The 72089-nt window shown below is 41.0% G+C and overlaps 4 protein-coding genes and 1 long non-coding RNA gene across 6 annotated transcripts in view; 1 reads left to right on the top strand and 4 right to left on the bottom strand.

Moving 5' to 3' along the window:
- The window catches only part of LOC135470231 (acid sphingomyelinase-like phosphodiesterase 3b), a 10112-nt gene extending 3172 nt beyond the window's left edge, over positions 1–6940 (bottom strand). Inside the window, exons 1-6 of the mRNA XM_064749048.1 lie at positions 6811–6940; positions 4732–4948; positions 4115–4377; positions 3200–3363; positions 1331–1511; positions 1–613 (exon numbers count right to left, since the gene is read on the bottom strand). The exon at positions 1–613 is cut by the window's left edge and continues 3172 nt beyond it. Coding sequence (XP_064605118.1) covers positions 1–613; positions 1331–1511; positions 3200–3363; positions 4115–4377; positions 4732–4948; positions 6811–6901 — 1529 coding nt within the window. The 5' untranslated portion in view covers positions 6902–6940. The remainder of the gene's footprint in view (positions 614–1330; positions 1512–3199; positions 3364–4114; positions 4378–4731; positions 4949–6810) is intronic.
- A 10934-nt stretch (positions 6941–17874) lies between these two features.
- LOC135471640 (uncharacterized) lies at positions 17875–21902 on the top strand. The gene is made up of 3 exons (XR_010444454.1): positions 17875–17993; positions 20022–20257; positions 21089–21902. It is a non-coding gene; the product is annotated as an uncharacterized LOC135471640 (long non-coding RNA).
- A 1810-nt stretch (positions 21903–23712) lies between these two features.
- LOC135471645 (cholesterol 24-hydroxylase-like) lies at positions 23713–25276 on the bottom strand. Its single transcript, XM_064750954.1, has one exon. The coding sequence runs from the start codon at positions 25138–25140 to the stop codon at positions 23869–23871; it is 1272 nt and encodes a 423-aa protein (XP_064607024.1). The 5' UTR covers positions 25141–25276; the 3' UTR covers positions 23713–23868.
- Positions 25277–38548: 13272 nt separating this feature from the next.
- On the bottom strand, positions 38549–63913 carry LOC135471546 (uncharacterized). Of its 2 annotated transcripts, XM_064750815.1 has the most exons (4): positions 63610–63913; positions 51280–51378; positions 50648–50770; positions 38549–41307 (listed from the first exon to the last, which is right to left on the bottom strand). In XM_064750815.1, exons 2-4 carry the CDS (start codon positions 51353–51355, stop codon positions 40994–40996), a joined length of 513 nt encoding a protein of 170 aa, XP_064606885.1. In that variant the 5' UTR covers positions 51356–51378; positions 63610–63913; the 3' UTR covers positions 38549–40993. The 2 variants fall into 2 exon arrangements, with proteins under 2 accessions (XP_064606885.1, XP_064606886.1); XM_064750816.1 differs by lacking the exon at positions 51280–51378.
- Positions 63914–66947: 3034 nt separating this feature from the next.
- LOC135470841 (uncharacterized) overlaps positions 66948–72089 on the bottom strand; it is a gene marked incomplete at its 5' end in the record, with an annotated part of 25605 nt that continues 20463 nt past the window's right edge. The window contains 2 exons of the mRNA XM_064749887.1: positions 66948–69166; positions 71559–71660. Of these exons, the coding sequence (XP_064605957.1) occupies positions 68882–69166; positions 71559–71660 (387 nt within the window). The remainder of the gene's footprint in view (positions 69167–71558; positions 71661–72089) is intronic.

Here is a 72089-nt window from a genome sequence, read left to right as displayed (position 1 = left end):
CTCGGAAGTCTCGAGTATCGCATGGGTGACATGTGATTCCTTCTGCCTATGCACAAGATAGCAACAACAACAAACAACAATAGCACTAGGCCGGTTAGGCCTCCAATGACGTAGAACATGTAACGGGGTGCGGGACGCTTTCCATGGTGACGATGATCTGTAGTAGAGGTTACAGTGACACTAGTTGTCGGGTGGGTAGGCGAGGGTCCTACGTTACCAATACACTGATTGTAGTCTTCTAAGTGTAGCTTAGATATGGCGCATAGCTGGGCAATTTGACAAGTCTTGTTGCAGGCTGGAGAGGGATCAACGCTAACACGATTATACCACAGATACTTTAGGAAGTTCTCACCATGCTGCCAGAAGCTACTGGCTAACTCAGCTAAGGACATGGGGCTCACATCAGGTATGCCAAACTCTTTTGTCATTTGATACTCAAGCTTCCAGTGAGCCATGTTGTCAGCATTGGCTTCAGACAAGTTCAGGAAATACTGGAAAACATCGAGGACATGGCCAGTGTCCCTGTCATAGTGGTACCGTCTGATTGAAGGGTTGTTTGTTTTCTTCCAGGGTGTAACTGCGGGGGACAGGAACATCTGACTGATTGGCTTCTCTGCCAAAGTAAAAAAGTAAACAGAAATTACTTTTCTAGGATGGTGAACAGGCTAAAAAGAATGAAGAAACTGAGCAAATCAAGACCAACAAAGTATCTCTATGTATACATATACTTGACAAACTTCCTCACACAAAAGCAGCTGAACCAGTGAGAGCCAGATCTGAACACACTACTTCACTAGTAAAAGGCGAACTAAAGGTAATAGTTTGAGCCAAGGCAATTTAGACAAAATGAAGCATACACTTCTCACTATTCTTAGAACAATGAAAGAGTATGCAGAGACACTGATGCATACCTAAGAGTCTCAAAAGGAACAAAATCCCCTCACCCCATTAAACCTTCATTATCCAATGAAGTGGGACACACATTTCTTATAGCATCTCCATGTTCCATGTACTTTGAACAAAGACACAGATTGAAGAGAGGATTCAGTCCCTACGAAGTACATACATGACAGGGGACCCTCTGGAGCATTCACAAAGAGAAGAATAAAAGGAAATTACACCTGATTCCTCATTTCCTGTCCAAATATTTTGGAAATGAACAACTTAACAATTTTCATCATCATCATTTCACGATGAAGACGTAAAACATCAAACACTGACACAAAACATGGAATCAATTTGTTACACTGTCGTGACTGTTACAACAAAGGAATTTTGGACAGTAACTTTACACAAATGTGTTTATCCATATACATGATAGAAACCCAACCTTGATCCCCGAAAAGAACACGGAAGCTGTCTGTGTGCTCGTGTCCATAGAACTGGCCCTGGATGATGTCGCTGTACCGCTCAATGATATTCAGATAACGTTTGTTGAAGTTCGGATAGAAGAAATACTTCCCAGAGGTCAATTCAAATGCGCCTGGTGCAATATGGGCGATGATGTACACCTGGAAGAAAATCAATTTACATCAAATAACCTTGCTTGATCATCTTACTTTATTTGATCATGTTACCTTACTTGATCAAGTTACCTTACTTGATCATGTTATCATAACTGAAGAAAACCAATTCACATCAAACAACCTTATTTGATCACGTTACCTTACTTGATCATGTTACCTACTTGATCACGTTGCCTTACTTGATCATGTTACCTACTTGATCATGTCACCTTACTTGATCATGTTATCATAACTGAAGAAAATCAATTCACATCAAATAACCTTAACTGATCATGTTACCTTACCTGTTATAGAGAGCTGAAAAATTTACTCAAAATGAGTGACTGACTGATTGATTTATGTTTGACGCCATGCTCAAGAATTTTTCATACGTATAACAAGAGTCAGATTTACGGTTGGGGGAAACCAGAGTGCCACTGGAGGAAACCAGAGTGCCACTGGAGGAAACCAAAGTGCCACTGGAGTAAAGCACTGCCCTTGGACCGGGAACCCCACAAATCCCTCCACATAAAACTGAAGCCGAAAGAGTGACAGCCTAATTCGAACACATGACACCATTGGTCAAGGACCTGGACAGTCACCGTGAGCAGGCGTTTTAACCATCTGAGCCAGCGAATACATACATAATGTCTCATGGCATTTTAACATAAACTTGTTGCTGCCTGATGACATTTATTTCTGACGCTTAAAGTTGCAGCATGCACAAAGGAATTGTAACGTGATTGTAAAGTTTTAAAGTTACAATGTGTAAATGAACAACACACCAGTCAATAACTTTTCTTTTCCAAAGAGTTCTATGAATCACTTAGCAGCTAACAACACGTGAAAAAAATGCTTACAACATCTTTTTGAGACAATTACATTGCACTTGTTTGCAAACCGAATTGAAAGGTGCTAACTAAAGATCTTCTTAAGGCAAGTGTCCTTGATGTTATATTTGGGGAAATTGTAAATATTTACAAGTCACAACTATCTCAGCTTATACTCTCTTTGTGCATGAGGTTGTTGATTGTAAGCTAATGTTATGATCAAGATTTTAGAGATTTATCATCAACTCAGGCTTATGATTCCTTTATGCAAGTGGCTCCAGGTGAGGATTGACTGTGACAAGAACAACCTTTAAGCTGAATGAACTTTGCCATGTCGCAAGGTCACAGATAAGGCAATATAAATGCTAGACATACTTTTGTTCCCACTATGTAAGATGAAGTCAAACCATATTTCCTCAAAGAAGGAACTGTCAACTAAGAGCTGAAAGTGGCTGTCGAAATTGCATTACAAGTTTCAAATTGATCAGAGTCCGTCAAATCACACCTATCATACCTATTGTCAAATTTTAGTCTTTTCAGCACCATGTAGGTCATCGTTAGGCTTGCACACTGGTGCATGCCATTGAGCAAGTCAAGTGGTGGTGGTGACATGACGTCTAAAGTGAGACAGGCTACACCCAGTTAACTGTAACAAGGAAGGGCCTTCCTCCTTGCAGGATCATGGGTTTTGGCATTTTTTTGTGGGTACGGACAATAAACCACATGACGTTACTTCATCTGGAATCATCACCTCATTTCACCATTATCTTTTGGAAAAATCTGAATGCTTACTGTTGTGATGTTTAATTTTTTTCGGAGTTCCCTTTCTTCTACTGTTCAGTACACTTTAACTCATAAACATACCTTCTCCTGTTTGCCCTTAGCTAAGGCAAGCTGATTATCTAACCATGCCAGCTGAAAGCCTGGATCTGGTACATCCTTGGTCAACAGGTTAAATTGGTAGTACAGATTGGTGTTGAGACAGATCATCCTCAGGTTAGGGCCATACAGCGTGCTGTAATATCCACCTGAAATAATACATGGAAACATACTATAAAATGCAGAGTATGGTTTTAAAGGCAAGGAAGAAAGATATGCCAAAATAATCAGAAAATTTTTTTTTCATCTTTGAGGCATATTTAATATTTCTTAATAACCCCTCTCCATTATACATATTTTCTGTAAATTTTTGGAAAAATTTAAAAATGACATCATTGGTGAAGATGCTGGGGAAAGCAGGGCCAGCTTAGCATCCTGAATTCTGGCTCTCACCAAAACAAAGTTGTTCTGATGGCTAGCACTGTTGACGTCACACAGCAGGCTACTCAATTTCCTCAAAGACAGCTGGGGTCTTACAAAAATTGTAGGTTAAAGACATGTTCACAGACCAAGAAGAAAGCTATGAAGCTTTTCTGTACATTTATATGTAAAGAGGCCACCTCGTATACTCCATATTAAGAAATAAAAAACAAGTGTTTCAAGTATCTTTTAATAACACAACCATTTGACAAATGGTACAGATTAACAGCAAACCTGTAATCTGAGGTGAATATGTACACAAACTGATCTGCGATTGTAAGGCTAGCTAGCTGCGAATACCTTGAACCAACCTCATTAACCATCTCAATGAGAAAAACTGGATCCGGGCTTTAAGTCATAAAACAAGTGCTGCATTTACAATCACAACTTAACAGTTAAGCTTCATGAATTCTTTAACAAGAGATGTAATACATTAAAATCAATGTGAAGAAATCAGAGACATAGATAATTTTACACTACCAGCTGGGAAGACCTTCTGTGCATTGGGGTCGATCATTTTACCCCACCCAGACAGCTGGAGAATATCTGTGTAGTAACTTCCACCATCAGTTATCCATGAGGCAAAGGGCATCTGATCCTGAGGGTAAGGGTCATGGTTACCCAAGACTGGGAAAAACGATACGTTGGGGAATGTAGCCAAAAGGAGATCGGTGATATTCCCAATGGTGACAAAGTTTTTCTGCAGGTCATACTCAGAGGTATTGATATGAGGGATGCTGTCACTGTAAATACAACAGATTACAATAGTCTGTAAATGTGCATGGGATATTTAGCACACTATTAGCAGTAAACTACATATTTCGTGACAATAGTAAGCCCAACGACTTTAAAAATGTGCATAAATTGCACTGAAAGTTGTTCTTTCAATGAAAACTGGCCCATTCAACCAATGCAGTTTTGTCTGTATCATCACATTAAAAATGTGCATAAATTACATTAAGATCTGTTATGGCCGAAAAGACTGAGGAATTAGGGTAGTAAAAGTAAATAATGAAATGACGTTCTAGATGATCGCAACATTTTTCTGATATGACAGTTCGTGTAACCCAGTGGACACATAACAGCACAGTTCATACCCAGTCCATAAAATGAAATCTGGATTTGGCTGCAGTTTTTTCATCCCTTCCACTGCTGCTTCAACAAGCTTCCAGGGAGCATCACATAAGTAGTTTCCATATGTGCCCAGGGCAAACTGTGCTCCAGTCTGCCCGTTAGAGTGACACATGTCCTCAGGGTTGCCACCCACACTATAATTGGAATCATAATGAAAATCTGTCACCTGCCAGAATGTACCTGTTGAGAAAACATATTATAACCCGGTAAGCATTAATCCATTACAAAATACAATCATGACAACAGGTAAAAACAGTTATCTATGCCTACTATGCTATCTGTAAGCAGTGAAGGACCTGCAGGATTTAAGGAAATTTTGAACAGTCACCCATGTTTGCCTTCTTGAATAAATTGTTGTTGTTGAATATAAAAATTGCCCGCTGTGCATTACACACAATAACTCCACATTGTGGTGAATAGCAGACTCAGCACCATGCTCATGTACGCAAAGGTTTCAGATAACAAACATGGTTGCTTGTTTGAAGTTTAGCTGAATAGTTCAATTAAATTAAACATTGAGACCTATTTTCAACAATTTCTACCTCAATGTTTAATCACTGAGCTGAAAAAACTGCAAAAGGGCTCTGCGAAATGAAGTGGTCATTTAAATCCACTCTACAATGGCTACACGTGCATTTCTCATGTGGACTGGGGGGAAAAGGATCTTTTCAATTGCTCATACAAGTTTAAATCCATTTCAGACTAGTTGTATGGAGAAAATCTGATCAACTGTTGAATTTTCTCTCTTCAAATCATAATATGCATGTATGACTCATAGGGTGCATCCAAAATCCAGACTGTATGTGAGGCCACATGCAGAAAACGTGGATAATCAGACAGCTGGGCAGTGGAAAGCTGCAAGCCCTGATTGAAATCTTTATAGCTGATCCTCTTGACTGACTGGAAAAGTTGTTCCTTCTATTCTGCCTCCTCCATAACTACTGAAACCATTGTTGAATTTGACAAGTTGCGTGGTCCTGTCTTGTAAGGTTGATTTCCATATTTTGTTAGCTCGTGGTTGCGAGATTGTTTAGCACACCCGACGCGCCATCAGCACAAAGTTATTCTGATGAGAGGGAAGGAAATATTCAATGGATTTTAACAACATTTCAACTCGGGGAATTACTTTATACTTGCAGGAGTGGAAAAGAAAGTCTTATTCTCTTCAATCCACACCAGAAATCGACCTGTGCTGCTATTTCAGAATGGATTTAAAGGACAACTTTGCTCCACCTTATTCAGTTCAAATATTAAATGTTGAGGCAGGCGAATATCTGAAATTCCTGAAAATATAGCCCTCAACCTTTGATTTAATTGAACTAGATGTTGTATTTTTAGCATAAAACATGTACGGTAATTCATTAATCTAGAAACTAGACCCCTAGGTCCTAATCCCGATAAACTGGCTCTTGGTTGAGGAATATTTGTGTACACCATGTTCATGGCTGTTCAACCTACATGAATACGACGCATTCAAATATCCCTCAACCAACAGTCAGTGAACTCAGACTAATTAGGGCCCATAAACAAGATTTCCTCTCATTGCAGCGCATATACTTTGGACTTTTGGACTGAAGTCAGCAAATCTAACTGACAAATCTATGCCACAAGAGGGGAGTTTCGATCTGAAACTCTTTTGTTGTCAAATGTAAGAACAGTTCATGTGGCTCGTGGAAAATATTAGGTAACCTTTGTTGACATTAATTTACTGATCACCTATCTCACCCTGTTCCAGAGGCAGAAATCACCCCTCTTTACTTTAGAATCTTCTCAAGTTTACAAACATTCCTATTCTCAAATTTTCTCCATCTTTCCTCTATTCTAAATTACTTTCTATGAACACGTTATTGTAAATGTCGTAAAAAAATAGTTGCCTAACATTTCTGACAGATCACATGATAGAGCTGGGTTTTTTTTTACCTTAACTAATAAATTACTTCCAACTCGAAACTGCCGTATAAGATAGGCCTACGATCGCTTGGTCTAATAGCTGTTGTTATTGTTGTAATTTACAACCTTGACAGACTTTGTTCGTTTCTTACCAATATTTTCACCACAGGCCGACGGCGAAAAAACGCCCCCGACAACAATACAAAAGCGGATAATTTGGAACCAAATATTTTGTTTTGTCATCTTTGGTTCATGACTTACAATCCTCCAAGACTTTACAACTGTCAAACCTTGGAAAATGAAACGACGTCACGTGATCATTCAGTTCATTTTTAACTCCTTACGCACAAGAGCTACATGTACATACATGATCCGTGGTTCTTGTTTGTAACGCATATAAGCACAGCATGTACATCAACGTGCTAAAGTTTAGAGGATATTCATATCTCCCGTGGCAAACGTACGTGTTATGCGGATTGGCAAATGGTTCTGGTAGTTTAACAAGAATTTTATGACAGAATACTGACCACTAAACTGCATTCAAAGAAACATCTCTAACTGAAATATCGTGGTATAAGGCTGACCGTGGAGGATTCTGCCCCCAACCTGTCCATGGGCTGACGTGCATGCCTTGAATGGCAGGGTAAATTATTTTTGGCAGGTGTATATATTTATGCTTAATTTTATAAAGTAAAACCGGTGAAACAGATGCTTTGTATTAAATCTTGTCAATGGAAATTGATGCATGCATGGATGTAAAAATATCGTTATCAGTTCTGCGTGCTCAGATACTTGACCACCTAGCAATCGAACAATATACACCGAATGTGCGTTTTATATTTTAATTGAAGGTCTCATTTATGATTATTATTTCCTTTTAATTTTTTCTCCATCCTTTGGTGACGCATATTTACATAAAAGCATTCATCCATGTGTCACCTGCCTCATTAAACTTTTGTCTCTTTGTCCATATTTTCAAGCATTAGACGTACTTTCTTTTAGTTACAAATCAAAACACAGTGTTACCGTACTCAAATAATTTTCACTGGAAGACGAACAAGTGAGAGGGTGAACTGCAAATTACACTGAGGTAAAGAGTTTCTTTGATAAACTGTTTATGGCATGCGCCATAATAGGCATTTTTTTTTATGACCGGGACAGAAAAGCCTTAAAATTGCGTTTATTCCACAGGTGCATTCTTCGCAAGTAAACACAGGGTTTGGGCTTATCCCGTAACTTTATGTTCCATGTAATCCAAAGATCTTAAATAAGCTTACAATGTTTATCACAAGCTGTCTGTTGATGAGAAAATCTCATTTGTATGCATTCGTGGGCGCCAACTGGTACGCCTATCTCGGGGTCTAAAGCATCGTGTAACAGGAGCTGCGGAACGTTAAAAAATTTGGGAGGATGTAGCATCCCAGCCTATCAGGCGAGGGTTCAGGGGCCGCCTAGGCCCCGGAGGTTCGCGCCATTTATATGGTTGGAAACGCAGTTTAGGCGACTTAATTCTGGTCAAATTATTGTGATAAATCTAGGATGAACTGCATGTTGTCCTTTATTTAAGCATTCTTTACTCAAACCGTTCGACGGAGATAATTTTGTGTATAGGGAAAAAAACGTGTTTCGGGGAAAAGGGCTTTAACGTCAGGGGGAAGGGGATCTTAACACCCCCACCCTCCCCCATCGTTCCGCTGCCTATATGTAATTTTGATAAGGGTGTGAAGCTATTCTCGTGTTATTCATAATTCCGACTACATATATACATGGTAAACCTATGTGAAATCATGATGCATTCAGTCATTTCTGTATATAGTCCTATTCATTTTTCTGTGTAATTTGCTTTGAAAATAGGTCAGCTACCGTATTATGGACTCTTCATTCCTAAAGGCTTTTTTATTATTCTTTTTTTTCAATTTAAGAAAACACATATGCTGTATAAGTCTGCAAGAAGGGACGTGTAACTCGTGCACACTAGAGTTTTTGGCTGTGCTGACTAGTCTCTGCGAGTAAGCTGTCTATGAGAATTTGGTGAAAACATCTGTCATTACGAGTACATTTTCCTTCTCGTTTGCGCGCTCACGCACTATATAAGGTCGAAGTTTAAAGAGGGCGTTTGACAATTAAGATTTCCTTGTTGTGGATCTTTAGCCATTTGCTTCCCTGGCACAAGTCTATCACCAGAAGTGTGACGTTTATACACCGCTCGCAAACCAAAAATCCAAGGGGTGTTCCTAGTCGATAATCGCAAAATCCATTTCCAAAAAGAGCCTAAAATGTGAATAAGACTGTACTTCCAGTATGGAGAACTACCCCAGTAGACGATTTCCGGTCTGCCTCCGGATACTGTTCAGTAAACAGCTTTTCATAAACGTCATGTTGGTCAGTGATGATAAACAATTCCTGTCATAGTTTCTTTTAATGATTCCTGGTAGTGAATAGTTTGGGTAATTGTTTGTGACGATGAATGGGTTTTGAGTTTACTTGTCCGAGCTAAATGACAGTATAAGTGTGTTTGCTTGCTGTAGGGAGTTATCTCCACTTACCACTCAACGTCACAAACGTTGACAGTCAGTCTGTTACTACGAAAAATCACGTCACAAAGGAATCAGCTTCGCGCAACACGTCGAATGCCTTAGCTCATAATGTTGATGACGTCATATCATCGTGATGACGACAAAGGCAAACGGAGTAGTGAGTCAATAGCCACGAGCTTTCTTCCAATGCTAAAGATTTTATAGATTCATGCCGCATTAACATGGAAAACAAAACAAGACAATATAGATCTGAGAGAGATGACACGGAGGTAAGTTTTGAGTTATGGTACAGGCATCATATAGCAGTATGCAGAGTTCCATTTACCAAAATCTTCGGTCGAGCACAGAATATGGATGAAACAAGATTAAGTCTCAGGCGCATGCGCTTGATATGTCGTCCCTGTTGTCGCAGTACTGGGCCACTTTCACAAAACTTCGTAACTCATATTTCGCGTAACGTTTTTTTCGTAAAAGACGTTGTGTGATCTTTGTCTTTTTGCAACTTTACGGGAAAGGTCATACATGGAGTTCGGTGCATTTTGTGCAGAGGTTAGTTGTGGACCAAAGACCAAACCATTAAAAAAATTGTCAGGCAGACAGGAAACTTGATCCAGGAATGTTTTAAACTATCATTATAATTATTATACGTGTATTTTTGCTTATGTTTTCCTTGCTTCAAAAAACTCAGCTATAGGACAAATGTATCATGTGGTCTTTTTCGTTATTCTTTAAGGTAGTTCACGAAAGGTACCTGTTTTTAAAAAAGGCGGCTGTTTTACAAACCAGGCCGTTATTGGCAGACGCCGGACGACACTCACCTCATCGATGATGACGTAACTGATATAATCAGAAAACTGCATGAATTTCATATCAGCGAGAGACCAGAACCATAAAGAAAAGGACAACAAGTCCCAAACGTCTTTTGCACGGCAAACTCGAGGGCCAGCTTCGAAAACCATGTGCGGAAGGTAGCATATGGTGACGTTTTGAGGAAAAACTTCTTTCATTGTGATTTTGAGGAAATCATTAAGCTCCTTCAGGATTTCTATCTGAGTAGTGCAAGACAGGAATCCAGGTCAAAGCTTAGCATTTATGTGCATTTATCTCATATGACTCTCTTTTTTTTTGTATAATGGAAAGAATCTCAAAAGTCCTTCCCTAATTTATAGCACAAATTAAATTTTAGTGCGTGTACATACACGACTTGGTACATTGTACTTCACCCGATACCACAAGAGAAATACGTAAACGAGGAAACACCCACGGTTTGGACGGAAGAAAGTGTTTGGAAACGTTTTATTTTTAATTATTATTAATTTATTTTCCCTCTGCACAGTTCACTTAAATACCTGCATTTAAATCTGTTTTGGGGGAAAGAAATTGGTACAGAGTGATCCCCGCTATTTTGATCCGTCCGTTTACATGTTACCTACACTGCCGTTGTGAAAAGATCCGTATATTTATGAGTGGAATGAGTAATCGTTATATGATGCAATTATTATTATTATTATTAGTAGTAGTAGTAGTAGTAGTAGTAGTAGTAGTAGTATGATTAATATGACGTTATGACACGTTAGGCCTGTGAGGTCTACTTTCATAGCTTTGTGGAGAGGTGTTGTCATTCGTACAAGATCGGCTTTAGGATATTATAAAAATGCTGTTCACGTCGCCTCGTGATTTTTTCTAATGCTATTTTTTCTAGGTGCTAATATAAAAGATTTTACAAAAAAGAAATCATTCTTTTTTCCATTTACAGATATATTGTCATTGTGCATGATCGTTAATCCAGTTTCGAATTTATGATCTACCAAAAATACATTAAATGGGAGCAGTGTGGAAGCCTGTTATGGCCATCTTGTACCGCAGTATCGCCCGACGTTGGTACGAAGGGATGGCTCTATGGCACGAAGAGATGGTGCGATGTTACAAAGTGATTACTCCATGGCACGAAGCGTGGGTACGAAACGATGAATCGATGACTGGAAGTGTGATCGTAGGAAGCAATGGTCACAATGCCATCGCTTTGCGGCGAACCTTCGTAACATGGTGATATCGCTTCTTGCTATTTTATCATCGCTTTATGTCATCAACGCTCACCGTCGTGCCATAGCTTCTGAAGAAATCTTCAGAATATATTAGATTGTGTCTTTTGTTTAAGTCAAGATTATACCTACTGCCAAGACAGTTTCGGCGTCATACTGGCTAGAACGTCGGGAGACCCCGAGATCAAACCCGGGTCCGATCATATCAAAGACGTTCAAAATGGTAAATGCGGCTGCCTCGCTTGGCGCTCAGGTTAGCGCAAGGAAACATAACTGGTTGGCCCGTTGTCAGTATTATGTCACTGAGAGGGGTTTTATGTGTTGTGTTTTCGGCATGATACTTCAACTGCGGCTGCACTTTGGTGACATGGACTCGCCCTGCAACAAAAAGGCGCCATACATTCCCTTACTTTCCCACTGTCGGTCAGTGTTTGGCCATGCATAGAAGTTCTGAGAGTAAAAAGCTTATACTCAACTCGACTCGGAGTTCAGCCCTAGTTGCCGTGGTCCCTCCTAGTGGACACTGGCAAACAATGAGAATATAAAATCAGCATCACGATAAAGAACAACCCTATCTGCAAAACAGAGAGGAAGCTAGGCCCAAAGGCCTGTTTCAAGGCCTTTGCATTCGTGTTAAACGGGGCACTGCAGTTTTCACTTTCACTATAGAACAAGGCATAAGACCAACTGAGTCAGTCGATGGAGTAGAGAATTTAACCTTGTGGACGAGTTTCCAAACTGACGAGATTACATCATGCACTGTTATTCGCCATGGTACCTCACAAATCTCCTGTTTAAAGCATCAACCGGACGAGCTAGGAAGACTACATGAGAATATCACTTATAGCTCAGACGTTTTTAGTCAACAGCCGCAATATATGAGAAGGATTCTGCTAGATAAACAGCCTTTATGTAGATTTGTGACCATCGGTAGTGAGGCCTATAATAGTTATAGTGAGGTCTGGCGATTAGGAATACTGATTGTGATGACTTCTGGTAATGAATAGTTGTAGTAATTGTTTACATAGTTTTTGGAGTTTTGGTACAAACGAGGTTGTCTGAAGATGGGTTATCTCCACTTACATGCCAAGTGTAACAAATGTCTAATAAAATGACGTCATAGCTTCACGCAGCGTCAAAACGCCTTGGCACTCGAAACTCCTCTAACTAGATGACTATATTGGCTGTGTCCCTCTCCTTGCCGTCAGAGGGCGCCAGTCGCTTCATTCAAGGGCCAATCGCTTCATTCAAGGTACGTTGTAGGCTAGATCTGAGATTTGTTTCATTCTTCTCAGCTTAGCTTTCAGAAATACAAATTTGTGCTCTTCCATTCATTAACCTGAAACTCGGTCTTTTCTAGTGTGCTGTCCTCGTTTGTGTCACGTTTTCTGTAACCCTGCAGTAATCCTGACATCACATCACCTAAGTATTCGTGAACAATAGAGACCATAACTTCACATTTATCATAAATGTACATGGCGCATCGGCAGCAAGCCAAACTTCGCTAACCGCCATTTTCAATTCGAGTCAGCCGCACTGGGCATTGTTCGGAGAACTCGTGGAATGGCTGGATCAAAACCAATGAGATGTACACGATCTAAAGGGCGATTGACAAATTGTTTGAGAGTCTTAATTTGTGTGTTAATAATGAACAGAAATGAACTATAATTAGCTACTGTGAAAAAAGGAGAAGAACTTAATCTTGGAAAGAGCAACCAAGTCCGTCATAACAACGTGATTCGGAAATGGTGGTTTGCAAAGTTCTGATGCTGGCCAGGTGGATGTGTCGGTAACATCTTTCTTGATTGCGATGTTATCTTTTTTATTATTCCCGCATAATGAGGTGATATGAATTCAGAATTACTTTAAGATCACGGGCACCTCGTTTTGTGGCGTACAACGTTGGAACAGCGCAGGCTACAGGACCAAGGTTAGTGAATGTAACGATTCAGAGCGGTTACTGTGGAAGCTAAGCTGGAAACATGGCCAACCGATACGTCAGGGAGCCAGACTGAATGAACATGGAACCGAAAAAAGCCGACGAGGTGGGCCGAGTGAAGACTAGGTCATAACGTTGGTGACGTCATACCATTGTGATATAAAAAATGCTATGACATCATATCGTTGTGATGCCAACAGAGGCAAACAGAATTGTGAGCCAAAGAAGTCAAGCTCTTATTTTCCTATGCTGAAGATTTTAGAAACTTACTGCATTAACTTGGAAAACAACACAAGGCAATACAGATCTGAGAGAAATTATATGGAGGTAAATCATGAGCAATAGTATAAACATCATACAACACAGTTTAGATTTGGGTTTGACTGACTCTAAATGGAACGCAGGATTTAACATTTATCTATGGCGCAGGTTTACGTTCTCAATCAAGGGCACTCACAAAACTTAAGACAATGTACATTCAATTTATAGACCAATAATACATTACTAATTAGACCTGCAGGCGCAACTGTTTGATAACTTGTATAATAAACATTGTCCTTTTCATTATTATTCTCAGAGTACTTCGCGAAAGGACCTGTCCTAAAATATGGCGGTCATTTTACAAACCAGGCCGTCATTGACAGACGCTGGAAACAGACCAGGATATATGCCAAACGTAATAGTGGGTCTAGAGTGTCAAGAGGTAATGGAGAGAGTCTTGGAGAGGACTCAGTCTTAAACAGGATGGCCACTCTGGGTCTGGACGCAGGAAGAACCACGGCTGGTCCCCCACGAGAGGCCAATAATAACTCTGAAACTCCAGAAACTGAGAGACAGAATATATTGAGGCAGATAAAAATGGCACAACGCCTGGAGCGAGATCGAAGGCGGGCGGAGGGTTTAGCCCGGAGGAGGTGAGGCGCCAGGCGCTGGCACAGACGATAATCACCATCCAGATGATGACCTCATCAGAAAATTACATAATTTTCATATAACCGAGGCATCCGAAAGATCAACAGAAGAACATCCAGTGATAAACGTCTTTCACACACCAAACAGGATGGCCTTCGAAAACAATGAGCGAAAAGCAGGATACGGAGACGATTTGAGAGTGAACTCTGTTGACACCGATTTGGACGAAATCATCAAGTTGCTGGAAAAATTCTATCTGGGTGGTGCAAGCCGGAAATCCAAGTTACGCGCTGCTTCTTAATACACATATACCAGATATGACCGTTTAAAGGGAAGTCCTATCCTAATTTATACTAGTATCGCACATCTTGGATTTTTGAACGACCATGATGGTTCTGGACCTATTGCCTGCTTGACGCTTTTACACAAGATGAATTCTGAACTTCCGGTCACAGTGTACGATTGCTTGCCTACAATGATGAATTTCCATGGTTTCCACCGTCAAATGATGATAACGTTAATGAAATATTCAAACTTTTGCATTACAAATCTATTCTATTTTTATAACAATTTTCACTTGATATCTTGCTTTCTGGGAAACAGAATCTCAACAAACCATGTGCTTAACCAATACATACAATATGTATTTGACGTTGTATAATACATTTTACCTATTGCTTGTGAGTTCGAATTCATAACAGGAGAGAGGCTGGGTCACGGAAACATAATGGACCGCAGAAGAATTGAATGTATTCATAATTTCAATTGTGCAATGACAATACTACGATCATTGCCAACTGTTTTTTTCTTCCTTTTTATTCACTTTTTTCTAGACGCACAAAAGAATTTTACCACAGACGCATGGTTTGTCCGTGTTTTTGCTTACCGACACAAAGAGTCATAGTTCTTGTATAGGTGTACATAGATTGATTTTCTTCACGGTATGATTTATCATTTATAATTTTCTTCTCCTTTCATATCGTTTTCACCCAACTGCTTTCCAGTTCATGGCAGGGCTATGCTTAAATCACATATATATGTATATGCCGCTTATCACTTATTTTGTAGCAATATTTATCAAGGAGGGATGACTTGTGAAATCGTGATTTATCACACAAATTTAACTGTAATCGTAAGAATATTTTCAAGGAGGGCGATGTTCCTATATGACATGATCTCCAATACAGTTATAGGAGTTATATTATTTGATTGTTGCTGGAAATTTTGTCATCAGCTCTCTTTTACGTAGTCCTAGAAATTCATATAAGACGGCTTTGAGGAGGGGGGGGGGGGGCTGACGGATGTCGTTAATAGCTGTCTACCACCGGTGCGAAAAAACTCGTCTAATTAGATCCGAATTTTGGACATGCAATTGTTATGGTGGTAAAAGTGTGGTCGTAAATAAAGTGTAAAAGAAATGTACTTACGTCTTGCGAGGTGCTATATAAAGATTGGCCAGTCCCTCATCGGTGGCCTATTGGTAGAGCTTTCGCCTCGAAGTCTGGTCATCCTTGGATTAAAATCGGGTCGGGTCATACCAAAGACTTTAAAATTGGTACTTGCTGCCGCTTGACGCTTAGCACTGAGAGGTGTCAGTATAATGTGGCTGGGTGTGGTGTCATGTCTTCGGCAAGACCAGCCCTCTGTATATACCTTAATTACAATTTGTAGCATGACAACAGCCAACATCGGAAAATTTACATGAAGTGTAAAACGGGCTTCCAAAAATTCACAATTTTATAACCCAAGCTCGTTTCAGTGTTTGGTATACACTGACTCCATAAGTTATCCAAATTATATTATAAATTCTTAACAAAAAAAGTCCGTTGGGAGAAATTTTTGATTGAAATTAACTGAAATGTGAAACATGGCGGATGTCGATTTGACGTCTCGATTCAAAAGCTTCAACGTCTGGTTTGTGGTTACAAAAGGGTTTGGTGGTGTTGGTTTTGACATCTATTTAACTCGTAACTTGTGCAGTCTGTATATATCAAACATTATTACACGCCTCATTTGTAAGGGTGTGGCAAATCTTTCCAGCTGGACCCCGAGACGAATAAGACCTGGACTATGTAAGTACTAGGGGCCTCCGTGACCGAGGGAATTAGCATGCCAGCACGGCGCAATGACCCACGAGCCTCCCACAAAGTCAAGTCCAGCTCATTCTGGTTTCCTCTCCGGCCGTACGTGGGATGGTCTGTTATCAACTTGCGAATGGTCGTGGATTTTCCCAGTGCTACTTCCTCCCAACATCATGCTGGCCGCCGTCGTATAAGTGAAATATTCATGAGTACCGCGTTAACACCACTATGTATATCATATGACCACAAGGAGTCATTAGGTGTGTGTACGTATATTGCGTCTTCCTGTGACCGGACGAGTCCGGAAGACATACCGGACAGCATGACTGATATCCGTTTCAAAAGTTATCCCTACTTGGTCACCTGGCAATAGGCCTGCTCTGAATTATCTGTTACACGACAGCGACTATGATGTAACTCGAGATTAGCTTTTGAGGCGTGAAACTACGAGGCGTGGGACCTCGCCTTTCAAAGTTTGCACGATGCAGGTTATGTCACGAGAGTCACAAATATTTTGCAGACAACAGAATGTAAAAAAAGGAGCATGATATCAGTCTTTGGGAGTCGCAGAAATGTAGAGAGATCTCAAATGAAGTCGATATTTTCAGTTTGAAGGTAGAATATGTAACATTTGACAGAGTTCTCCAAAGCTGTCTATTGTATTTAATTATGGCCAGCATTTTTGAATTACCTCCGAATGGATTAAAAACATGCCTAGTGTTTATCCTGGACTTCCAAACGGGTTAACATAATTAAAAGCTGTGTTAAAGCCAGGTCTTCAACTAGCTTATGCCGCTTTCACTTCTACAGGTAGGGCGGTAATTCGGTGCTGTCCTATATAGGACAAAACATCTGCAGTTTTTTCGAAGCAGAGAAAGAGATATACCGCAAGTGTTCAGTGGCAGAGGGAAGGGTAGAGGGAAGGTAAAGGGACCAAGGACACCAGAGCACCCCTCACTTTTTGTGTGCCACGGAGAATTTGATCCGACATGAAATGCAAAGTGTATTTAAACACTGTAGCGTCTCAATTGTTCCACTTAATCTGTATTAACAAACACTATTTGAAAAGCCTTATTTCATAATCAACCAGATTAGGTTCCTAAATGCGTCATTGATTCTTATTTATCTGTACTGGGTCTGGCTAAATACACAACTTTCGCTACAATTTAGAGCTAGATTCTCTTTGTTTTTCACAATTAACGTTAATAAAGGAGCTATTCAAGAGGATATTTTGTGAAGCCTTTTACGTTGTGAATACGTCGGACGGCCGTAGGTTTCCCCCGTGCACTGCCAGGTTTCCTGCCATTTTCCAAATTATTGACTTCTTGATTAGCACTTCTGCTATTAATTTCTAGGTCCTAACGTCAAGGCTGTGGATTCCCTTCAACCGTGCAGGTAGCAAACTGAAAACCAAAAGGGAAGAATTTTTGAGTGCCAATCAAATAAATAAGTAAATAAACAATTAAACAAATTAATACATAAACCTAGCAATAATAATGCCATTGGTAGCAACCGGCTTCCATACGGACCTTAGTGTCCTGTTACAGATAGGCTAGCTGTACCAGATGCATAACATGGCTGGCACCTACACTAGTTTTCGGGTTATTATGTTCACCTGAAGCTGTCAAGCGGTAAGTGGTGTCTTGTTTCCAAGTGCGTTCACAACAAAAACTCCAGCTTACAATCGCTGAGCTCTGTGTAACGTCTTCCATGTCTATGACTATAGGTATATGTGACGGCTGTTAGCTTCTGGCCACTCAGACGATATCGTGATCAACTTCTCACAGAGTGGTTTTGAAGGCGGCTTAAAACCTTCCACTTCAGGTAAATTCTTTTCTATTCATAAGCCACACATAACCAAAAATGTACTATGACGTTCTGAAAACTTTTACACTTTCAATATGACATTGAGCAGTAGTGCCTTGGCAGTGACATATTTGCATTTGAATCAACCAAATGTGTAATTTCAGTTAGGACTTTTTTGACGTCGCTTTATAAAAGGAACTACGTATTTTACCATCTCCAGAGCTCTCCATGTTAAAGTTTGCTTTGGGCAGTAGGAAATATATAGATCTTGTTAAACGAGGTCTAACGGACGACAACGGGGAAGGGACCTCTTCGTAGTCAGTTGGAGGCTTAAACCTCAGTAACGCCAAAGCTACAAATATCTAGGACTTTTGCGATCCGTCACGAGCTCTTGATCGTCGTCATGATTGCATGAAATAAAAGGCACCCTATGACAAGAAAAGTCCATTCAAAACGATTCGTGATGCTCGCAACTTATACTTATCTCATACTTGTAACAAAGCGAGACTAAGAGTAGTAAGAATCAGGATTAATGTTGATCGCTACGGTTTTTTCTACATGAACGAAAACCTCCCACGACCACTCCAACCGCCTCGGGATCATTGGTGACACTTTCAGAATCACCAAGATCGCCCACAAGTTATCGTGCGATTAATCCAAGGCGATTTTTCACTCGCAGGTTGTCGTAGCCAGCTGTATAGGCATTTTATAGACTGAGTCTTAACCGCTTCAAACACTGTGATATATTCACGGCAGAGTCTGCGGTGACACAGGGCGGTGCTCGGAAGGCTATAAAGAGTAACACATAGAGAGTTAAAATCAGATGTGAAGATAATCTGTGATATTTAGTAAGTTAAAAGTATTAATGTATAAAACAACAAACATTCAAACAGGAAATGTTTCAACACTTACTGACTGTCATTTATTACCTTGCCGTGTATCCTTGGTGTTCACTATGCATGAAGTGTAATAAAAAGTGAGTGAGTGCTTGGGGTTTAACGTCGTACTTAACAATATGACGACGAAGGAATCCTTAGAGTGCATGTAATGTGGCTCCTTGTTGGAGGACGGATTTCTAGTGCTGCTTCACTGAGACGCCTTACCGAAGGCAAGTAAGACGCCCTGCCCGAGCCATTATACTGATACAGGTCAACCAGTCGTTGCACTATCCCCTTCGTGCTGAACGCCCAGCGAGGAAGTTACAACTTCTCTTTGTGCTATAAGGACTGGAGTCTGTATGGCGGACTAAAAGGAGAATTCCAGAGTAGAATTCTGCTGTGACTTGCTGAAAGTTATTTTTGAGAAATCCAAAATTAGAATTCTCCTATAGCTTGCTGAAAGTTTCTGCAAAAATGATTCCTTTGAAACCATAATATTATATATAAAGTTATTGAAATAATGTTCATTATAGCCTTTGAGTACTGTACGCTTACTACTCGAGTACTTTGTGAAGCAATGAAGGCTGTCAGTCAGGTCTGACGGCATGACGTCAGAATGTCCACTCAATAATTTTGATTAATCCTATCTTGTTTTGAAAGTATTTTTTTCTTTTATTCTTATTCCCAAGTATAACGATTTTCATTTACGCTTTTCTATCGTGCCCTCTGTAACTCTCCTTAAATAGAAAAGACAACACCAAACCAAACATGGGCCTATAAATATGTGTGTTTTAATAAAGTATACGGCATAAAGTAGAAAGCAACAGCTGTCTATTTTGGGGATTTTGCATAACAGAGATATTGCTGTTCGAAGTAACAAAAATTGTGTATACTGAGAAAATTGAAAGCGTCGATATGCTATCAATTTTAACCAATCACGCCCGAGTTATTTCTGTACCCTTTTCTGTACCCTTTTCTGTACCCTTTTGCTGACGTCACGCAAACCCTGTTTCGCCTTTTTAGCTGTAGACTGTTTTTTGTCTTTTTTTAAAACTATTCTTAGGAAATAACATGCATTTACATTGCGAATATATTTCAGTCGAAATGTATCACTGACAGATAATTTCCAATTGATAGATAGATTTCGAGTCTATCATTTCCTTTGTAGGCTGATTATAAAGAGCGGGCCATATTAGATACAGGAAGTGTGCACTATAGGTTATCGAGAGTATGACAGAGCACAGAAGCCATAAAGTTTCAAAGAAGGCTAAATTCGACCCAATGGAAAACATGCACTTATGGGTGATGTGGCGGACAGCCGTCAATGAAAAGATTATTCGACAAACACGTAAACCTAAACACACGGCTGTGGGGCAGGACTACTTCAGCAAAGTGTTTACTACGGTAAGCAGACTCATTTTGTTAATTTCTTATTATTGTTGTTGTTTGTTTGTTTGTTTTTTTTTTTTTGTTTCTTTTGTTGTTGTTCATTAGGGAGCCAAAACTTAATATTAAATTTATGAACTGAAACATTTTGTAATCAAAGAAACGATTTTCTTATCAACTGTGTTATCAGTTTTTAAGATTTTAATTAGGGTGTACGGCATGCTTATGGTCCTGCTGAGTTTCGCACACCCTTTGCTTATAGTGTTGTAAGTTACGATTATTAGAAATAAAAGCGTCTGTGTATACAGCTGCCACGCGGGCGAGATAGACAGATAGAATAAAATACTGACTGAGGAATAGCTCAGAGTACAAACCAGCAGTACTGTCGCTTCTTTTGTTTTGTCCACTTTGGCATTCGCCTTGAAATGTGTGTAAAAGCATCTGCGTAACAAATTATCTTTTTTTACAACTTGTAACTGTTCAGCTATCTATATTGGACTGAAAATGGTAATAATTCCTGGTACCGATAGTGCAAAATTCATGGGCGTATAACATTAGATATAGACAGTGAATATATTCTTACTCTGCTGGTACATGTATATCATTAGTAGCAAAACTGGCGCTACGTGATCAGCGCAACGGCCTCTCTTTCTCAGGTATTGTAACAGGGTGAAATATGATCGCTATCTACACAGTTCTTGAGGAAATTTCCCAGTAGTCTTGTGTTACAAGCGCGAACTCAAAATCCCAAGGTCGTTGGTTCAAAGCCCGCAGGGTCCCATTCCCACGCATTTTATGTGTAGTGTTATATTCATAATAAGCTGACTGATTTATTCCTTTTCTCGGCAGGTGCCTTTAGCCAAGTACGTCCGTCTCAATTCCTCAGCTCAGGGAAGTGACCCGTATACGGGGCCTCTCCGCCAGCGGCACTGGTACAATGACGACGGCTTTCAGACTCGTCAGCTTGTCTACTTCGGCCTTCCCAGGCCACAGTTAGTTCAGCCGGTAAAGCTGCCACCAGTGGATTATTAACTCTGCATGTCATGCTGCACTACGCCATGATACTGTTTCCAGGACGTATGAAAAATCGAACAGTCAACAGTCCTATCTGAAAGACTGAACTGTAACGTGACGAAAATGTAAAACCAAGCCGGCAACATTTCGTCTACGGGAGAGGGATAGAGCCATATAACTGAAAGAAGAAACAAAGTGAACCATAACATAGTCCGATTGAGTTAATACTATTTTCTTCCTGATTTTATACAACTTTTTACAGTTTCTTTTCGCTCTGTTATAGCGGTCAGCTGATACCACCTGTGGGCAAAGTTCTCTTGACATAGGATATTGTTACAATTGAAGAACATTCTTACAAATGCTGCAGAATGATCATTCAACTGCAAGTAAAATGTAATGAATCGGTCATGGCTGGGAGCAATGTAAATAACACAGTTTTGGAAACATTTAGTACATTGGTTTTGTGTGCCTATGGATGTGAATGTTTTATTCCTTTGCAATTTATTGCACACCTGTAGCTATCAGGTAAACATGTACAACGCAGCGCGATTGCGCCATTCCGATTAGAAATTGTTAGAAGATGACACCGGATGACACGGAAGTCTTTGTACGTTTTGTTTTAAAATATTCCACTTTATATTCCACTATATAGATGTTGTCTTTTATCTCCTTTTTTTAAAATTCCGTTAACAGGAAACAATCCAGAAGTTTTAAAACCAAGAATTTAATTTGCAGCCAAGACTTATTTATCTTTATGAGATATTACCTATCACTTCGTGTAGCAAGACAGCTCTGTACATCTAATTTATTGTAATGTAGAGAAAGTTCTTTAATTAATATAGATCATTACCATCCGTTTTATTAATTTGTATGCTTATAAAATCGTGTAAGTCATAAGTGTTTTACATTGAACCTCTCGTGATATGAAGAAGATCAAATCTTCAATCATGGTTACTTGAGTACTGCGTAAACGCCAGTCAAATAAATAGATAAATAAAATAAATCAACGACGCTTGTTTCATCAATTATCTAATATATATCTGTATAAAAACGACATGCTTTTAAATCTCGGAGTTTAGATTGCTAATGTTTGGCGTAGGCTAAATTTTCAGCCAATCGGTCCAGTGGTTCTGACTAAACGCGCGATGTAGTTTACAGTTTTTGGACATGCACCGGTGAACTTGACATAGCAAACTACATATAAAGCGATCATCTGTCTGGGAGTTTAGGAAAAATTGTGATTTTCAGTGTTTTTCTTTTGTTATTTCATTTTTATTTTTTTCATTTCCGGTATAATCTTGAAACACCCGGTAAAAACTGTTGCCATATTTGGATTCAGTTTTCAGATTCAGCCATATGGATCCAGATATGGTCCAATTCGCATCATTGTTTAAGTTTGATAAAATTAGCGAGAAAATGAGTCACATAATCGAATCAAACGAGCTAGAGAATCCTAATTTATATGGAGAATGTTTTTAAAAATGGGAGTTTGGATTGCCAGGGTACTGTAGCTGCCTTAACCACATTTGCAGACAATCGGATCACTGGTTCCGGAGAAGAAAATTCAATAAGCCCGCCGTGTCACGTGACCATATTTTGTTACATGCAATACTCTAGACCTCAATCAGGAAAAACAGCTCCTTTTTAAATCTGAGCAGTTTTGGTTTTCTCGCCAGCTGCGTCACAAAATTTTTGATTAATAATCCTCACAAAGGCAATAGGGTATCACCAAAAGGTACTGATCCCCTAAAACCAGAAGAGATTTATACAACTAACATGTAGTAATGGTCTTATGTAATTTTAGGGAGATAATCTCTCGGCCAATACCCATACACCTGCCTGCAGTTACACTTGGTATAGGCTGAGAAAGGTCGTGTCCTCAAGGCTAGTCTCGCTCAAGCAGTATGATGGTGTGATGTGTACGCTCGAAAAATGTGATTAATTTTCATGTACAGGCGGGATTACCATAGGTGGGTTTCCCTCCGGCTCTACACGTTTCCTCCTACCATAATGCTGGGCGCCGTTGCACGGGTGAAATATTCTTGAGGACGGCGTAAAACACCAATTAAATAAAAAAAATAAACATGCTGTGGACATCATTCTGTTGTCTCACATGCTATAATTTTTGGTTATTATCAGCCCTACTTCTCTGAATATCGTCCAATGTTGTTAATTTTTCTATACTCTCACATGCTATCTTTCACTTCGTCTGCTTACCCCTGCCTCGTACGAGTGACGTACACGCGGGTGTCCCCGGTCTGGGAAAACCAGAATATGTATATTTCTATAAAATCACAACGAACAGATTATTACATATATATATAGCAAGCAACTTGTACTAACTTTATTTAAAGCCATGCTCACGAGAATGGTATCTTGTAATAAAACTGGTTGATAGGATAGTGTTAGTATTTCCCTGCGTAAATCAGAACTTGAAGTTGAAAGGAGATAACTGCTGTTTTGTTTTTACCACGCACGTGCTGGGTCATTCCAGTTTATGATGTTATGAATAGTTAGTCCAATTTTGAATCTGTGTTTTTTACAACGCACCGACAGGCGTTGTATGTAAGTGCATGGGTCTGGCCAACGTCCACAGATTCAGGTTCACGCAGCAGCTAGACGTCATAAATATACTTGTGCGGTGCAAAGCGCGAGTTGAAGACAACCACTCCTCCTCGGTCCGGTCTCAGGCAGGGTAAATTCGTCTCTCCAAATGTCTGATCGGGAAAGACCAGAATTGTGAGTTTCTGCAGCATTTTTGACAACAAAACTTTCATTGCCACTTCTCCGAAACGATGAAACTTTTCCCTGACTTCATCCGCGTACGGGAAGTAGACTGACGAGTTTGGCAGGGAGTGTCCATTCTTAACAAAGCGTTCCGGATTGAATTCCATTGGATTTTCAAAGAAGGATTCCTCCCTGCCGCTGAGGAGGGGGCTTACTATGACGGGAGTCCCGGAGGGAATTACACAACCTTTAGACAGCACCTTGGAGGACGTGATACGGACAATCTCCACTTCTGACGGGTAAAGGCGTAAAGTCTCACGCAGCACCGAATCCATGTACGACAAATCCGATAGGGCCTTCTCGTCCACGACTGAACTTCCGGTTATGACCTTGTCCACTTCTTCGTTCAGTTTCTTGTAAACATCCGGTCTTCTGCAAGCTTCCCTGACCAGGAAGGACAAGACGTTCGGCGTGTGTTCCAATGTGGCAATCATGAACACCATGAAGTCGTCCAAAACGTCATCTTGTACGATTCCCTTAACTCTGGATAGTTCAATCAACCTCGTCAGAACATCGTTTGGTACATTTCCACGGGATACTTGGTTCTCCCTCTCGGCTAGCCACGAGGCTCCTGTCTTTCGAAGCAAGGCACAGGCTTGTCTGGTGGAGGAACGCAGATCGCGTCTGTAGAAGCTCACATTTGTCCACGGGTCAGACTTTTCCTTTCGCCTTGAGGAGAGGAGGGTGAATGCTGCCTGTTTTACTTCATCGCGCTGGCAAGTTATGGAGTCCATATCTTTGTTGAAAAACGCCTTACAGAGCATGTCAAATATGGCGCGCTCAAATTGCTGAGAGAGACTTATCAGAGTTTTGCCGTCAGCCAGAAAGGTGAACTGTCTCATAACGTTCTCCGCTACTTTGTTCATCTCCGGAAGACATGCCATCAGATAATCCTTATGAAACACTGGTTCAAAAATGGCCAACCTCTGAGCAAGACGAGCTTCGTTATAATCGGTCAACAGCCCACTTCCCTGCCAGCGGGCTCCGAAGATGTAACCCTCGTGCTTGCACGTTGTCTTACATCGCTTGTGTTTGCCAGAGGCCAGGATATCGCGCACAGCTGAAGGATCAACAACCACAACAAATGGACGATGGAACATAAAGAAGCGTAAAGTGTGGCCGAATTTCTTGACGTTCTCATAAAGGTATTTGGACACGACGTTGTTGTCTCCAAGGCAGGCATAGAGAGAGGTGAAGTGACCGAGAAAGAAGTGATTTCGAGGGGGTCCTGGTATATGGTCATACTGACGATGTTGGTAACTAACGTATATTACTAGTACCCATATGAAACCCAGGAGCACGGCTAGGAACAGCTTCCAGAAGACGGCGGTCGTGATCAGGTGAAACAGCAAGGCTACATAGTAAAACATGTCTATTGCATATACTGTCCCGCTCACCGGCAGGGTAACGGTAACACTGTGGCAACGAGCCAGTAGAGAACATTTATACTCCCACTTAGAGAGACGTTAGGTGTATTGTTGACCGTTGTGGGCGTAACACGTGTTGCATGCTGGGACTCGCCTGTGAAAACAACTCTGCATAACAAGTTAAAATTGTCACACTGATTGAAAAACATTCCCATATACAGCTGAGCACAGCTGTTGATATCAGATAAACAGGACATTTTGCATGCATGTGCTCTTACTAAAGTTAAAAATATCTACTAGGACTGACTATCAAGGTTGCCTTTGTGTGTAGATAATTCTGAGCTAGTCACCCAACTTTCAAAGCGGTTTAGGCTCCTGGTGGGGAGAGATGGGGTGGGAATAGAGGTTGGGGTGGTGTACGTTGAGGGGTGGGGGGGGGGGTAGGGGTAGGGGTGTCTATGTTGGGCAGCCCGAGGCAACCTGAGGACACATCCTGTTCATGTTGATTAGCAATCTGTTGCCTCAAGCGGCCAGCATTGACCTCAAGGTTTTTGCCCACTTACACAATCCTTTAATACGTATTATTTAACGGAAAATTATTAAGAATGAATGATCAATTAAACACCCAATGTTTAAAATGTACGCCATAAAGAGGGTTTCACGATTATTAATATCCTTGAATACATAACCTATCCCCTGACATCAGCTGGTAAATATAACTTGTCATGGTAGTTTTTTCCTGTAACCAAACCATATCAACGTATCAAAGTGTACACAAAAACGATTTTGTGAACATGTCATTGTTGGTCCGAACCTTAATTCAAATGACAAAATAAACGTGGAACTATCCATTATTCCCTTGTAATGAATAATAAACGCAGGCATAATCTGCAGAGTATAAAGGTTAGGCCCGAATTACTTTTGGCGGGACTGCCCCCCCCCCCCCCCCCCCGCCTCAATTCACGTTATGATATAATGTTTCGTGTCGAGTGGTTAGTTCGAGGTCATGTCAGGTGCCAGAGATTTCCTGCTTCATTCTTAATTCTCTTTTGTTTGAGGGACATGTCGAGGGGAGGGGGGGGGGGTTCGTAATTTAGGTAAGATTTAATATGTTAGCTTGGACTGGAGTGTTGGTGTCAGAATCTCAACAGCTGTCGGTGATAAATTGGTGAAGATTGTAACCCTTCCCCACCCCACTCCCTGTATAGCCACGTAACTTATTACCACCTACACAGACCATGTCTCTCTCTTACCTATGTGCTCTGTGGGGTTTCCGGGATGGAATGAATAGGGCCTGTTCAGTCGTGTAAGCAAGCTTGCCATGAAAGGCGATTAACCTTCAGCTATGTCGTGTGGTCCTCATGACAGAGTATAGTCCTTAATATCGTTTGTATTTAACAGTTGCATCTTTGAAGGAGCCCTAGCCGCCGGGTGTGGGTCGTCACTGTGTTGCCTGTTGCTTGCACTACGGTAGATAAATATTCAAAGATATTTTTTCCAACGATATTGAATCTCAACTCAATGTTGTCTTCTTTTTGAATTTTAGTCAATTCATTCATTCTCATCCATATGTACAGATGATTTGCATTCACTTCATCTGTTCCCATGTACAGAGCTGTTGATGGTGGGGTACGACTTTTGAATTTAGTATCTGGATTTTTGATGTGAAATTTCTTTTACGTTGAACGTAAGTATATTTCCACTGTCTGTTGCCACATCTTAGGACGATGGCTGATGATACTCTTCCAGAGCATTCCGTGGACAATCCACTTCCAGGGAATTCCCTCCACGTGGTTATTCTAGCTAAAACTTGTATTTGAAACAAATCTTTAAAACATGGAAGACCTTAAATTATCAATTTATTCAATTGTTCATTAACGTTATACACACACAGTTTTCATTTATATGATGGTGCTTAGTTTTTATCGTTTATGAAAGCGGAGTGCCCACGGGGTAATCAACCGATCGGTGGTACGTTACTTCCAAGCTTTCACACGTGTGACGCATGGTGATGTTATGGTTAATTTAATGCTGTCTGTGTGACTAGATGTTATCATAGTTCTGTTTATAATGCCCCCCTCTTCTCCTCTCGTCATCCCCACTTAACAGCACATTAATGTTGCAGTGTTTCATTGATTTGTGCTGGTGTGAGTAAAGTGGTGTTTTCAATGTCAAGCCAACAGTCGGCGTTAAAATCACATGCACTGTTTGTCGTCATTGTTAACGCGTGCACAGCCCCGATTTCATTTATTCAGTATACCTGTAAACACATGTCAACTGGTTTTAAACCTGTATACTCAGCTACGGGATGAGCTTGTCAGGTTCTTAGCTTTGTACCACCACACTAAACCGCTCATTCTAAAATAGAGATGTACCTACTGCCTCCGTTGAGATTACATCTCTAATACGCTTGGGCGCCATACTTTTTACAACAGCGACGTTGAAAGCGAAGATTGTGCATTATCTCACCTGATGTGAAATGACTACTGCTGCCTTATGTAAACCACGCGATGGCGAACGTACCTAACTGTTGAGCAGTGCGGTATTTACGGGCTTCGCGGGATATTATTATCATCTGCGTCCGTACTTAAGCTGAACCATCGCAATTTAAATATACTTACACACTTACCACTTGATTTTGCAGGGGATACAACAATAGCTATCGTGAGTTCTTCACTGTGTTCTCGACGCTGGATGACCCAAGGCATAAGCTGATATACAAGACTTTTATCATACCCAGTGGATTAGACTGCAATGACATCTCTTTTCTCACATTCCGCACGAAGAGCGGTGACCTGCTTTGCCTTTAACTCTACAGAAAAGCCACCGCGATTACTTCTTCGAACTTTCTTTTCATGTCGTCTTTCGTGGGCGCCGCCATGTTGAATAACTTAATATTCATTAGCCAATTTTATTTTGCATATTTTTGCTTAGTGAAGATGCAGGTTGTTACTTGATTTTATACCACTGATACAGATTTAAACTCAAGGAATCTGAAAATACTTATTAAATATCTGATACTCCTCTATCAACAATTATCCCCAAATTTTGAGGGAAATCACTGCGCTGATAGCGCCCATCTATACACGAGCCTTATCTCGGTACCGTAGGATAACGTAGAAAGGCGCGTGATCTCGAATGTAAACCACTCTGAACCAGTGCATTCTATCTGCAAGTTTCTACACGTCAAAGCTGTACACAAATTTCTGTTAAAACTGAACAATTCTGAGTTTGAATTGAATTTTTTAAAAATTGAATTCAATGTTTATTCACCATACGTAAATATATGTATATTTTACTTAATTAATCCCGTAAATGCCGAGGGACTTGTTCTATCCCTGACTTATTATTATCAGATAATAATAATACATGCTGTGAGGAACGATAATAATTGAACAATTGTATCAACAAAAAACAAATTTACATGGGAAAAAATTAACATAGAAATGTAACACTACAAAAACCTAAGTTAACTATACTATAGTGTGAATAATAGTTTGTGTGACACCTGTCTCGTGGATCGTATGACTAATTTGGATCAAATATTGTTCATTAAAAAATCTTTTAACCTGGATTTGAATAAAGAATAGAATCCCTTGGGGCTGATGATCTGACGAAATGTGTGGATAGATTTGAAGTTAGAAAAGGTACATGGAGATTGAAAGAATAGGATCTGGCTGGGTAATTCTGAACGTCAGATTGTCTTTTGAACAGCTGTTGAAATTTGTGAGGAAGAGAGGGTGATTGGTGAGTGAATTTATGTGCGAGTAGCAAGCATGAGTATCTGAGTATCTGTGCAAGTAGAAGGATTTGGAGGTTCTTAAATATTGGAGCCGTGTGATCCAGTCTTTGTGTGAAAGTGCTGAGGCGGATGATGTGTTTCTGAAGAATTACTAAGGGATGGAGATGACTCATGTATGTGTTACACCATGAAACATTTGCATAGGAAAGATAAGGGAATATTAGAGATTAGTATAAAATAAGCAGTGTTTTTTTGTTGACATTTGCTCGAATGTGTTTGATGGTGCCAATATTTCTGGATACGTTGTTACTAATAAAGTTAACGTGAGATGTCCAAGACAGCCAGGGATTAAAATAAACTCCCAAGAACTTGTGTTCTTGAAGGCTGGCTATTTTAGCGCCATGCAAATATAACAGTGGTGGAAGTGCCTTATTTTTGGATACATTTTGTTTTACTAATATTAAGAGACAAGCGGTTAACTGTCAGCCAATTGCGTTGAGCGTGCGAGTTTGTGAAGATGTTCATTAGTTCAAAAAGTTCTTTGTTGGTAAATGGTTATTACACTTGAATAAGTCTATATTGAAGTCACCCAAGATAATAATTTCTTGTTTGCAGGTATATTACGAAGGGCTGTGCTTAGTTTTTCATTAAAAAGACACACGTTTTTGTCTGGAGGGCGATAAATAATTCCAACAACATAGACATTTGACGGAGCAGCGATCTCCACAAATAAAGACTCATATCTACAATCTTCATCGAAAAAAGAAAGATCATCAAGTATCTTGCAAGACTCAACAGAGCTATTAACATAGAGTGCAACACTTCCTCCCTTCCGTTTTTCTCGGGAGGCAGAATATAAAGTGTAGCCTGGCATAGAATATAAGCATTCGGTTAACGGGCTGAGCCAACTTTCCGAAAATCCAAGGACTGAAAAGTTAAGATTGAGAGAGTGGATAAGGCGTGTAATTTCGTAACAAAATTTATTTTTAAGCTACATGCATTTAAATGAAAGGTTGAAAACTGATTTTGATTATCATAATCGAGGGTTTCTAGGTGTTGAGTAAAACTTTTAGGGCTATAGTAGTTGGACAGGTGAGAGTCTAAATTACCTCAATAGGCAATTTCATGTTCATTGTCATCAATATGTGTTTTAGATGCATCATAGTCATTCAGTTCAATTGGATTGAAGCACATCTGGTCAATAATATCAAGATTATATGTTGGGACGGTGGGCGAGGCAGCTGATGATGAAGTAGGTGTGTTATGTAGGGAACATGATGGAATGGCAGGTGGGGGAATGAATTGTGAGGTGGAACAGGCATAAAAGAGCCTGTGTCATTATCCATATATAGTCGCGTAATATGCGAATGATTCTATACAATTATTCCACATAAAAAGCCAGGATGAGTGTTAATTATAGGTTTAAGGTACACATAGAGAAGTAATACATTTAAAAATACTTAATGATACAAAGAAAGTGAAAAGCCGATTTGTAAAAGAGCCACAATATATACACAAAAAGCAAAAATTAATCATACGGTTGTGTAGGATTTTCTACAAGTCACACGACAAGGTAAGTGGATGCAATTAACATGAGGTGTCAACATAGAGTCGAAGGCACATAGTCCGTGCAGTGTGGGTGGATATAATGATAAGATGCTGTGGGTTGAAAAGCGTGCACGCACTGTGGCTACGACACGGGGTTACAAACAGTGTCATGGCACAATTCATAAAGAAATGGTCAAACCGGCTTTCACTGTACAGAGTCTTTCAGTAAGAACTTGTGAAAGGAGCACGAAAGCAGCGTGCATGCAAACTAGTTTTAGGAAAGTGTAATGTGCTATATTGAGGGAACTACCGACAGCTACCCTATACCACCAGGTAATGCGACAGGCGTTCATGGGTACACATGGACTTGCTTACATCATGAATGACGTAGCATTGCAGCCCCAGATGACCCCCATTAGTTTTCCATAAGCGACAATGTTAACGTTTAGCGCTGTAGCCCAGTCCCAAACATTCCATGGCCAATAAGCTTCGGTGTATACCTGACCTATCCTGTGAGAAAGAAGCCATAAAAATCTTGACATAGGTTGACCGTCAAAATCTGGACCTTTCTATGCCGGCAGCTGGGAGGGGTGCCTAGCAACGCCAAGGGGACGTCACTCGCAGCCTCATCACCACCTGTCTCTTTCTGTCCTCTCGCCCAGAATTTCAAACTGTCATCATTAAAACTCATAGCTGCCCAAAGCTTAGAGAGTTTCCATCATTTTGATACCAAGCATGGACCTGTACACCAAAAACGGCAGGCTGGCAGCCAAAAAAGACTTTACACCCTAAAATACACAGAATTACAGTCGTCCCTACCGAAAAACGGAAGTTGAAATGGGGGTCTGTGTCCAGATGGCTACAGGTCTGGAGGGTATCGTAGCCACAGGGACAACCAACGGTAAACCATACGCTGATCCACGCCATGTCCGATAAGTCCTTTCTGAACAATGGCTGTGGTCCAAAACTGGTGTCAACTTTGGCTCTTACCTCTCAGCTCGCCTGCACACGTAACACCCCAGCTACATTCCATTCGGTAGTCCAGCCCCGTATTCCTAAGACGGGTCGGAAGTTGGGGGTCAGGTGACAGCTCTTTCGGGCAGAAAACAAAATGGCCGCCCAGTGTTAAAGCATTGGGGAAAAAAGGTCACTTTTGCCTCTTCGCTAGCGACCAGTAGGGCCTAGTTGTACAAAACAACGTCACGATAGCTCTGCAAAAATACTCAGACTATCTGGAAAGATGACAATTATACAAATCCAACGGATATAAGATCACCGACAGTGATCAAAAATAGGCATTTTCCTACGCAATAACGTTGGGAGGACCGTTTTCTTCACCCATGCCGTTTATTACTAAGATCACGTGGTCTCTAGTTTCCGATCAGTATTACAGAATTCTCGACACGGCAAACCATTTCTAAGCAAAGCGTCCATTACGTTAATCTTTTAAGGTTTAATGCGCATGCGCCATCTAGAAACAATAAAGTATTCAAGACCCACAACTGAGGTGAAGGCAAAATATCTGCTGCTTTAGCGATGGCTTTGAGGTGCATTTGGGTCTCGTGTATCTTGGAATATACCTGGGATGCTGTGTGAGCGGGCGAGCTGAGAGTTAAAAGCCAAAGTTGACACCAGTTACTGACTGCATCCATTGTTCAGAAAGGACTTATCGGACATGGCGTGAATCAGTGTATGGTTTACCATTGGCTGCCCGTGTGGCTACGATACCTACCAGCCCACTATAAAGAGAAGTAGCCACCTGGCGCTCGGTTGATTGTAAACAGTGCAGACAACACGAACGACCGAGTGAAGTAAATTTAAAAGTCAAGACCAGTGCCTTGGAAATGTGTTACCTACGACCTACTACAATTGAGTCATCATTTCGAAATGAAATGTACGTTGACGGAATGTAAATATGAACCGGCACCGTAGTTTTAATTCTCAACTGATGATTGCGGACCTGCCAGAAAGCAGGCCTCGCTTCGTTGTGTACCGCACTGGTATAATTTTACAGAATTTTATAAAAAATAAAATATTTATAATACAAAATTGGTAGGTAAAAAAGAGAAATGAACTATCTTAAGCTTTAGTTGAGCCTGGGTGTAAGTACTATACGGGCCATCAGTAAGTCGCCGTTCTCACTGTACGAGGGGACATGGTGGCAATTAGCGGCGTTGTGTGCACAGCTTTTTTATCTGCAGGCCACGTGAAGTGATTGCAGGTCAGTAAGAATTGGATTCTCCATGCTCAAGGGGGACAACTCGTTGAGTACACTTGCCTTTGAACTTATGGATTACTGAATGGCGTTTGTTACTTTTCTTGATTATACATGTACATGCCATCCTTTTTGCTTTTAATCCCTAAATATTCTTGATTTATTAGAGGGATATCTTATGGAAATGAATAACTAACGATGTACTTGTTTGATTATTTCATTGAGTTTTGAATTTAAGTCTGAAATATTTCACTTTCTCGACTGCAGTAAGGCTTAATAGGAGAAGACAGAGCCTGGAATACGAACTCACCCAACATGACAGCAGGTCCAGCGAGAGCCAACGCCACGTGAAATGGAATTATAGGGAACGTAGGTTAACACACGCTCGAAATATTAACTTATTCAAGGTGATACAACTCTCTTCGAAGTGAATAAATATGATGTATTCAAGGTTGTGAATTCACGAATAATTACTATTTAACGTTTAACGTTGATTTAATGGCATTACTTGAAGTCCTCATGTGACTTGATCCCTGTCCTTTTGCATACTTTCTTTCATTCGTAACCTTGTATTATTTGCGAGGCCTAGCGGTTAGCGAAGCGTAATCACCAAGGCGGTCGCTGCGAGTTCAAGTTCAGCTCATGCTAGCTGTGGATGGTTGTAAGCTTTCCATGAGCTCTGCCCGTTTTTTTCCCAACATATTCAGTGCTTTCGGTCGTCGTATACGTGAAATATTCTTGCGTATGATGCAAAACACCAACCAAATAAATTAATAAATTGTATTGTTTGTGGTGCATATCAGTGAATTGAATGGAGACGCCAGTAATTTCAGCCAACTAACCAACCAACAACTTCGATGGTCCAGATGGTTAAAGCACTGATTCGCTGAGACTATCAGGTATCGCACGATCTTATGTTGTAAAACAGCTTTCGCTGCTTCGTCTTCCACATGTAATACGGCTTTCGCTGCTTCGTCTGCAACATGTAATACACCTTTCTCTGCTTCGTCTTCCACATGAAATACATCTTTCGCTGCTTCGTCTGCCACATGTAACACGGCTTTCGCTGCTTCCTCTTCCCCATGTTATACGGCTTTCGCTGCTTCGTCTTCCACATGTAATGCAGCTTTCGCTGCTTCGTCTGCCACATGTTATACGCCTTTAGCTGCTTCGTCTGCCACATGTAACACGGCTTTCGGTGCATCGTCTGCCGCATGTTAAACGGCTCTCGCTGCTTCGTCTGCCGCATGTCTGCCACATTTAAGTCCAGATGTTTGCTGGTGGTTACTCTGGTGGCTCCGGGTGCTCCGGTTTCCTTTGTCCACAAATCTGACCGTCACCAAACGTAACAAAATGAAAATTTTCTTGAGCACGCCGGTAAACACCAATCAAACACTGTGGAACTAAGACCGTCTCATGTCACACACAGAATAAACTACAGGATTCCATGTAGGTGTCACAAAAACACTGTAGAACTAAGACCGTCTCATGTCACACACAAAATAAACAACAGGACTCCATGTGGGTGTCACAAATCACTGTGGAGCTAAGACCATCTCATGTCACACACAGAATAAACAACAAGATTCCATGTGGGCGTCACAAAAACACTGTGGAAATAAGACCATCTCATGTCACATCCAGAATAAACAAAAGGATTCCATGTGGGCGTCACAAAAACACTGTGGAACTAAGACCGTCTCATGTTACATCCAGAATAAAATAGAGGATTCCATGTGGGTGTCACAAATCACTGTAGGACTAAGTCCGTCTCATATCACACACAAAATAAACAACAGGACTCCATGTGGGTGTCACAAATCACTGTAGAACTAAGACCGTCTCATGTCACACACAAAATAAACAACAGGACTCCATGTGGGTGTCACAAATCACTGTAGAACTAAGACCATCTCATGTCACACACAGAATAAACAACAGGATTCCATGTGGGCGTCACAAAAACACTGTGGAAATAAGACCATCTCATGTCACACACAGAATAAACAACAGGATTCCATGTGGGCGTCACAAAAACACTGTGGAACTTACACATGTCTCATGTCACACCCAGAGTAAACTACAGGGACAAAGCGTTGTCTTTCCACTGGTGTGAGGAACTGATCTGTTCTGTCACATGACCGATCAAACTCGATACCCCAATTCTGTCAACTAGGCTCTCCGACTTGGGCTGACTTTGAATCTAAGTTATTATTTTTCAAAACGTCACATAAATGGTCATTCCGGCCCTTTTGACCTACCGAAACCTTGAACTTTCTTCGAGCCGTTAGTATCAACATTTGGTTAACATTTACCTTTTCACAAAAGTTCTATGTATATAGTACGGTACAACCGTCACGTTGCTTTGTTTTAACGGCTGCGCAGCGGAAACTACAAACAGGTTTTCAAAGCGATGACGTCAGTGGAGTGCAGTTGCGTTAAAGTCACTTTACCTGCAAAACAAGACGTTTACCTCTTATTAATTGTACATTAATAGTGAAAAATTCAAGTTCACAGTGGAATTCATTTTCGTCATCGTTTGTTACCAATGTGCGTTTGTTCGCAGCGGTCCTGTTTTTTCAGGTTATTACTTCCTTCGCTAACCCCCCCCCCCCCCATCTTCCCCCTTGTAAACCTCAGTGAACATTCCAACGGATATTTAACGTGGTTGAAGCCATGTTTGGCTGAAGTGACAGCACCTCACGGGCGCTGTTTACCGCTCATTTTAACCAAGCAATACAAGCAAAGAGGTAATCAAGAAATTCTTTTTCCGTGATTTGGATTGAATCCTGGCGTACCTCTCATCAATAGATAAATCAGTAAACAAACACTCAGAAGATATGGTTGTAGATTTGTTTTAATGTTTTTGTAATTCTACTCAGAAAATAAAAGAATCCAAACTCCACCATGATTTCTTTTGTTTTGAGTGACACCCAGCAGCACTTTTCTTCGATTTAATTACTGCTAATGTGCAAGTGAGCTAATTGCTTCGCTGACAATAACGCGACAGCAAGGGGAACACTTAAGCTTAGCGCTAACCAATGTGTGAATGTGTTACCAGAATAGAAAATGTGTCTAAGACGTTGCTCAGCATTTTGAGACAGGTATGGGTAATGGTCCCGGTTAATCATTGATAAATAAGTTGGAGAATGCTTAATGATTTCACAAGTTGAAAGGGAAGGCGACAGACAATTGCGCTTAATGGATATATAGATAGAAAAGGAAACACCGGAGCGGTAATTGGCTTCTCATTCCCAAGAGTTTTATGTGAAGAAATGTATTTATGGTTTCCACAGTGTAGCGAAATGGAATCGCCTATTGTCAAATGGCGTGACTTCGATCGACTGTATGGTTGTACAATCGCCTTTCACGCTATAGTCGTTTTGCTGTTCATGTTGCTTGTAACCGTTCTCATCATCGCCGAAGACGACGCCTCCAGCTAAAGATTAACTCTGGACTGCTAGGTACGGTGTGGTCATCTATTCATGCCGACCCACAGAACATTTGATGGACAAGTAGCCCTGGATGACTGTTCACTTTTTTATGTTGGCACTGGCGGTCACATAGTTATGGCTTACCCATTCTCCCCTGTAGGATGCTTTGGTAAAAAGTCGTTTGCTAATCTCCACGGTCAGTCCATTTATTTATAACGTCCTAGACCACCAGACCATTAAAAAACTCCGATCTGCCTATAACCCCAAATGTCAATATACATCCATGTTTATTATGGTTCAACTTCTCCTCTTTCTTGAATTTCACGAAAATGGTCACCCATTAAAGACACCATCCGGTTTCCTGGGCCACACATTCCTACTGCACATGTGTAGTCGCGACGCCCAGGAACAAGGATAACCACGTATTCATCATTCTAACAGACAGAGGACAATGGCCATTTTGGAAACTTGAAATCAGCAGAGAGAATGAACTTGATGAAATCTGGACGGATATTTACCTTTGGGGTTATCGACGCAAGGTATTCTTTTTCAGACTGGTTCTCTCAGACCCTAAGCATTTTAAACGTGCAACTCGACCTGCTCACGGGGTTGGTAATGGAGTGTTTTCCGAAACTTGCTAATTATCCTACAGGGATGAACGGGAGCGAGTCATGGCTATGCGAGCGTCTGTCCAAACAGAAAAAAGCGAACATAGTCATCCAGTGCTAATGGACAACACCATACAATCCTCCATACTGACACCGGAGCCAGTAAGTCTACAGCGAAAAATAGCGTTGGTCTACACTCAAACCTAGCCTAAGCTGAAGCAAAGAGCATATGAATGACAAGATAATGACAATCTCATAAGCCACACTCAGACTTGACACTGAACCATTGTACCAGTAAATGCACCATTTAACATATAATATAATACAGTACGAAATATGAATCTACACGCATGCGCATATATGCTCTAGTCAACGTGTGGAAACGGAGGTTTTTTTTGGTGGAGGGGGGGGGGGGGGGGGGGGGGGCTGCCAGGCACCATACCTCAAGCAAACAACTGTTAAGCTGAACATTTAATTACAAGTTTATATTGTAGATGTCGTATAGAGCAATGTCCTTTAATTAACTGAGATCTTTGTGTCACTTATAGACAAAGGTATCACAAGATATACACCACAGTTATTAGAGACTACTGTCATATTGAGAAAGGTTTGTACTCAAAAACCTGTTTATTCACACCTGCGTCAGCAAGCCTTCATCCTCGGATATCTTGTATCTTTTCTAAACAAAACCAAAGCACAGATAGGATCCATGAACCTAACAAAATTAACACAGTATAGACTAGAATATATAGATCTAAACGTCAAGACTGAACGAATGGTTAATCCCAGTTATCACTGGGGGCACTCAATTGGTTTAGTGCCATCATTTTGCGCGTTCGGACCTAGCTTAAAAACCACATCAAATTCAGTCAAAATAAACATACTTATGTATCTCAAAAAGCTGTATTTTGTCGATCGACAACCTGGAGGGGCGGTCACATATACCCCCAAAAGAACGAACAAAACATGTCTAAGGCTTGTAAATTGGAGCGGTCTTTTTAAACTCATAAATGATATTTTACATGATACATTCCTATCCCTCATTGGGTGCTCTAGTGACAGATAACGTCGTAGGCCTACGGGGCGGTATTTTCTTCTCAGTTGCACATAAAACGTTTATGTTTCTACCAGACTGCTCCTCAAATCTAAGGGTTAACAAAGGTGTTTAGATCTTCCTTTGATCGACCAACGCGTACGTTACCAGAAAATCTTGATTTTAATCATGATTTACAATAGCGGTGCTTTGGATGTAAGAGGGCATAGCACTAAATGTCTGCACTATTTTAGGACGGTTTCTATTTGAAGAGAGCCGCTGTCGTATAAGTGAAAAATCCTTGATTATGGCGTAAACCACCAATCAAATCAAATACATTTAGTTGAAGACCAATTGTATATATGTATCAAAAGGGTACCCCACTCAATGTTTAAAAAACGTGGTTTTTGTATTTCTGTGATTTTTATAACCGAAATATCGCAGTGCAAAGCAAGCAAAGGCCCTAACAACGAGGAAATGCACCACCATGTTATACCTTTAAACCAATCAGGCATGAGCTTTTTCTATAACCATTTAACGGACGCATTTGTTTTCTCTGGATTGTGTTTCATGGTATCTGTACCATGGCCTATATCCCATGGCTCGGTAGCCAGATGTCGCTCACGCGACTACACTGCAGAGCCTCTCATAAAGCATGTGTGTTTGCGTCTGGAATTTTTGAGTAGCTATTTGTAAAAACGTTGCAGTTCACACCGGTACAATGTCCATTTTCCCCTGTATACCTTGAAATGACAGCCGGGGAATCACTGAAATAACCACGAGTATCATGCCAAGAACAAATACATTAATAAATACATAATTTGTATAGTTTTAAATTTTGCAAATATATACCACATCAACTAACAAAAAGCAGTTAGTCTTTCTGGTTTATTTTCATGCTGGACCAGTACCTTGTATATCAGCAGTACACCTCACCATAACAAAATTACACACATTACGTAATATCTGTAACAGCAAAAACGTTACAGAAGTGGTATAATTGTCAAGGTAAATGACACACTATTATTTACCGATGATAAATTCTCAATGATGTTATCTTTCCTCTAAGTTACTTTCTGTAGAAGTGAATATATTTTGTGGTACAAACCAATAATGTTTACTTTGCAATGCACATGTATAATACTGACAAATGTTTCATGTACGGACAATCACAGCTTTATATGTAACATATTTGGATTTTCTAAAAATTACATAATTACACTGGAAATATGATACCACATTGTACCGTTATTTCTCATTGGCAAAGCCGAGAATCTCGACGTTTGCACAAAAGTATGTTGTACAGCATCTCCACACATATCCATGATATAGTGTACGCCTTGGGCGTAATGTGGCACAGGAGAACATTTCAAACAGGACGATGATGTATAACACAAATCCTGCAACAGGGGAGCTGTTATTTTTCGAGGGCCTATAATTACGCAGCTGTGTGTGTAGTTCCGCCATTGTACCGCCAACTGCCGTCAATGTCACAACACCAAATCTGTACAGCTTCTATACAGTCATGGTTTAGCTATTATCATTCCCGTACCCGAGGCAATATATGAAGAATGTATTCAACCGTTCGCGGTGTTTGCATATGTCATAATGATGAGAAAAATGTTATTTAGTGAGCATTATTAACTGCTCATTATCGCCTGGACAGCTGTTCCAGTCACCTATACGTGAGAGTGAACACAGACCAATGTCAAAGCTTTCGGCAGTCCACATTCGAAGGACACATGCATTGGAGGTTTTCATTAAGAACGCACACGGTGCGAATACTTTAAGACAAGAGGCATTTGAATTTACCTATATGATTGTTAGCCAGCAATGCCACAGCTAGAAATGTCATTTGCAAATTCATAGATGAGCGCGGAACATATACAATTTAATCCATTGCCTGGACCCTGTTACCTCCCCTGATCCAACAACGCCTGGGGTTCAGTGCCTTTTACCCTCATTGCTCTACTGCCACCGTTTCATTGGCCGACACATTCGTCAAAGACTTTATGCCATCATGCGACAAATTTTGTTAGCTGCTACTTGAGAGCATAATTATCTCTGAATTTTTCTTTCAGAATGATTGGAATACCAGTGCAATGGAGACTGCACCTCGTTTTATACAGACTAATTGGAAATTCAGTGCTTTTTACTGATGAAGGACAGAACTTTTACAAGGACAAAGGCCATAGGTCAACCTAAGGACGGGTGAGTATGACAGTTATGGAACCGACAGATGTACGGCGGTTAATCTAGTAGGGGATTTGACAGCCAAACGAAGCTCTCCTGATTTAAAGTTACATTTATCAACAGCCAATGAGAAAACTTGAGCAGCAATAGTGGTAAAAGGGACATGACTTTATGTTAATCGGATCTGAACAAACGGAACGCACTGTTGGTGTCACGCGAGATTTCCAGACTTGCTGTTCATACACCACCGAGAGTGTATCACCTGATGTAGCAGACGGGTATACGTAAAAACATGTGAAGGATTGAGCTATGAAGATATGAATAGTCACCCCCACGAAGACCCACCCTGGGGACCCATGACCCTGCTGCAATCCCCTGGGACTGCAGACACAAAGGACATGGGTCTTTTAAGGTACAAGTGAAGTGTCAAATAAAGTGTGCTAAATAGAAAGCCACAAACCAAGCACGTTTTTCTCAGAATAATTCAATCGAAATTGTTTAGTGATGAAAGTGATTTGAGAAAAATTGTATAAATGTCAATTATAAAGTTTGATTCCGAAACTCATTTTTTTTACGGTCATGGTTTCATAACGGAAAGAAAAGAAGTAACTTGTTAACAAGTTTAAGGAAATTGATACGGAAAAGTTCTTTAAGGCAATTAAGTTATTTCGAGAAAATTTCGAGTTATTTAAGGATATGTCTTTTCTTTATAACACACTTTATCTGAGGTTAGACTTAAACCTAAGTCCATTCTTCCATGTCCTCAGCCCGGGGCTCTGGGTCATTCAGTTTACATGGGGGTGACCGACGCCGTCATCTGACCGGCACAGTCACTGGAATTTTCATTCTGTACAGGTAGTGTCTCCTTAAAGCCTCCATACGATACTTCTCGTACATAGCACATAGGAATTCCCTCACCCCACAGACTGCCAACACCCCTAATGGCACCCCTAGGATCACTCCACAGATCAAGAACAGAGCCCCGTGGGTATCCCGACTAGTTTGTCTGCTTTCAGCTGATTTGAGAGGATACACAGGTGGCGCGGAGTTGTACAGGCCTTGGGCGCTGACGTTGGCATGGATCACCTCGGCGTCCAGGCTGGCGTTCACATCCCTAGATGACGTGTCTGCAACACAGAATCAGGACAATGTTTAGCGAAACCGGTAACCCGGTGTCGCGTCACTCATACCCTCCGATCATAGAGCCTATATGACAAAACGACAGGACCGGAGTTGGGTGACGTCACAACGGAAACAGGTGGGTTCCCGTGTTATAAAGAAAGTGGGCACCTCATTGGTCGCTGTATATATATATATATATATATATATATATATATATATATATATATATATATATATATATATATATATATATATATACAGTCACTGGCACAGTGAAATGCCAGAGTGAAGCGACTATTTTGAGTGTCCGTCTTAAGCGTGCAAGGCATTATCACACAACAGCGATTAGATATAACATGTGACTTGGGAAATATGTGCTTAGAGATTTCACTGTATGGCCTAATAAGACCAAGGTGCAACTGCACATGTTGAACCGGCTACAATACTGATAACAGTCAATGGATGGTCTGTACGTTGACATTGTTTAGGTTGTGTACAGTGGGATTATTCCAGACATTCTGGGGTTCCTGGTCTCTGAAAAATGACCGTTGTCGTATAAGTGAAAACGTCTTGAGTATGGCACTAAACCTCAATCACATAAATAAGTAAACAAAGATAATGGAATGTTTACCCCTCAACCAAGCAATCAAACCAATTGCGACCCGAAAGTAAGAGGTCACTGTACATAGCACTGGAATACTTTTAAGTGTAAACACAATGACCACTGCAAATGGTCGGTTCGCCGTCTCAACTACATTGGATCGATCATGCATTAACGGTACTTTGGAACCATTAGAATAATGTTGAATCGGTCTGAGCCTGTACCTCGGGACAGGTAATGCGCTGTGACATTTGTCAGGGTTTGCTTGAAAGCCTTAGCACTAAAACTAGCCGAAAGTTAAAGCGGCCAGTGGGTTCAGCGGCTTTCCTTATTACCAATAGTCACCGTTATTGGGTCAAGTTTGCGATCGATTTTCTCCCGGTCCACACTTCCGTTAAATCGACAAACATGTGGTGAGCGTCATTCGTCTTTGAAATGAATGGAACTGTTATCAGCTTGGTGGTTGGACTCATACAAATACTAGTGCAGAGACTTGGACGGGGAATACAGGGCAAACTGTCAGTCCTTGTGATGCATAGCAATATAGAACAAACCCACCTTGGCTTAATCAAGCTCACATGTACCGTTAAATCTCTGAACTGAAGTGTTAGCATAGATGATTGCACACGTCCTTACAAAGCCAATCCCTATACTCTTGCTCAAGTTCGTCATTTGAACAGTGTAATTTCATCGGAAAATTCTTAATCCATAAGCGTCCGGCGCAAAACACCAATCAAATATATAAATAAATCTCAAAGCCCCAAAAATATACAGGGAAAAAAAGAAAAATTAACTGGCCTCAAAAACGAAAATGATGATTGCATACGTCCTAACAAAGACAACTGCTTTACTCTTGCTCAAGTTCGTCATTTGGACAGTGATATTTCATCGCAAAATTCTTAATCCAAAAGCGTACGGCGCAAAACACCAATCAAATATATACTATCCAAAAAAAGAAACGCATAACCCGGTTTTTTGCGGAGGTGATGCAGTCTTTTCAATTATGCATAACTAAATAAGAATTGCTATTCTGCAAATATTTTTTTACACAGATTAAGGAAGGGTCCATATCTAGACAACAAGGCCATCAACTTGAGGTAAGACACTCACAATGAGTCTCCCACTTGAGTGGAATGTCAGTATCTGTTGTGACCACCACGGGCACGAATAACAGTTCTGACACGCCTTGTCATGGACTGGATGAGACGCTGGATAGAGGCCTGGGGAATGTTCTGCCACTCCTCCTGCAAACATGCAACGTGCTCTTGAAGCGTTTGGGGTTGAGGTTGACGTTGGCGTAGACGTCGATCAAGTTCATCCCACAGATGCTCAATTGGGTTAAGATCCGGGGAACGGGACGGCCAGGGTAGCACATTTACATTGTTTTCGGCGAGGAAGTCCCTTGTGACACGTGCCGTGCGCGGTCTGGCGTTGTCCTGCTGGAACAACTCCCGCTGAACGTCAATGACAGGTAAGAGGTGTGGCTGCAGGATGGTGTCTCGGTAGCGCACGGCCGTAAGATTTCCCTGAACGTGGACAAGATTTGTACGACCAGTATACGATATTGCTGCCCACATCATCACGCCCCCTCCACCAAATCTGTCCACTTGGCGTACGCAGTTAGGGGCATAACGTTCGTGAGCACGTCTGTAAACCCGGTTTCTACCATCACGTCTCTGCAATAGGAATCTGGACTCATCACTGAACCAAATGCGTCGCCAGTTGCGTAGATTCCATGCAGTCCACGTTGTTACACCATCGGAGGCGATTGGCGCGATTGTGAGGACGCAGCACGATCCCAACATAGGGCCTCCTGGTTCTCAGTCCATGTTCCCTCAGCCTGTTCCGCACTGTCTGACCTGATATCCTCCTCAGTCCCGGTATGCTGGCTGCTGTGCTTTCAGCTGTAGCACAACGGTCACGCAAATGGAGGACCCTTATGTAGCGATCTTGGGCTGCTGTAGTGACACGTGGTCGACCTGAACGCCGACGGTCATTTGTTGTCACAGTATTGTTGTAGCGGGCAGCAAGCCGTGAAATCGTGCTCTGGCTGACGTGTAGACGCCTAGAAATGGACGATTGGGACTCTCCAGCTTGAAGTCTTCCAATGGCAATATTTCTTGTGACAGTGTCAAGACGTGGCATGTTGAATCAGCTTGAAAACACCACTTGAAAGACGCCGATTTCCGGCCCGAAGTTGCAGTTTTATAGTCACACACTGCATGCTTTCCATGCGTAAGTTCGGCATGTAAGACTGCACGTGATGCAGTGTGGTGCTGTATTTTTTACTTCTTCCAAAAACGGCCTCCAAACTCAACATTTTCAACCAAGAAATGTTTTGAGGAATAAAATGTGTGCTAACTGTGACTATTAACAATATTAAAACACATTTTGCTCATGAAATGAAGACAAAATGTATTTATTTCATTTTAAAATAAAACAAAACACCTATGCATTTCTTTTTTTGGATAGTATATAAATAGATCTCAATCCAAAAAAATATAAATGGAAAAAAAGAAAAATTAACTGACCTCAATAGCAAAAATTGTCACCAATAACGGGTTTAACACTGATTCAACTCATATAGACCATATTACATGTATATTTATTTATTTGATTGGTGTTTTACTCCGTACTCAAGAGTATTTCACTTATATGACAGCGGCCAGCATTATGGTGGGTGGAAACCGGGCAGAACCCAGGGGAAACCCACAATCATCCACAGGTTTACATGTGTATAAGTTATATACATTAGCAATAGACGATACCACTGTCTCTTTGATCAACGATTTAAATTTTCGCTTCTGTAAGTTTTGACAACGCCGTGAAGGAAAGTGATATGACGAAAGAGCATGTCGCTACTGAAGTCCAGGGTGGTTTCACGCCACTCGCCATTTTATGTGGAATGTATTGAGCGCATATGTCGTATTGTCGCCACCTCCTCCCAAAATTGCCTTGGACCAGGAATATAGCTTTACACGTACGTTCAAGAGGCGTGATTTTTTTCTGATATAATATGCTAAGAGGGGTAAAGTGAAACTACATAATAGTATCATGTAATCCTCGAGGTGGCTTTAATAAGGGTTACGCATCCTGCTCTTCTCTCACGTGATATCACATATATCTGCTTGCCTAGAGACTTGCTGGTTCCCAACGACTGATAGCACACTCCATTTTGCGCCAGTATCGATCGTTTCTACACGCCTCGATAAGGACTTATTACAGCAGAGATGTCAGGTGCGAGAGGGTATCACGATGCCAAGATAGTCATAATTTTAAAAATACCGACTGAAGTAAGGCAGATGTAGGGTGAATGCTATTTTAGGATACCTTTACCTAATAACTGTGGTTGTCTGTCCTTGGACGTCACTGACATGTTTTCGCTTTTTTTTTGTAATTAATGAATCATGCCTTTTTCATTACACATTTGGCTTCTAGTGACGCAGTTTATCTTGATAAAATATGTCTACATGTCTACCATCCTGGCCACAACCATGATGTGTAATGTCTAATTGCACGGTTCTGATTAAACACCGTACTAATAATGCTCGCATTAAAACTGGCTAATGTACTATTTAAATAATTTATTGACCAAGAGAAAATGTCACGGTGTGTAAACAAACCGAAATAACCGTTATGTTTAATGGCTGATGGAATATTCACTTGTCCCGGAGCAATACAATTAATGAAACGCCATGCAGCCATATGCCTAGTTCACAGTATTCGCTATGCAAAGGATAATGGAAGAATTTTAAAATAGTCATGCCTAAATTTTAACACGATTTCAAGTCAGGCGGCTTAATTGTCAAAAAGGAAATGCTTTGATCGGCTTTCTCCACACCTAAGTATTATTGTGTTACGTATAAGACACCAATCAAATAAACACATAATCTCTCTTCACAATAGCTCAGTTGGTTAGCGCGCTAACCAATGCGGTCGCTGTGAGTTCAAGTCCAGCTCATGCTGGCTTCCTCCCCGGCCGTAAGTGGGAAGTTCTGCCAGCATCCTGTGGATGGTTGTAAGCTTTCCCTCAGCTCTGCCCGGTAAGGTCTGACAACAACTTGCGGATGGTCGTGAGTTTCCCCTGGGGTATGCCCGGTTTCCATCCACTGGCTGCCGTCGTATAAGTGAAATATTCTCATTCTCAGTGCCCTATAGCACTACCGTCATGACAACCACATGCACACACTCACAGACACACACACACACGCACAGACCGCCAGGGGCTCCAAAACGGAGTATAGCAAAAGATATGCATGATGGTTAGATATGTGACATCAGAAATGGTCAATTTATCGTGAGTGATTGCGATTTCCCACAAGGATGATAACAAACGTGTTAATACACAGGAAAGCTATTTCATTTTTGGCATTCAGTAGCTTCAAAGGACAAGATCGACCATGTTCCTCACAGCGCATGCGTCGCCTTCTGCATTTCGCTTTAAATCACTGCCACCAATGGGCAACATCGACATTTGGAGCATGTGAGACGTGGGTTGGTTTCCTTATGTTTAGCCTCATGACTTGTCTCCTCCCTCGGAACTATATAATCAGCATTTATCAATAAAATGTTTTAGGTTTTGGTTAGAATCATGTTGTACATACTCCAGATAAAAAGAATGCATGTGTATAAAGTATTATTTGAGACAAAGGTTGAGACGGATTGTTTGTATTTTCTGACATCATTTCCTGCCTCTTCACCGTGACCCCAGTGGCCTTGGCGTTGTTCAAGATTTCTGTACACAATTTGCTATTTGTGGCAGTGATGTACAGCGAAAGGTAGAGGGCGACGCATGAGCTGTAGGGGGTATGCGACTCGTTATTGCATGTAACAGCATTAAGCAGCGAAGCCATGCATTACGGTTCAGCCAGGTCAACCGCTGACAATTTATCTACGGACGTTGCGTTTTCATATAATGGTGTGTGATGTGTCACACGCCTATAGATATTAAGAATTTATGAGAAGGAAACAGTGGTCGAAGTAAAAGACTCATATGAAAAACAAAGGCACTACAACAAGACGACTCAAAAGCCAGTGCTCAAAGTAATTAATTCATAACGCCGAAGAATACCGAATATCAGCTTACAAGCGATGTTGCAATTCACTGAATACTGTGAATCGTCAACCTGATCCCTGTCATGTCCACACTGACCACAGGTCATCATGCACGTAATATGAGATCATGTCTGCTGTCGTGCTATCATGTCCACACTGACGACACGGTCAACATACACGTAACATGAGATCCTGCCTACTGACTTGTTTTCCTGTCATGTCCACACTGACGACATGGTCAACATACGAGTCACATGCTATCGTGTCTGTTGTCATCTTTGTCCTGTCATGTCCACACTGACGACACAGTCTGCTGTCGTATAGTCGTCAAGTCACGTCCACACTGGCGACACAGTCAACATACACGTAACATGAGATCCTGTTTGCTGTCACATTTGTCCTGTTATGTCCATACAGACGACACGGTCTGTTGTCGTGTTGTCATGTCACGTCCACACCTACGACATGGTCAACATTACACGTGACATGAAATCCTGTCTGTTGTCATGTTTTTCCTGCCATCCCCACACTGGCGACACGGTCAACATTACACGCGACATGACATCCTGTCCGCTGTCGTGTCATGTCCACATTACGTCACAGTCAACATACACGTAACATGAGATCCTCTCCGGTGTCGTGTTTGTCCTGTCAGGTTCACACATATGGCACGGTCAACTTACACGTAACATGAGATACTGTCTGCTGTCGTGTTTGTCTTGTCAGGTTCAAACAGATGGCACAGTTAACATACACGTAACATAAGATACTGTCTGCTGACGTATATGTCATGTCCACACTGACGACACGAACATACACGTAATATGAGATCCTGTCTTTCGACTTGTTTTCCTGTCATGTCCACACTGACGACACGGTCAACATACGCGTGACATGCGATGCTGTCTGTTGTCATCTTTGTCCTGTCATGTCCACACTGACGATACAGTCTGCTGTCGTGTTGTCATGTCACGTCCACACTGGCGACACAGTCAACATACACGAAACATGAGATCCTGTCTGCTTTCGTGTTTGTCCTGTCAGGTTCACACTGACGACGCAGTCAAGACACACACATCATGAGATACTGTCGTGTTGTCATGTCTCGCCCGCACGGACGACAAAGTTAACATACACACACGATGAGATCCTGTCTGCTTTCGTATTTGTTCTCTCAGGTAAACACAGATGGCACGGACAATATACACGTAACATGAGATCCTGTCTGCTCTCGTGTTTGTCCTGTCATGTCCACACTGACGACATGGTCAACATACGAGTGACATGCGATGCTCTCCGTTGTCATCTTTGTCCTGTCATGTCCACACTGACGACACAGTCTGCTGTCGTACTGTCATGTCACGTCTACACTGTCAACATACACGTTACATGAGATCCTGTTTGCTGTCACATTTGTCCTGTCAGGTCCATACAGACGACTGTCTGTTGTCGTTTTTCCACGTCCACACTGACGACATGGTCTACATAAACGTGACATGAGATGCTGTCTACTGTCATGTTTTTCCAGCCATCCCCACACTGGCGACACGGTCAACATTACACGCGACATGATATTCTGTCTGCTGTCGTGTTTGTCTCGTCGTGTCCACATTGACGTCACGGTCAACATACACGTAACATGAGATCATCTCCGCTGTCGTGTTTGTCCTGTCAGGTTAACACAGATGGCACGGTCAGCATGCACATAACATGAGATACTGTGTGCTCTCATGTTTGTCTTGTCAGGTTCACACAGATGGCACGGTCAACATACACGTAATATGAGGTACTGTCTGCTGTCGTGTTGTCCTGTCAGGTTCGCACAGATGGCACGGTCAACATACACGTAACATGAGATACTGTCTGCTGTCATGTTTGTCTTGTCAGGCTCACATAGATGGCACGGTTAACATATACGCGACATGAAATCCTGTCTGCTGTCGTGTTTGTTCTGTCATGTCCACACTGACGTCAAGGTCAACATACACGTAACATGAGATCCTGTCTGATGTCGTGTTTGTCGTGTCATGTTCACATTGACGTCACGGTCAACATACACGTAACATGAGATACTGTCGGCTTTCGTGTTTGTATTGCTAGGTTCACACAGATGGCACGGTCTACATACACGTAACATGAGATACTGTCTACTGTCGTGTTTGTCTTGTCATGTCAACGCTAACGATACTGAGATATCCCCATTTCGTACTTTCTCCAGGTACAAACATTCCCCAGCCTATGCTACGGAAAAACAATTGGTTAAGTCAAGGCGACTATATAAAACAAGATTTAATCCTGGACACAAAACACTTCGATATGAAGCAAATGTATAAGGATGTGATCAGTGTGGCATATATTTTTCATGAAAATAAAACACAACTTTAAACCTGAAGACATCCCATTTCAGCACAGCCTGCAAATTTACGCTTAGTGTAGTATGCAAATGAACCGATTGTCCTGCCTTGTTGGTTTAAGTTCACGTTTTTTTGCGCTGTGTATCTGCATAAGCCTAGGTGTTGTACCCTGGAAAAGAGTCCCCAAGGTTCGGGCTGATTGCAGACTACTGTTTGCAGACACGTCTGACTACACATCGATTTCCGTTATTCAAAGCCCATGGCGTTTCCGGGAAAATATGTCTCTTAAATATGTAAAATTAGTTTGAACTCCTTATTGTATACCCTAATCCAGGCGAACATTTCCAGCCACGTGTGTCTAATGAAAAATAGCAAACTATCCTTATCACAATGGGTTTTTTTTCAATTTTGCTACACATGTTTGGTGACAGATATGTGTGTCTAATGAAAAATAACGTTCTCTCGGGGTCTTCATGATATTTTTCCTCGTGCCATAAATTTGTGGAATGAATCCATGTAAAAGGCCAAGATAAGCCGAGCTGAGTACGTGCCCCAAGAGTTGGGCTGAATTTTACAGCCTGACAGTGTCTGTCTGTGGATGAGATGCGAAAAGAATCACACCTTAGGGAACATTAGTCTAGTGATAATAAACTGCCATGGGAACTTGTTGCTCTGTTTGTACTTCAGTTTCACACTGAAATAAGCCGCCATTTGCCTACCCCCTGCGGTTATTCACACAGCTTCTGGTGAAGCTGCCTAGGCAGCCATTGGAGGATATGTTCATTCTTATTCCAAGGAAATATCATTTCGCTTAATTTAACTTATTATTCTATTAACTTTGCACAGCAAGTGCAATAATACCTCAGATACATGCCTCTGTCGTCGACTTTAGAGTCCATGGGCTTTTGGAGACGTGGTGCAAGATGAAAAAGCATGTGCCATACGCTTTACTCAATTTTATTCATTCTGTTCATTCTGTTCAAGTCTTATTCACTGATTACAGAAGTATATATTGGCGACGTATTAAACATTAATACGGCTGCAAAGCAAGTTTCTCGGAAAATAACGGTGGGAACGAAGGGTTTTAGCTCAGCAAGTCATGCACCGTGTCACTGTTTGAAATGAAGCAAACAAATAACAAAGTGAAAGAGCAAAACAAAAAAATATAAAGAATGATTTGTTCTCGAGGCTGTGTCGAAAATTGTCACTTATTAAGACAATGATCCTGGATGAATGTATCAGGATGCTATTTTCTGACGTCCACTTCCATCAAACCACATGTATGCAGTAAACAGCAAGAAAATAAATAAATAAATAGATAAATAACACACTTACATATGAAATGTATTCCAAGCGCTAACAGCCACTTGATGAGAAATCGTCTAGCGTCTTCCAGCGCTGTCATCCTTCTCCACGAATCCATCGGCGATGCTGTCAACCTATCCGTGTCATCAATTTCTGTAAAGCGACGGAGTCGTTATTTGACTTGGACGACAAAATTTCGACAAAAAGACCGCCTGATGCCTATAACAACTTAAGCACAACCACCAGTCCCAATAAAATTTCTCTAAGAAAACACTTGTTTTACATGTTAAAATGCATGCCACATATACCAGAATGCCACATGCTTGAACTCTAAGGAGGGATTGTCATACTGTCGTCACATTAGAAATGCTTGGCTTATTCAGCTCAGCTTTACTCACTTTACAAATTAACCACGTGCAGGATTGGAAAATCTATGTCCTATCCCCCAAACGACCAGTAACCACTAGCACTTCATAGGTCAATGCAAGTCTATACATCCATGGGCAGGGAGGGGCGGGGACGTACGGTGGATAAGTAACGGTACACAGCAAGTCATATCAGCAACAAATCGATAACTCGTCAACGAGACCATGCACTGTCAGTTCATGGCATAGGAGATGTTATTGTCATTTGTAAAGGATTCCGTTCTCATTTCGTCTCACCTCTGTGTGCCTGGTTATCGTCACCAAGCAGAACTAAACCCCGTGCGCTGGTCTGGCCCGTCGTCCAAGATACCATCCATCTACGTCCGTACACAAGCCCTATAACGATTACATTCATAAGCTCCCGGAGCAATGTCATTATTGGATGTCCAGACATCCCCTGAGAACTTACTCTTAGTGCAAAGTTCTGATATTTTTGTGAAGCTGTCGATTAAACTCAAATTATAATTCACTGCATCATCGGAAGACATTGTCTATTATGTGAAATTTATTTTTATTTATTTTTACTGAGTGGCAGCAGCACTTGGCGACATGAACTCGCCCTGCCACAAGGTGACACAGTATACGTTCACACACCTAATGACTCATCCTCTGACGATTGTAATAAAATTGGTAAGTCCGACGTTAAACCTGAAGAATTCATTCATTCATTCAGTCGAAGGCGCTATCATACAATTATGATTTCTCATGAAATACACCCGACCCATTATACATGAATACAGTAAGACATGACTCATTTTGGCGCGTGACAGCTTGTGATCAATGGAGCAATGCAAAATACTTAACATTGACGTTATTCCTCCTGTATATAATTTACAGTTCAGTATTATCTGTAACTGCGAAAACAGTGGACAAACTATGTTTAGCCTAATAATCTGGAAATATTGCAAAGACGCGGAGTTCGCTTTTTAATTTAAGCCGCGTCTTCCGCGATCTCCGCTCCCCAACAGATCCCGCTGAACCGCTTTGTTAAAACCGCGCTCTCGGCAGTATCATGGTCGCGGTCAAGAATGGACCCTATCAGCCACCAGGCGTGACCTCTATCTACCAAGACAGGATGTAACAGCACTGTAGATACTACTGCTTGACGCATTTGCTACAGCATTTCCCTGGCCCGTGCGTTGACGAATGCGTTTACCTTTGTGATTCTAAAACCCCATCAATCTACCCCAGCAATAAATACTCGTCCGATGCGTTAGAAATGGAACGTACTCCGCTCGATATCGGGTTACGCGTTCGCTTTAAACAATCGCAAAGGAAACTGGAGATCATGGAAACTCTCCAGGAAATTTATGTGATTTTCATTCTTGGAAGAATTATCGGACGAGTTATCGAAACTACAATCGCGTGTCCGTTGCAGTACAACACAATAATTGACATCTTTTATGACGATGTAGAGCACGTGACATCAGCACGCTCCGGGCTGATTTTAATTAAGCACAGTTGTTAGGAAGTCTTACGACACAGGAAACACACCTGTTTCAACAGTCAAGCTAATCAAGTTGACAGGTGTAATTAGAAAACGCGAAGTAAGGTGGATATTAGCATCATAACTGGCGAATATAACGTGACAAAGCATATTCCTGATGACGTGAAACTCTACACCACATTTATAGGTAGAGCTTCCCATACTAATCCATCCGATGTGATCTAACGAAAACAACACTGAAAGCAAGGCTGTAGGTTACACGGGCGCAGTTCAAGCAAATGTGTTCAAGATTTGCTTCCGAACTGAAGAGTTAAGGAGCACTGAATTGGGGAATATTGCCACACAGACATTTTAGGTTGTTGATACAGAATAAATTTCTGCACTATTAATCACGTCTTTGGCGACCTCCGCGCCCCCACAGATCACACAGAGCTGCTTTGTTAAAACCGCGCTAAGGGCGAGGTAAAAAAATGGACGCTATCAGCCACCATAGCTATAGAGCTTTCTGATACAATAACAATGCTGTGGAACGTGTACTTGGTTACACATAGCCCTGAGGTATACACGCAAGCTCATCTGCATCATCTGTCTTTAACTTTGACTAGGTGAAATGCAGTCATTTACAAGGCACAGGGCGGTGAAATGAAACTTACTAATACAGTTCCGGTGCATAGCGATCAAATATTTAGCCCTTTTATAAACAATGAGCCGGGAAATGGAACATCTTCACATCCGGTGACTCATGTCGTCTACTTAATCGTAAAATTCCATTTTAGTGTACAGAATTTGAGGTTTATTCATTAGCTTTCTGTTGAAAGTTCTCATGCAAAGAGAACGTTGTAGGTGTCAAGTTTTCAGAAAGATAACCCGATGGATAGAAAACATAAATGGCAGTCAGACAGCCCACGCAATGGTTCACATACGAAATAACGAAGTACCAGCAGGACAAAGGTCATGATGCAATGCGTGCATTGCCGAATCATGTGATAATATTCATCAGTTCAGTTATAACTTTGACAGTTGTATCTGAATATATGTATTTGATATAGCCTCGGTCAAGGAATCCGAGAGATTCCCCACCCCACTTCTTGGAGTACAGATCTGAAACTAGTAGCTTACTTCGCTACAACCTGTTGAACAATAATTAGATGAGATAAAATGAGCACCCTCAAAAACCGGTGAAGAGGTGTTTTTTCCGATGGGCCTATTTAACTACAGTTGGAGTGTGTAGCGTCATCTTGTGTTGAAATAATAAAACGTATACATGGATGAAACACGCATAGTTTGCCAGACAGTTTGCAGAAAGGAAGGGAAAAATGTCAAGTGAAATGTTTGGACTTTTCTTTAATCCGATAAGGGTGTTCTGCTATATTTACTTTTTGTTAAGCACGGACCTTTCTGCAGTAAGCCGGTACGGGTCATCACTTGATTAATGAGTTCGCCATGAAAATGCTAATGGCAACTTAAATAAATAAGGCAGAATAATTTGTCGAACTGACAACCTATACCTGACGATCCCTAACTCTCAACTCGCCTGACGACTTTAACTTGACGACCCCGAGCTGTAGACTCTCTTTCTGTAGTCAAATCTGGTTTCTAAACACATACTATACGAATTATTACGCCAAGTCGACATTACCGTCTCAGTCTCATTAGGTTACACCGTTCATCGATGGTTTCTGGTGTCTGTCACGGACTAATATATCCTTAGAGTTTGCAATTTTAAATATTAGATTTTGTCAGTTTTTCTCTTTTTTTTTCTGGTACAACCCTCGATTTCACTTTAATGTAGGTGGAACTGTAATCGAACATTCCGTGGTTTCAAATTACAGACGATTTCTTTGGTTAAATTGCTTGCTTGTTTTGACGGTAGTTCCAGGCTGAGGGATAATTTTGATCAGTGACAAAGCAGGATGAAAGTGACATTAACCAATGGAATCGTTTAGAATTTAAAAGAGCAGAATGTCCAAACTCCAACACACGAATATTACCAATGGCGGACATTCGCTCCTCGTCACGTTGTATGTGTTAGAGACCCGGCTGGAATATGGGTAGCTAAGATTCCCTGTGCTGGCGACAAGTACCTGACGACCCCAAACTGTCCATTTTCAGATGACGACATGTACCTGACGACCCTAAACTGTCAACTTTCAGATGGCGACATGTAACTTAGGACCCCAAACTGTCGACTTTCAGATGGCGACATGTACCTAACGACCCCAAATTGTCGACATTCAGGTGGCGACATGTACGTGACGACCCCAAACTGTTGACTTTCAGAAGTTGACATGTACCTGACGACCCCAAAGTGTCGAATTTTAGCTGTCAACTTGTACCTGACAACCCCATACTATCCGCTCCTCTACACTCTCTAACGCCCTCTATAAGCTAATAACATTCAGACCGTTTTGACGCACAGCCTCTAACCAAAGTGAAAGCAAAGACAAGGGTGTGATAAATGGTTTACACAAAACAGGTCAATTACGGCCACTTGGATATGTTTACCTTTTACAGGGTTTTATTCCGATTGTTTCCACTTGTGTAGCCTTGACATCCTACTTTTATACTACTTCCTCAATGGATAAAAGTTACCAATAAGAAGTAAAAACGTAAGTGACATTTGCATGGCTTTGTCACAAGTTCTTGAGAGTCAGTGAATCTACGTGTTGTGGTTATAAACAGTTACAAAAGAGCACAGTACAATTCTAAAAGAACCAGGGGCCGATTCAACAAATTTGTGACTTATGTCAAAATTTGAAATGCTGTCTTAAAGCTTATTTTTCGGCTTTAGAAATTTAGAATTTTGTCCACCTTCAATAACATCCATGTTATCTTAAAAGAGATATGTCTAAGTTTCATCTTCAAACAAATGAGCATTGCGAAGAGGTTTTGAATTTTGACTTACGTCTCGAACGGCTTTGTGGAGTCGGCCTCAGATCTGTATGACAACGTGTAAGAAAATCAACGCATCATCTCACGAAAGGTGTATTGTTATTTACGCTTCGTATATGAGTCATCGCTATGAGTCCTTTATTAAATTTAAGTCGCCGTTGTTTATCTTTGAGGTGACCTTCTGCACATGACATCAGCATTCTCAGGACTAATTGTAATTAAGCACAACTGTTAGGAAGCCTTACGGCATAGGAAACATAACTATTTCAACAACAGACCTAATCACCTTAACAGGTGTTGTTCTTTCAGTTAAACGTAGAAACAAAAATGTCTCTACGTTAAGACTCTACCCAGAAAAGTGGAAGACTGACGTTGCACGATGATATAATACAAAATGTATATTTACAGCCTGACACCTATCTTTGAACTGAACGTTAGGGGGTTTATCTATAAAGCGTTCTGTGGTCTATCTATAAAGGATTCTGAGTTTTATCTACAAACATTCAGTGGTTTATCTATAAAGGTTCTGTTGTTTATCTATAAACGTTCTGTGGTTAATCTGGACGTCCTGTGGTTAATCTGGACGTTTGATGGTTTATCTGAATTTTCGGCGGTCTATCTATAAAGGATTCTGAGGTTTATCTATAAACAATCAGTGGTTTATCTGAACGTTCTGTAGTTTATCTGAACGTACTGTAGTTAATCTGGACGTTTGATGGTTTATCTGAATTTTCGATGGTTTATCTATAAACGTTCTATGTTTTATCTATATACTTTCTGCGTTTATCTATAAACGTTCGGTGATTTATTTGCCTCCTATTTTTCATTTTATTTAATCCGGCGGTTGTATCGCAAACTATGTTATTTGCTATTTATTAAAAATTTACAGATATCTTCAATTATTTTATGACATGATCAAATTATTTACACCTATCTCCGATAAATGATTTCCAGACAGCGTAAAATAGAGCTATTTGTATATCTATCAGTTATCTTGATGATTAACGATGATATCGTTTGATGATTTGAGCATATTTGGTGATATCATTTAACATGGCGGCTATTGAAGAAAGCGTAAATGATTGCTCCCTGTAACTAACACCCCTCTCTACCACCCCACCCCTCCAGCTTGAGGCAGATGGCGTTTTGTAGGGGGCTGCATGTGACGTCATCACCTTGGCAGAACAATGGCCAGGTAGCCATATTGGAGACCTATTAACATGGGCTGCTATGGCCAGAACACGCCAATATGGCTACCCTAAGTAGATCATGCAACCCTTCTGTTGCAACAACAACTCAGTTCAACATGACCGATGCAGTGCAGCCTGCTTTCTTAGGAGTTAGAAGAACGTGATGTCTTAAGATTGCCTTCTGGTGGCAAAGATCTTCATAAATGTGCATACCATTTTTCTTAAAGCTTCTGAGAGGAGCTGCTTACGTTATCGCGCAATTTCACGGTAAGGGACGAGTCAATAATGTGCTCTTTGCCCTGTCAGCTATAGCTGTGAAAATCGTTTCATGATATCTTTAGATCATATGGAGATTTGTGCAGACGATTTGATCATATCATCAAATAACTGAAGACATCTGTAAATTGTGAACAAAACGGCTTGTCATACACACGAACTACATGTAGTGTGTGCTTAAGGAACATTTTTAACAAGGACAAATTCACAAAATGGTAAAAGGTAGCGGTACATAGGATGTCAAAAGTCTGACTGACTGACCGGCCAATAGCTGGAAGATTGACACACAGACAGGGCGACGTATAATATTGAGCAGCATGTCGTAACTAAAAAGGTGTTTAATAATGTGAGGTTACATTTCCATTAACTATCTTGCGAACATTCTGATAAAAAATTAATGAATGTATGGGTGTTCAAAAGCAATTTCAAAGGGCATTCGAAAACTCTGGATCTGAAAAGAAAATCGTGTGTTATTTTCCTCGTCAGAAAATGTACCTAAAAATAACAATCTTAACTACCTGTGAAAATAGCTTGTGAAGGCCATTATCCCTATTTTTTCACAAAAATTATTTTGTGAGGTTTTGTAAACCTGATGTATGTTTACTGACAAAACATATGCATTTGTTTGAGTAGCCTAGTATAATAACACCGTATCGCTGATTCTCGACTATTAACTGTGTAATCGACACAGCTGTCTGCTAATGAATACAATAGCGCTGTACACAGTCAGCAGACTGAGTCTGGTCACTGAGACTAGACTGGAAATCGATGTCCTGTAAACATTCTAACAGTAGGCCATGACAACTTGTACAAAAACACTCCGTTTGCGCAGTCCATATAGCAAACACATTTCATCGATCCAGTTCTTTGATGCGCTAAAAAAAAATGAAGTTTTCCCTCTGGTCTTTCAAAGGCACATGGAAGGATCGATCTACAGTGAGATATTTCTTGTTATACGAGGTCCGTCACTGCGGCTGTGAATGAAGATATCAAATTGAAATCTACAATAAATCAAATGCACAGTGTACAAATACGCAGCATATTCAAACTGTATTGGCCATTTGTAATGGGATATAGGATATTAGGTGCCTTCGGATTCTCTTGGGGTGTTATAGTTGGGAGTGGGTGGAAGGGGCGTTCAAAGCCTTAGGCTTGGCATCAGACCCGACGGCGGCTTTGTGTTGGCAAGTTTGCTACGTAATTACCAGGTTGCGCTGGTCCATCCAGAATGCAAATACTATAATAAAATTATCTTGACGTATGTATCATCGCGTAAAAATGAATAATAACTTGAATATTTTATGAACAATTTTCATCCTCTGGTCATGCAGGTGAACAAAAGGTGATATAGATCTTATTGGGGCAGTTGAAGATATCTAACATTCCAGAGAAAATGTTTCCTGCGTTTTACGTCTGAAAACACGAAGAACGTTTAATGTTTCAATGCGCATGGGATATACTATAGCCTAACGGCATTGGCTGGCTACAACCGGAGACCGGGGATTAACATATGGGTGGACCATACTCACCCAGATGTACATAGTGTAACGGTTATGTGTTCTAGTTCATCACCATTGTGGGCAGGGTTTGCCTAAAATTACCTTATTTTGCAAGCCAATTATTTCTGTAACGCCACATCATTTGACATACAAGTTTGGGTGATGTAAAAACAAGACGGTAAACAGGCATAAAATGTTAATGTATAGAACACGCACAGTGATTTTTGTGTCATTTGCCGTGTTTCTAATTTCTTTAAAAAGATGATATTTCGCCAAATCATTGCGGATTCTGTCAAATGTTTACACTCCCAACATTGTCAGGTACTGTATATACAACATGTATAATTGCAGATTTGCATTTCCGTATGCTCCGGGAAAATGTCAGCAGTTAAACCATAATCTCAGACTAGTCAACACTGAATCAGGAATCAAAAATGACAATTGTAAAATGCATTTTTGAGATTCATATATTGCAGGCATTTGCACAGGGAGACATCTGGTGCTGTACTGTGAATCACTCATTGGAAAACATTCCAGCAAATAAATAGACTGTTTGTCCAAAACACCAGTGGCGTGTTGCTTTGTTGGGAAGCAACTTGATCACCAAGATTTCACGTTGTTTTCCGTGCACATAATTGATCAGATTCAGGATGACTAATTGAGCATATGTCATTAGACACGTCAAATACCGCCCACAAACCCTACATACTGCTGGACTGGAAAAAATTCGATGCTCTTTTTGTTGTTCAATTTGCTTGAGCTTCTTCTGTGGCATGTACTCCAACATCATAAGGTGAAGTCATTCAGTGAGGAAATAACCCACCATTGCGGGAACGGATGTGGAAGATTTCATTTAAAATCTCCACTTTCTTTCAATACAATGAGTATTTTTAATGAAATCAACTGCACGCATGGTGGTTTTCATGAGTGTATCCGGACCGCTGTGGGCGATCTGGCGTGCTTCGAATGATGCACAGTTTAGTCTTGACAAACTGCCATCCTAAATGGATGGTAATATGGCTGCAAAGAAGAACGGGAGTATTTTCCCAGAAAGAAAACAGTCAGGGGTGACAATTACCGATTCGTCTCACGCTGATGTAATTGCAAGAGGAGGTTGTGCTGCATCACGCTATCCCTTAATGTCACAAAATGACGTAGGTGCCACTCTAGATTGCTTTTTCGTGTTAAAATGTCCAGTTAACAATCAGTCTATCGTAATGAGAATAGATGTAAACATGTGTTTCCTAGAGAAACTCAAAAGTTGTCATGCATATTTTTCCTCACTACTCTGCATTTCATGGTCTATGTCAGGAAGGCATAAAACAATGTTCCACATACAACTATGTATTTATAATTTATTGCCAAGTATTAATGACATGCTACCAAATGTCTACAATATCGGTGCAGGGATATTTGTTGACAGGCTTGGTAATGTTCTCGTTTTGGAGTAAGGTCGTTATTGGAAAGTTTCTAACATTTTAACAGTTTACTCTAGACCGCTGTTTGAAGACCTTCTCGGCTTATAACTGGGTCTACATCCTGTACAAACACTGTCGACAAATCAGTTGAAGTGGCTTCTATCGATTTTCGGTGGAGATATTGCGCTGTAATTTGTCTGAAATTGCTTCACCCTATGGGAAAAACGGTTTTGTAATTCTAGTTCACAATACATGTTCTCACCGCGGGCTAGACAGTGGGTCTTAACTTTGAGGTGAGCCTTAGGATAAAAAGTGATATATAGAAGACGGAATTTTACGGAGAAATTTAATTATTGCTCAAGATCTTTGGACGTAGCGATGCTTTTGGGAGCTTACGGAACATTAAGTTGATCACGCATAAACGTGTACACATGGATTGTACAAAAGAGTTTTTAATTACACTTAAACATAATTTAGCAAACATATCCACCGGGATTTGTTAAGTCTGCCATAGCTAACAACAATGTACGTAACTGAAGTTCATCACAAAAACTTAATTTCAAGTCTATTAGCTGTGGCCTCTGTGTCTAGTATGGGGCTGAAATAGTCTAGTATGTGACAGTTGTTCCACATATTAGGTGTTTTCCATCTCATTAAATTAAATTACCGTGACTGCCATATTTACTACATATTCACATACTTCATGTGCCTTTCTTCCTAGACAATTTCATTTGGTACATGTAGTTAAAACAAGCATTCAAATGCGTTGTCGGTAAATTCGAACTTCGTAGTTAGGATTTCCTCATGTCGTCCTTAATTCGTGTAAATATAAGCCTTTTTGTACAACACAGTTTCATCTGGTGTTTAAAACGACCAGTTAAATGCGTCGTCGGCAAATTCAAACTTGATATTCAGGATTTCCTGATGTCACCATTCACACATGTTCTGTCTCATATAACAAATATATGCAAATCCACGATTCCAATGAATAAGACTGAAAGCTTAAGAGCAAAGGAAGCGAAGAATATAACTGGAGTTATTTGGGAAGATGGGTGGAAACAGACCTGGAAGGTCACAGGCATTTTTTTCTGACAAGCTTGGTGACTCAAAAAATCAACTTTTAATAAGGATTTCTTACTAGCTCATGAGATGCGCCATGTTAGAGCAATCGGATACAAAATGTTGCGTCACTCGTACCCGGTGACGTAAGCGGAAACACCGCGTCCTTGGGTAATAGTAATGGCTCATGCCTGACTGGTTAAAACTAATATCTCTAATATATGTGCAACACCACAAGAATAAAAAATTACGCATTTTTAACTTCCTATGGGATACTTTATGCATGCATGTATGCATTTAGTCTGGTGTTATCTTTTCTTGTATTGAGCGGGTTGATCAAATAAAGCCCCTGGAACACTGGAGGATGGAGATACTGTATGGTAACCGTAACTAACATAAAGGACTACAGCACAGTAAAACCTGTGCAGCGACGACAGCGTGACAATTGGCTTGAAATTTACAACAAAACACCAATCGCCAACGGCGAAGGAAGAATCGTAAGAGCAAGTCTGTCTTTGTCTATGGTAGCCCTTTAAGATCTGTTCAGACGGATAAAGACAGGAAGTGGAAACGGACTGTCGACTTACCCTTTTGGGACTTTCCACCTATATCTAAAGGTAGTAATACATTGTAATGCTAAGCAAATCTGGATGAGAAACGCCTCCTCTATTTATTATTTTTGCTCTCTGCCTTAATTCTACTTCGAATTTAGCTTATGTTGAGTACTAGGCGATACTCTGTTGAATGGCAATATTAATCTCTCAGGCATGACTTTTGAGTGGATTTTATTTGAGATGGTGATACTCTGAGTAAATGTAAATGACCAACCTATGTAATAATGCGTTGCTTTATGATTATTTGCTTCCTGTGTCCACGCAGCATTTCATAACTAGTGGACTAAAACTGTAACCGTGTCCCAGCCATAGCTCAGCCATCACGCCCCAGACAGAGATTTAGCTTAATTGCTGAGGGTAAATGTCGTCCTTATATATACCATCACGTTCATAGTACTCCCCTAATCTCCGGAATTGCCATTGTAGCATAATTGCCCTGTATAATAATGATTACATCAGGGGACAGGATTGCCGTCGGATAGACTAATCTAGGTTACACACACGGATCGGGCGGAATGAAGCGGGCTATGATGCAATACAAAACAATGCAATATTTCCGCAAAATAAGAAGATAAATTGTACAAATTTGCTACGGTTTATACAGCATAATTCCCCATAGACAAGTAATCGCGTTATCTAGTATATAACTACCAAGGCATTGAATTAAGCTTCATCGTGCTACTGGGGGCCTCCGTGGCTCAGTTGTTTAGCGCGCTAGAGCAGCGTGTCCACGCGCGCTGTGAGTTCAGTTCCAGCTCATGCTGGCTTCCTCTCTGGCCATGTGCGGGAAGGTCTTTCAAAAACGTGCGGATGGGTGTGGGTTTTGCACGGGCTCTGCCCGGTTTCCTTCCGCCATAAAGCCGGCCGCCGTCGTATACGTGAAATATTCTTGAGTACAATGTATAACACCAATGAAATAAATAAATAAATCACCGTGCTGTTGTAGTGAAACAATTTGAAAATACATAACAGACAACCATTGGTGGTTATTATTAAAGGAAAACAGGTTTATCAGATGACAAACCACGTGACAATTGCCCAGAACAGAACACATCTTTACCTCTCATAAGTACAATGTTTGTCTCAACATTTTATCCTTGAATTATTCAAGAAAAAAACAAAACACAAACACTTCTATGTTAGGTGTTTTCAATGTTTATATAATCACACTACCGCACCAATAATTGTTACGATACATGCGCATTGCCAACTGTCGCTGTTTAGGTTGTAGCTTTAAGTCAGGAGGTTTATCAACTAAAGTCAGTGGTTTTCGTCGGGCACTACGGTTTGCTCCACCCACAAACCTCTACCCCGTTTGGTCCTCCCACAAACCCGTCGTGTAAGTCAGGTATTCTTCAGTCCGGTGCGTTACCCTCAATGAAATGCAGACATCAATCTCATGGATGGCAAGCCCACTGCTATGGGATCTTTATTTTGCTTGATTGGTGTTTAACATCGGACTGAATAATTCTTCACTTATATGGCAACAGACAGCGGAGTGCCGGAGTAAACCGTAAACCACTGACCGATGTATAACGAACTTACTCAAAAGCAGATGTCAGCAGCTAATGAGTTTCCGTTGGTACGCGGTATACGTAACTGTTCGACAGTAAGTAGTATAGGGTCGCTTGGCATTTCCTCCTCAAGGTCGTCAATGCTAAAGTTAAACCACTGGATCGGTCCTCTACTAACATTGCCTTAGTAACAACGGGATTAAAGACAGACTTTTATGAGATTTGAGGCAAACAGCAGTTAAACCAAAGCCCAACATTAATGCAATATGGTCACACAAAACCACAAAATAAAGGGACAAGTGACACTTTACCGTAGAGGCGGTTTTATTCTAAGATGGCTTAACTGACCACACCCTTGAGAATGGCGACTTGAAGGAACCAAACAAGAATTGGAAGAAATCTGTCTGGCACTTGCTTGTGCATTATTTTGCGGCTGACAGCTCATGTATATGCTGATGCCTGGATATATTATCTTCTCTCTTGAACAATTTGAATGTGATATATGAAGTAACGAGACACAAAAACCAGAAATCCACTCATCAAAACAAATTGTTTCAGTTGACATAAAATGTATAAACACGGATACATTTTAAATGTGGAATTCATTTTAGCTCTAAATGAGATTTGTATTGTTAATTAGAAAATATGAAATACTCACTTCACCAGGGCCCTCTCTACGTTATTTCCACGCTCTTATCGCCTCTCTGGTACATCTACTTCTTTTGTGTTATCCATATAATGTCATCTGATTTGTCGTCTACAATGAAGTAAGATTAAAATTTGCAGTCTGGCACGCTGTAAAGGCCCAGTTATGGCGTGCTTTCATTGCAGGTACCATTGCATTCCAGACTGAGATTACATTAAGCCGAGACCTAGTTGATGTGGAATCAAGGACTTTTATATCGGCACACTGCAGACACTCGTCAGCTCAACTCCGACTCCGTGTTGAAGCATTTTATAGCTTATTGATTGGTAGCGGTAGGTATGTCAAAGCTGGCTGCCATCCGTCGTGATGAAACCATGCCATCAGCTCGGCTTGTGACAGGTCAGCAAATCACTTCCCTCCGTTCCGCGAACTCCTTCCGCGCCATTGTCATACACGGTCCTCGCAAGCGATTCCGGTCCACATTAGCCGTCCCGGCGCTACAGTCTGGCATTCCGAAAATGTCACAGTCCAAAACAAAGTCCGCCTTTCCGCACGAAGCCTGTATTCACCTACAAGTACATGACTGCGTCGCGACCTGCGGAATTGGTTGCGTTAGACAAATGCCTAAACCAACTGCCTTAGTTTCGTCGCACATAAAAACAACCATCCAGCGTTATGTTGTGTGTACACTTGGGCGCTTTTCGTAAAATCTTCTCCAGGAAGCAAACAGTGTATATAGCCTGTGAAAATATACACGAGAAGTCTTCATTTGTAAGCTGCAGGTGTAAAAAAACCTGAACTAATTATGTCCATTTCTTTGTGCCGGTCTCTTAATACAGAGAAAGAATCACGGTAATGAAAATATATATGAAAAGCAACAGGTGCATGTGAAGCGCAAGCTCAATATTCAGGACTGCTAAAGACAGTTATACTTAAGCACCTAATTGTGGCCATGCGGTAAGCAATAGGCAAGCAAAGCGAAACATGATTACATACTGTCTTTGGCTGAGTTTCTTGCCTCAGCCGATGAGATCGCAGGCTCGAATCCAATTCTCGCTGGAAACACAGACATCTCCTTTATAGTGTATGTATTCTAAAATTATCATTTTAATAATATTTTGTACGCTTTCTATTAACATTTCTTTCATTATCAGAATGTCCCTGTTTCGACAGTCGAATCTCAACGTGGTGTATGGGTCGTATTAATAACTTTATTGTCTCTTCTAAGCATTAAATGTGTAGTTTTGTAATCGACCAATGAATTCATAGCTGACAATAGATAATATCAACCGTAAATATTTCCCGTATTTATGATTTTTTTTAGCCAGCAAGCTTATAGTATTATTTTGACGAACGACACAATAGAACTAAAACACATGATGAGGTCAGGTGGGCATGATTTATTCACCTAAAACATTCTAAACACATGGACTGTCCTCAGGAGCCTCTCACCAGGTATACAACTTAATAGTGTTTAGTATAATGCCAATATAGTATACAATGTCTAATTTTTTGTTTTGGTGGTTTTCGCTTCAGTTGTTTTCTCTATGAAGGGCCTAGGGAGGGCCTAGAAAGGGCCTCTGCCATTCGGACTGTGCTGTTCGCCGTCGACATTTGCTCTGCTTTCGTTACATATTTTCTACTCCTGTAGTCTTAACCTCGATTTCAGAAATAGAAAGATTATGTCTTAATTCAAAATCTACCTGTTATCTTTAGGGGCCTACATGCTGGTCCCCGCATCCCTGCTGTGATAGGGAACATTTCCTCTGAGAAAAGGGGGATTGTAATGACCGAGAATTAGATGACAAGGGCTTTAGTGATGGAGTAGGCCCACTCTATCTACTCGGCGATCGTCTGTATTACAGAACCCCAGCTTCTGAGGTGTCGATCCTTAACATTGTCCATTGCAGAATAGCTGTTGGATATCGAAGAGTTATCGCCCTTTAAAGCTGGTAGCCACAGTGCATAATATAGATAGTTTTTTCTTTTGCCGAAACCTGTGTTAATTGGGAAAATTTCCTGTTTAAAGTAATTGGGGCCCAAGCTGTGTATTCTCTTGTTCATTTCTGTCTTTGCCATGACGATTTATGGACAATCTTGTAACCTACATGTAGTACTCATGTATTAAAAGGAAACAATGGTGAATTTGACTCGGATAATTCTCCATTGCGCAGAAAAAGTTACATGAATCAGCTCTAATCCTTGACAGGCCCTTATGGTCAAACCAGTGTCATTATCGTTCTATAGTAGTCATCGGCACTACTTTCTACTTTCCATCCGGCTGCACCAGACTCCATGCTCCACCACGTCGCACCAGAGAGTACCTCCACTAAATCTGCCAGACTGTACGCCCCACCCAGTCACATCAGACAGAGCACCCCATCCGGTCACACCGGAATCTACGCTTTACTCGGTCACACCAGACCCTACTCTTCATCCAGTCACCCCCGACCCTACGCTCAGCCGAATCATACCACACACTACTCACTACCGGGTCACACCAGATACTACGCCCCACCTAGTCACACCAGACACTACGCCTACCCGGTCACACCGAACAGTACACTCTATCCGGTCCCACTAGACATTACACTCCACCCGGTACACCATACACTGCTCTTCACCCAGTCACACTAGACACTACGCCCTACCCAATCTTACCGGACACTACGCTCCACCCGGTCACGCCTGACACTACACCTCACCTGGTCACACCAGAAACCAGACTCCATCGAGTCACACCATACACTACGCCCCACCGAGCCCAACCAGACACTACGTCCTATCAGGTCACACCAAACACTGCTTCCCAGTCACACCAAACACTACACCCCAACCAATCAAAGCAGACACTAAGGCCCACCAGGACACACCAAACACAACGCTTCACCTGGTCACGACATGTTGTCACCATGTACCCAACCATTATTTGCGCCGAGAGAACCGGGGAAAAAGCCACAAGTGCCTTAATCATGCCAGGATATGAGCGGACCTCCTTCACAGGCGACTGACGCTTCAGGATTAGCTTGATTTATTGATTTGATTTAGTTGTGTGTTCAGGACATTTCCACTAAAATAGCAGTGGAGTAAACCAGGGACCTTGATCAGGTACATGTATCTGACAAACTGAAAATTAGAAGTAACACCATAATACGACATGTGATAGCGAGTAACAACCCAAACGATCTTATTGGTGACAACAAAATTTATATTTTTCTTAAAAGTGTAAAAGTGCCATCAGCTCTGTACAGTGGATTTAATTTGACAACAAACTTTGATGATTCACTGTCATTCTCACTCCTCCCCCATCAACCCCTCCCCCATCAACCCCTCCCCCATCAACGCCCCTTTCCCGACTGGTTGAGCATAACTTTCATATATATAATCTTTTCGGCAAAAAGTCTTCGGGGACAAACCAACAGCAATATAATGATAAATGAGATAAAACACGAATACACAAACTCACAGGAGATGTTTATATGTGTAAATATCGCCGTATCAAGCCTTAGTTTCGTTTTCATCTCTGGGAGGGAAGAATGTGTATTAATGGAAGTGAGCAATATGTCCACGTGGAACGGGTTCTCAGTATGAAGCCTTCCTCCTGTACGGTAAGGTGGCTGACTACTCAACAATCAACCATGTTTCTGGTGCACCTAACCACCAACGGCCGTAACCCTACCGCTGAAACCATGATACCTCATCCAGGAATTGCCATCATATATTTATTTCAAACACAGCCTTGCGTGATATCCTACACAACGAGACATGACTTGACTAAAGTCACTGTTTCCGGTCCAGAGAATTAACTTGTCCAGTTGTTTGTGTGGTGATCGAACTTTCGTCTTTGGCATTTCAGTGTAAATAGTGCAGTTTTGGATGAAAATTGTTCATTTCTGAAACACGATGAAAATCCAAACATTTGTAACGTCCCCATTGTCTAATTTGCATTCGCAATAGGCAGTGTTTAAAATAGACTACAGTGTACTGCCTTGTGTCCTCAGTAAAACATCCACAAATTAGATGCAAAGTCGATCGGATTAATGGTTAAGGAGAAAGTCGAAGGAAATACATACATATATCACTGCAGACATCCCTTCCTTTTCGGTTAGATGAAAAATTTAACAATATAAGAAAAGAGCTGAAAAACTATGTGCAGCAGACAACTTCATGCGATATTGTACGTTTGCACTTTCTGCCTAGGATTACACAGGTCGCTACTGTAACAGTATTTTCAAAAAACTTCTCTTTAACGACGTAAACAAATAGTAATAATACACTTAATTTAGCTGTCATTTTAATTTTTGTGCAGATATAAAATGTTAAGGATATAATATACTCATAAAAAGACATTCATACATGTAACAAAAGTAGACTAACGCAAGACAATCAAATGGCTTTTAAAATTACCTCAACCGAGAGCAACCACAATGAAAAGTGAGCCACGGAACACGCGCACGTGCATTGTACTGTCGCTAGACAACGGGACTTGAGATCTGATATAGTAATAATGGTCACTTGAGCAATAAGGCAAGTATACTATGAAAACTTGCATTGACTCCTAATAAGGCAAATACAATGAAAGTAGTCCTGTTCTCAAACTACGTTAAACGCCCAAAATAAGCCAAATCTTGCTCTGGAACTTATTTTCACTGCAAGGAAATAAAAGCGTTTGGAATGGACGTTTTCTATTCACCATGATAAATGCCACACAATCTGAGTTAAACTAACACAAGGCCAAAGCACAGATGCTCCAAAAAAAAAAACAAACCCCTAAAAGTCACATATTTGACGTTTCAATGTTTCGGCGAAATTTTATTTGTCATCTTAAGGATACGTAAAAAGTCACAAAAGGTAGGTGGTAACTTCACATATGCGACTTTCAGTTTTTTCGGAGTATCTATATGTTTTTGCACAATGCTAAGCTTTCTGGTGGATTAACAAGTTTTTGGATTAAACTAACTGGGTCGGTTAATGTATCAAATAAACCCTCGTATTACTCACTATTAAATGTTATAAATTTATAAAACTTTAGACCAGCATATGTATCACAATCCGACATTCGGCAGTTGAATATTTTCAGCACAACATATTGACGTATAAATAACAAGTCTTTGTTAAGATGCCGAGTTTCTTCTGTCGCTTTGGTTACACGCTATAAGCATCACCACTGTCGGAACCTTTTTATCACAGCTATGATTTACGCACGTATATCATCATAGGAGCACTTTTCTCGGGTAATCGTAGAAACCGTGTTGCCTTTTGCACAGACAATGCATCTTCAACGTCACACAGTTGCTACCGAGGTAGTCAATAGCTCTTGGACCGTGCGCGTGCTGCACCTGCGCATTGCACAGTTGATATACCTCGTCAGCATTTCCCTGGATATCCCACTGTCTTTGCACTCTCCTGATGTTCGGATATATTCCGTGATGAAATTTTTCACGAAGTGGCACAGGCATTGATAGTGAACAACATGGCCGCTTTGCTCTGCTTTTGGTATCAGTTTGAACAGTAACTGTAGGCTGTACGCTGCCGCTAACATTGTTGTCAGGCGTTCGGCTAACGTTTGCTGAAATGCAGATCAAAACCAGACTGTATTAGGTATATATTTCATTTATTTGATTGATGTTTTACGCTGCACTGAAGAATATTTCACTTGTACTGCGGTCAGGTTTATAGATTAAGGAAATTGTTACAAAGATTCACAACTTTTCTCACCACACATGTTACGTTATGATGTAATCTATACTTTCGCTTTTCCGAGCCATTAAGACAGAGACCTCGTGCGGTTAGAACCCATTAATACGCCCAGTTTGACGAAGCTTGCAATTACCATGGCGACGTAACGCCTATAGTACTGGTTGCCGTCGTAGTTAAGTGAGACCGGGCCCTGGTCACCAAAGTTCCAGCGTGATACAAATATTGAGAGTTTACGTTTGTTAAGTTCCTCCGGTTCCCACGGACGCCCGTAAGGTGTCACTCTCAAAACCACGATATTGTTAAAGACTAAACGAAAATTTAGATGGCAGACGGGTGGAAGGGACAGACAAAAGGCGGAGAGGTAGAAGCGACAGACAGAAGTCTTTTGTCAAAGACTAAACGAAAATTGCCACCTGTATCCCTCTGGTCGCTTATACAATCAGAAGAGACAGACAGATGGCAGACGGATAAGAGTGACGGACAGAAGGCCGGCGAATAGAAAGGACAGACAGTCGGACTGGCAGCAGGGAAAAACAGATGACAGACAGATAAAAGAGACAGACAAAAGGCGGACAGGTAGAAGAGACAGACAAAATCGGACGGATAGAAGGGATAGACAGGTGGCGGACGGGTAAAAGGGACACACAAATGGCGGATGGGTAGAAGGGATACACAGATGGCAGACTTGTACCGGGGTCAGATAAAAGGTGGACGGGTAGAAGGAACAGACAAAAGGCGGACGGGTGGAAGGAACAGCCAGAAGCCGGACGGTTAAAAGGGATAAACAGTTGGCAGACGGACAAAAAGGACAGACAGAAGTCTTTTGTCAAAGACTAAACGAAAATTGCCACCAGTATCCCTCTGGTCGCTTATACAATCAGGAGAGACAGACAGATGGCAGACAGATAAGAGTGACAGACAGAAGTTGGACTGACAGCACGGAAAAACAGATGACAGACAGATAAAAGGGATAGCCAAAAATCGGACGGGCAGAAGGGACACACAGGTCGCAGGTGGGTAGAAGGGACAGACAGGTGGCGGGCGGGTAGAAGGGACAGACAGAAGGCGGACGGGTAGAAGGGACAGACAAAAGGCGGGAGGATAGAAAGGACAAACAGATGGCAGACGGAGAAAAGGGACAGACAGAAGGCGGACGGATAAAACGGTCAGACCCAAGGCCGACAGATAGGAAGCTAGCAAACAGCAAGAGTCATTCCATTTAAGACAAAACTACACGTAATTACAGTACTATATGTAAACTGTGCGTTGAACTGTGACATTCAAGTGTTGCATGTATTGATTAGCCATTGTTGTTATATAGTATGTCTTAAACTGAATCATTATTAAGACGTGTATTTTGCAGGCATTTATGAAGATAAAAAGTTTCCTTGTGAGCTGATCAAATATCTTTCGTTAAAAGCATTATTGTTATTACAAACTAAATAATATAAGCCTCTGGCCGCCTCTTTTAAAGTAGTATACGTATCAGGTGATTTGTCACGTGTTCCGCTACAAGGGCTTAATGTTTTCCTCTAAACAATATTCTATTTCGGACCACATAAAATAGATGGGTTATCAAGAAATATAAAATATGCCTCAAAAATGAAAAGCTATTTTTTGGCAGATTTTCTTTCATTTTAGTTCCAACCATACTTTGTTTTATACTACCTTTCAATGTATCCTTAAGTCTAACACAACTTCGTGAACCTGAGGCCAGATATTTTCCCCCCAATGACGACTATCGTTCTGGAATAAGTGGGGTAGCACAAGCGTGAGAGAACTTATGTCGACAAAATCACAAATGAAACTACTCCTTACAACGCATGCACCGCTCTCTACGTTCGCTTCACACCACTGTCACGACTAGGCAATTTCTGCAAAGAAATCTTGAAACAACGCCAAGGTCACTGGGTCACAGTGATGAGCATTAAGTGATGTCAGAAAAAATGAAAGCGCTGACTCATCCTTTATGTCTATTCATATATTTGCATTCTCTTTACCTAAAATATACACAACATGATTCGGAAACCTTAAGCAAGTTTACTGAAAAATTCGTATCATACTTCCCCGCAAGGACATCGGTGGTTAGGCTAAGCCTTAACAAGCCTAATCACGGGTTCGACAGGTCAAACTCCTGGCGGTGAGAGTGATAAAAAAGGAGCAAGCGCACAGAACTGCGCATGCGCTTTGAAACAGACTCTTTTGCTCACAAGAAACTTTGTGAGATATCTGAGGTGTTGGCATATCTTGTTTGAATTTACCTGTTGCAACAAATCTATGTCTAAAAATGTCGTCTCATTCATCGATGTAACTTTCGTTGTTTGTTCTTCTGACAGTTGGTGTAGGAAACGTTGAACTTCATTCTGTGAACAAATACTTTCCACAAATAAGCGATTTCTTTGCAATTTGTTGCATTCAACGTATTCACAATACGTTTTGGCAAACAAAAAATACAGCTTCCTTGATCAAAACATTCTTTGTCAATGAACAAGCCTTCAACAGTATTGCTTGGACTCATAGGAAAAAATTAAATCAGTGAGTGACAAACATCCCTTAGTAATATACAATTTATATTATAGCTTTTAATTTAGAAATTTTAATTAAGATTAAACCGCTTGTAATGATCTCACGGCAATATGGATGTTGTAATAAACAATGTAGTCTATTCGCCCAGACAGGCTGTATTACAGCGTACAGTTTGTTCTAAATGCATGTAGCTCGATTTGTTGTAAAGTATATTACTCTCCGTGCTCATTGTCCAGCATGCCACTTGTTCTTTGTTGTTGAAACTA

The sequence above is a fragment of the Liolophura sinensis genome, chromosome 7, assembly GCF_032854445.1.
Source record: "Liolophura sinensis isolate JHLJ2023 chromosome 7, CUHK_Ljap_v2, whole genome shotgun sequence".
In the NCBI taxonomy this organism is placed as follows: Eukaryota; Metazoa; Mollusca; class Polyplacophora; order Chitonida; family Chitonidae; genus Liolophura; species Liolophura sinensis.
The sequence above is the reverse complement of the archived record's forward strand: the minus strand, read 5'-3'. Positions and strand labels throughout refer to the sequence as shown.

Excerpts from the sequence above, each read along its gene's own strand:
- LOC135471645 (XM_064750954.1), bottom strand. The coding sequence starts at position 25,140 with ATGTTCCATCGTCCATTTGTTGTGGTTGTTGATCCTTCAGCTGTGCGC.
- LOC135471546 (XM_064750815.1), bottom strand. The coding sequence starts at position 51,355 with ATGGTATCTTGGACGACGGGCCAGACCAGCGCACGGGGTTTAGTTCTG. Across the intron at positions 50,771-51,279 it reads CGATAACCAGGCACACAGAG|AAATTGATGACACGGATAGG; the intron begins GTGAGACGAAAT and ends GTCGCTTTACAG. Across the intron at positions 41,308-50,647 it reads GCTTGGAATACATTTCATAT|ACACGTCATCTAGGGATGTG; the intron begins GTAAGTGTGTTA and ends TCTGTGTTGCAG.